The sequence below is a fragment of the Crinia signifera genome, chromosome 8 (assembly GCF_055691185.1).
Source record: "Crinia signifera chromosome 8, ASM5569118v1, whole genome shotgun sequence".
NCBI classification, from domain to species: domain Eukaryota; kingdom Metazoa; phylum Chordata; class Amphibia; order Anura; family Myobatrachidae; genus Crinia; species Crinia signifera.
This window is the reverse complement of record NC_139224.1, coordinates 116,495,394-116,567,482: the sequence shown is the minus strand read 5'-3', so window position 1 is coordinate 116,567,482 and position 72,089 is coordinate 116,495,394. Positions and strand designations below refer to the sequence as shown.

General features: G+C 43.7%; 1 protein-coding gene across 1 annotated transcript; it reads right to left on the bottom strand.

Annotated features, from left to right (window-relative positions):
* Nucleotides 1-11,958: 11,958 nt before the first annotated feature.
* PTBP2 (polypyrimidine tract binding protein 2) lies at nt 11,959-51,194 on the bottom strand. Its single transcript, XM_083157058.1, has 14 exons — nt 51,049-51,194; nt 36,692-36,722; nt 34,460-34,535; nt 27,891-28,063; nt 26,502-26,645; nt 24,011-24,175; nt 23,810-23,920; nt 23,375-23,570; nt 21,578-21,717; nt 19,920-19,953; nt 19,337-19,429; nt 16,298-16,514; nt 14,862-14,939; nt 11,959-14,063 (listed from the first exon to the last, which is right to left on the bottom strand). Exons 1-14 carry the CDS (start codon nt 51,054-51,056, stop codon nt 13,934-13,936), a joined length of 1,596 nt encoding a protein of 531 aa, XP_083013184.1. The 5' UTR covers nt 51,057-51,194; the 3' UTR covers nt 11,959-13,933.
* Nucleotides 51,195-72,089: the final 20,895 nt, after the last annotated feature.

Sequence of the window (72,089 nt, the reverse complement as noted above, 5' to 3'; positions counted from 1 at the left end):
TTATATGTAATTCTGGAGCTGGTAGTTTCCGTTCTGAGGGAGGGCGGGGTTGCATTGCCGGGGGTGTCCCGTCCGGTGGGACTGCTCTGACACCTGTCACCAGGAAAAGGAGAAGGGGGAGAATACAGCCTCAATGGATGGTCTGGACAACATGGGGAGGCTGTAATCTCCCCTTCCCCATTTCCCCATGTCCCTGGTGAAAGCTATCACAGGGACCCCCCGGACAAGACACCCCCTGGACCGAACACTACAAGCTCTGGAATACAGAGTTTGATGTCCAGTCAGGCATTCCGGGGTCATGTCCGGGTCCGTTGTTTTACTTAGTCCAGTAATTTTGTTTGTAATATATATGGTTGTGATCCACAGTGCTGCTGATCTCTGGGGTAACGCAGCTACATTGCATACATTACATATATATTTATATGTGTTATCTGCTTTTCCCCCTTACAGTGTGCGGTCAGCGCCACGGGAAGCAGCCACCACTGCTTGAAGACATGTCATAGAATTCAGTTATGTATTATATATTATTACTTGTGTTTAATATAGCCTACACAAATTCTGCAGCACAGAGAGGGTGGTCATTTAAGTTCATTCGGTCCTCAATGTTACGATACTGCACATGCGCATGCAGGTTTCTGCGCATGTACAGACGTAGGGTGCATGCACCCATGACAAACTTTCGGTTTGCCGGGTGCACGCACCCTAGACGGCGTGCGGGGGGCGGAGAAGGGTGGGGGCGCCGGGCTGTCTTATTACCATATGGGAAAGCCCAGCGTTCTCGTGGTAATGAGGCGGTAACGCGGGTGTGGGGGGCTGGCTCAACGGATGTCAGCTGCCTGCCCATATTTGTCCCAGTGTGCACACATATGGAAGTGACTTGAAAGTCACTTTTATATGCGTGTACGTTCCACATCTTTCGATGGTCGGCGACCATCAAAAGATGTGGGAGGTTACCCGCGGTATACAAATGGATGTTTATGCTAAACATCCATTCGCAGGATGTGCGGGCGAACCCGCGCTGCGAGGGAGGTGTGGGGGTCGTTCATTTGCCGGGTGGGGATTGGTGGATTTGCAAGGCTTCACAGCGAATTCGCAGCCTTGCGAATCAAGCATAATAACCCCCAGAATGTATCTGTTCACCTAAGTCATTTCCCCAGTGGAGTTTACAGTCTATATTCCCTGACACATGTACTGTAAACACACACACTAAACTGTAAAAGAGCCCCTAAGCCAGTGGTCAGTGGTCCGACCCCTTGCCTGTTTACATCCTGCTATCTAACCCCCACCCCCTCGCTTGCACCTCTTGTAATCTGTCTGTCTCCCCCTCCTACTAGATTGTAAGCTCCTCCAAACAGGGCCCTCTTCCCTCCTGTTGTGAAAGCCCACTTCTCTTCACATTTCACTCACAGCTCTCCTTTACTCCAACACTCAGTGACCATCTTCGTCTGCATACCCATCTCCATCATTGGCCTCAAGCCTCTAGTTGTATGTTGATTTAGTCCTCACTACTTACATTTAAGCTGTAATGTGTATTGAACTGTGGTGCTCTTTATTTGTACTGTATTTTTGTTATTTATTCAATGTTATGCCAAGCTTGGTCTCCCTGTATTGTTCCTTTGTACGGCGCTGCGAAACACTTGTGGCGCCTTATAAATAAAACTATAATAATAATAATAACTCGGTCGTCATTACCCCACGCAGTGCATGTTTTGCAGGTCTCCTCACAGAATCACAAGTGAAATAATGAACTCCACCTGCGGACCTTATAAAATGTGTCTGTGAGTAATTTGTACACCTGTGCACCTGCTGGGTTACCAGCAAAACATGCACTGTGTGGGGTAATGAGGACCGAGTTCCCTGACCACTGCCCTAAGCAGTTATATAGTCTGACACATATCCATGGTATCCGGTCGATGGTTCAATAGTAATTAGGTTGACTGTCAATAGGTCCACAACAATTGGTCAACATTGACATAAGGTCGACACAAGCAAAAGGTTGACAGGTTAATGGTCAACATGAGGAGTTTTTCATGATTTTTTAACCGACTTGTTCTTACTTACAATCCAAGTGGGCCTAGAGGTAGATTTTAATAGTGCCCGAATGTGAAGGGATGCGATACACTTATACAGTGTCCATGTCAGCAGAATGACAAACATTGAAAAAGTTAAACCTTTTCATGTGTCGACCATTCCATATCAAACATTTGTCAATGTTGACGCAGGGTAAGGGAGTGCATCAGTATGATAGCGTGCAGGGTAAGGTTGTGGGAGTGCGTCAGGGTGATAGAGCGCAGGACACACGTGAGGGAGTGTGTCAGTGTGATAGAGAGCAGGGCGCAGGGTGAGGGAGTGCATCAATGTGATAGAGCACTGGGTGAGGGAGCGCAGGCCGCCAGATGAGGGAGTGCATCAGTGTGATATAGCGCAGAGTAAGGGACCGTGTTGGTGTTATAGTATAGAGTGCAGGCCACGGGGTAAGGGAGTGTGCCAGTGTTATAGAGCCCAAGCCGTTGGGTTAGGGAGCACATCAGTGAGAAAGAACGCACAGTTTATGTTCCAACATGGGCCCCCAGAGATATCAGTGTATGGGGCCCCAAAAATTCTGTTGTCGGCCCTGCAGAGGTGTTGTCATTACTGTCACATTTCCCAGATCATCTAGCTGGTGCACAGCTGTAGTCATTACTAACTGTCACATTTCCCAGATCACCTAGCTGCTGCACAGCTGTGGTCATTACTAACTGTCACATTTACAAACCTGCTGCATTCATTCCTACTATAGATCCACAGGTTGCCTAAGATACATGAACTGTTGGGAGATCTTGAGGACAGGTTTGGCCACCCCTGTCCTAAGGCGACCAAGAAGGGCAACCAGCTGCCGGACAAGCTGGAGAGCTGCTACCTTGTGAGTGCCCAGCAAAGCTACACACACAGCCCACACCTCTATAGCCAGGCTGACTGTAGGGGATGTACGAGTATAGAGTATAATGATACGGTGCTCTGCTGTCATATATTCCTACTAATATTCTCTATAATAGTCATGAGCAATCATTATTCTAGATGAGCGTGCACATAGGTGCCACCCAGTCCATGACCAAGCCCAGCCCCCTTCTACCTCTCAGCCAATACCCTCTTCCCTTCTCTGTCCCAGTCAGTGAGCAAGTCCTGCCCTCTTCTTCCCTGCAGACATGCCCCACTTTCTTTCTCTGTCCAAGTTGGCAGGCAAGACTCCTTTCTCACCTCAACCACTCCCCGCTTTCCTTCTACCATGCTCTGTCCCATGTCAGAGGAGCAAGCTCCATCCCTTCTTCTCTTCTCAGGCCCAGTGGGCAGATAAGCACCACCCCCTTTTCCCCCTCAGCCACTCCCCACTTACTTTCTACCCTGCTTTATCTTAGGTCGGAGGAGCAAGCTCTGCCCCTTCTTCCCCTCAGGCAGCCAAGTCTCCTTTACACCTCTACCCTGGTCTGCCGGCTTATCGGCAAATCAGGAGCCGCTAGGCCGCAAGCTGGCCAATAGCGGTATTTATGGGGCGGAGCCGCACGGTGTAAACAAAGACACCGCACGACTCCTGCTCAGTCCATCTGGTTTAGGGATCTGCCGGTTAATTTTTTTGCCAAGAGCCGTGGACTACTGCTTGATTGAAGAGGACAGATCTTCGCCATAGGACACTTGTAAGTATAATTTCCTTCCACAGGTTCCCCTATGGATTTCGTCGGATGCCGGACCCCCAGACCAGGACACCGGACCCGGAGCACAAGGACACCAGGACACCGGACCCCCGGACCAGGACCGAGGGCAACCTACGGGCTCAAGATAGGTAAGTATCAGTATGTATGGGCTATGTACAGTATGTATTAAAGTTTTATTTTAGTTATGTGTCAGTGTGTTTTTATTTAACTATTGGTTTTGCTGTGGAACTAAAAGTCACAGCAAGCCCATTAATGGGCCGCATGCTGGAACTTGTGGTTCTCCAAGTCCCAGTATGCGTTCCAGGCTTGCTGGGACTCATAGTTCCAAAGCAAAACCGAATGGTCAGCCCAGGGTCACCGGGGACAGCACCAGGCTTGAGCCTGGTCAGGTAAGTCCTGGAGGGGGAAGACCCCTTTATTGGGGGTTCTTCACTCCCCCAGGGCCCCTGGCCAGGCTGACTGGTCGGTAGGGTTAATGTTTTGGCCGCGGGACCTTATATAATAAGTGTCCCCCGGCTGTGACATTACCCTGCTGGCTGGTTGGGCCTGGTTCCTAAAATACGGGGGACCCCTACTCATTTTGTCCCCGTATTTTGGGGACCAGCCCCGGCCCTGGAGCCTGGGGCTGGTTATAAAAAAATTGGGGAACCCCTATTTGCCGTGTTTCCTGATTTTTGTATTACCAGCCCCGGCTTTCTCAGCCTGGTGCTGGTTACGGCCGTGGGGGGGACTCCACGCCGTTTTTTTTAAATATTTATTTATTTATTTTTTTTTTTTTTTACACTGAAGCCTGCATATATCTGACTGATCCGTGCAGGCTTCTGCCAAATACTATAGGAAAATAACGTGTATTTTCCTGGCGTATTTGCCCTTCCATTCGCAGCTGTTTTATGCCAATTAGCGGCAGTATTTTCAAAACGGCCGCTTAGTAAATCAGGAATCACCATTGTTTTGAATGGTGATTCCTGTTGTATTCTATCGATGGTGTACTCATTCATATTTGTAAATACAAATACGAATGTCCCATCAATACGAATACGAAAAATCATATTTTTGGCATTGTAAATGCCAAAAATACGAATATGCAAAAAAATTGGTATTTTCCTATGAAAATACCTTTTTTTTTTTACGAATTCACCTGCATATGGCCCACTTGAATTAATATGGTGTATGTGCCGACTTTGCCAGCGTATTTCATGCTAAAATTAGTGCTGGGCCAGACAAAATTATTATAATAATAATATATTAAATTAAAAATCCTATGTTTATTCTTACAGTGAAATTTTAGATTTCTGAACTAAAAAAATAAATTGAAAAAAAGCTATGAAATTCCATTGACAAAAAACCTTACGGTTTCACATGTCCCATTAATGTAGGGTACACACCAGGACGACCTGCTCACGATGCACATCGTGAGCGGGTCGTCAGTGTCTCGTCCGACCCGCTCACGATGACGCGGGAGGGCACGACCCGCTCACGATGTGCACCGTGAGCGGGTCCGATCCGATGGCGACCCGCACCCGGTTGTATGGTCGTCATTGAGATCCTACCTGCAGCAGGTAGGATCTCAATAACGACCGACCGACCCGCGGGACCGCGCATCGGATCGGAATCGCTCCACACCAGCTCAGAAAAGGGCCCAATCAGCACACAATCTGCATCCAATTGATCGGAATCGGATCTAGATTGTGCAGATCGGGCCCTAGTCGTCCTGGTGTGTACCCAGCATTAGGCTTCATACACATGATCTGGCATTTCTGAAACCTCTTGTAACTCTTCCATTCAAACGCCAAAAAGCAATGAAATTCCGATCATTAAGGCTGACGCCTTAATGGACGTGTTCCTTGCGCAATACAGATATGGTACGCCATCACAGCCTGTGGGTAAGTGCAGATTCAGCACTCTCACAGAGTGAGATTGCTGTCACTCACACAATGGTGGAGCTGCTAATTCACATATTTGTGTGCTCATTGGAATACACACATGCAGTCTATGCAACTGAAGGTCTGATCAGTTATGTGGCGCACTCATCCTAATACTGTTATTACCCGCAATCATCTAAAACTGTCTATACTGTACCTCCGAGTTACTATGGTGTTCATTCTAGCACCCGCCATCTTTGAAAACCCATGCAGTTCCTCTTCCCTGCCTGGGGTGTAGCTGTCTGCTGTAGTGCTTCTAGCACAGTGTGGTCTGTATATCAGCACTGCAAACCAGACCTTTGCTAGAAACACTACAGCAGACAGCAACACCCCAGACAGGGTAGAGGAACTGCATAGGTTTTAAAAGATAGCGGGTGCTAGAATAAACACTATTACTAGAACTATCCCACTGAGGGTCCAACATCTTTCACACCCACTACATATATCCATTTAATTTAGTATTCACATGCAGTTACCAAAAACATCTTTCATAATTGCAAAAACTATAATACTCCCAACTACTATGCATCTACACTTTCTTCTCCTATACGCCTTCATGCTGTTCTGTCTTCCCCGATACCTACTGCTGTGTGTATTGCCTCATAAGCGCTGCGTAATATGTATGCGCTATATAAGAAACTGTTAATAAATAAATAAATCTGCACCAATGTGTCTTTCCCCATCTGTGCTGCCCTGTCTTTCCACACAGATGCCACTGTTTTCTTCTATCTGTGCTACTGGCTTCCCCTCTATTAGTGATACTCTGTCTCCCCCTCCATCCATGCTGCTCTGCCCGCTTCATCCATGACACAGTTTCCCTCCATCTGTGCTGCTCTGTTTTCCCTTTATCCCTTTTGCTCTGAACCCCCTCCCCCTTCAGTGCTGTCTTTCCTCCAACTGCTCCTCTGTTTCCCACCCAATCGCATCACTCTGTCTTACCTTCCCCAATCTGTGCCACTCTTTTCCACCCATCTGCTTTGTTAGTCCCCCATCAGTGCTGCTTAGCCTTCCTACCATCTACGCATTTTTATTGCTCACCATCCGCACCACACTGTCTCCTACCCCAATCAACACCACTTTTACCCCATCCTCTCGGCTCTGTTTACTGCTCAGACCTTCAGTTGCATAGACTGCATGTGTGTATTCCAATGAGCACACAAATCTGTGAATTAGCAGCTCCACCATTGTGTGAGTGACAGCAATCTCACTCTGTGAGAGTGCTGAATCTGCACTAAACCCACAGGCTGTGATGGCGTACCATATCTGTATTGCGCAAGGAACACGTCCATTAAGGCGTCAGCCTTAATGATCGGAATTTCATTGCTTTTTGGCGTTTGAATGGAAGAGTTACAAGAGGTTTCAGAAATGCCAGATCATGTGTATGAAGCCTTAATGGGACATGTGAAACCGTAAGGTTTTTTGTCAATGGAATATATATATATATATATATATATATGTATGTGTGTGTGTGTATATATATATATACATACACATATATATATAACAAGAGGGGTACCCTTTCAATGCGCTGTATAAATTCAGTGGGGGCAGCAACTCTATTTGTCCCCCCTGTTAGTTGGGGAAGTGAGAGAGAAAATGGAAAAAGAAACCGAGTGCGCCCCTATAATGAAATTCCACCACCAGAATATATCCACACAATGGAAATTCCAGACAAATATTTAGTTTACAATTTAATACAAATTTAAAATCAGTAAAACACTTTTCATCTGTATGCAGTATGGTTCGTTAAAGCAAGGAAACAAATACCCAACGCGTTTCGTCGATACGACTTCCTCAGGGGCAAATTTGCGTATGTAAGTGGGTAGTGAAAATCTTCACTCCCGGTATGCAACCTTCTTATTGAATGAAATAAACGAATGGATCCCTTGAAGATCCTAATATTTATGCATGACTGCATCAAATTTCATCCGTATCCGTATGTAAGTGGGTCCTAAGCTTTTCAGAAATGGACTCCTCAGACTGGAGTACAGCAGGCTAACAATAAACCAACTGCAAGTTAAGTTTTTAAAACATACAAATTCTGTAACATCGGTTTTGGTCCAGATTCAGCTGCAGTCACAATGCCGAGGCACCAGAAATCACTTGCATTTCCTTGGAAATGGAAGGCACTGCAATTGTAGCAGCTGCCCACCGAAGCCATTGCAACATGCTCAGCAACTGCACACTCATAGAAATATAGAATTTGACACCAGATAAGAACCACATAGCCCGTCTACATACCTCCCAACATGACCCTCTCCAGGAGGGACAGAATGCTCTGTTTCTGGACTTTCCTCTTAATGTATGATTGCCATCATCTGTGTTGAACAGGCCAACGCACAAGAAAGGTGTTTCAACACAGGTGATAGTAATCATAAATTAAGAGGAAAGTCCAGAAACAGAGCATTGTGTCCCTCCTGGAGAGGGCCATGTTGGGAGGTATGCATCTAGTCTGCCCCTTTTTAAAAATGTTACCTCAAACCATATTTAATCCTTATTTCTTTGTAAGGATATCAATATGTCTATTCCAAGCATGTTTAAATTGGTCTACTGTATTTGACTCTACCACCTCTGATGGGAGGCTATTCCACTTATCTACTACTCTTTCTGTGAAGTAATTCTTCCTCAAATTTCCCCTGAATCTTCCTCCCTCTAGTTTCAGTGCATGTCTTCGTGTTCTGTTGCTCCTTTTGCTGTGAAGGTCTCCCTCCTGAACCTTGTTAAAACCCTTCATTTATTTGAAAGTTTCGATAAATGTCAATAAATTTTAATATGTATAGCTTAGAGCAGAGAAGGGGAAGGCCCTTCTCTGCTCTAAGCTATACATATTAAAATTGTAGTCTTTCTGGGTAAGTTTTGAATTGTAGGCCATGCACCATTTTAGTTGCGCTCTTTGTACAGTCTCTAATGTATTTATATCCTTCTGGAGATATGGCCTCCAGAACTGAACACAATATTCCAGATGAGGCCGTACCAATGATTTATACAGTGGCATTATTACTTCTTTATTTTCTACTGCCAATTTCTCTCCCTATGCAACATACTTGCCTTCCTCATTGCTTTGTTACATTGCCTACCTGCGATGAACAAAATCTCTCGATGGCCGCATAGAATGAGACATGCCCTCAAACCAGTTATGACACACCTGCGGTTATGCACACACCCCCAAAGGTCCTCTTCCAGCTGTAATTGTATCTGCATTTTGAGTGCCATCAAAAAGGTACCTTTGCATGTGTATGCCACGCATGTGCAGTCTACAGTCATCATTCAATTGCAACCACATCAAACCACTTGTGTGTACACTACACACAGCCAAATTATATAGACATCCCAATAATTAATATTTGCCCATTTCAGCAACAACCAAGTCTTACATAGGTATGTTCTTCCAAGCACCCTGTAAGTACTTAACAAACCATCTTGTGTGGATGCTTCCAGATGAAGTTTGGAACTCTACAGCAAGTGCTACATTTTAGGGGAATAATTATGCACTATAGCACTATGCAGTACAGGTTCTGTGAGCTTGTGTAGTTTATACCTTTCAATAGGAGCGGTTTATAGACCTATTTCACAATAAACAGCATTTATAGGGTAAGTTTTAATTTGCCTAACCAACTAGCTTGCATTGAGGCATCCTATGACAGTATCACAGTGAAAGTTATTGAGCTGAACCGCTCATGACTCATTCTACGGCTAATGTTGTGCTAGAGACCACTTTGGCTTTATATTTTAAGTACCTTTTTGTTTGTGCCTGACAAGGGCAGATAGCAGATGAAGAGGGTTCCATATATACATTTTTGGTCATGTAGGGTAGATTAAATCAGTGAAATCGTTCCGAATGTTGCAGCATAGTTTTTAAAAAGTACTATATATTACAACACTTGTAACAAGAACACTTCCCTAGAAAAATAAATGTGTCCTTACAAAGACTTCAGAATTCAATATGGCTCATCACCTTTGTCAGACCAAAAGGCATAAAGCAATGCTTCACAATGCATTGTATTCATGAATTAGCCTGGACAATCCTGTTAACCCAGTAGAAAATTTGTGTCACAAGATCTCAAGGGCATTCTTCTGGAGAATCTGGTTTCATCAATACCTATGTGCTGTCCTCAAATCCTAAAGCCCCATACTAGGAAATAAGGTTCACAATATCGCCTAAACCGCTTTGAGCGATAATGTGAACCATGTCACCTTGTGTGTACATTAAATATAATGATGTACTCCCGCAAGTTAACGACCACCTTCCCTTGTGTGAACATATCCAGGCAAAGGAGTTCTTTGTTGATGGCCACACAGCAGCCGAAGCACGGGTATCACCCCCCACCACACCACCAGTATCGTCAATTGTGTATTCACTTGCCAATGCAGGTACCCCGCAGCCACCAATATCAGCGTCGTCTTGGACTCAGTGTGTATGAGAATTAATACTGCCAACATTGTTGAGAGATCACTTCATACTTCTAAAATATGTATTTGCAGTAATGAATTCTATTCTAGTATTATTTGTTGAAGGACTCATCTTAAAAGAGTTCATCATAAGCTTATAAATTGGACCAGTGATCTGTAATACCATGTGGGTGTTCTGAGTAATTTGAGGATTGTGCCGTTATATCCATGTGGTTTGTATATATAAATTAAATATCAAGTAACGTATTCCTGATACAGATGGGAGTTTGGGACATTTAAGAAAATTGTATTCATTTTTGCATCACTTATTCCTGATTTTAGATTCCAGTCATAGTAATAGTATGTTTGATAGGTATCGTGGTGCTGTTGTTTAAAAGCTTTGTACTGTATGTAATGGGGTCATTAAGTTCATTAAATGCATTAAAAATATGTCCTTGTATTTTACCAGTTTAAAAAAATAAAAAAAAATTATGTTTTTTTTCTCCTTCAAAGTACCAAATTTTCTAAAGCTTTTGGGAACTTCTGGTGCCCAAGTATTTTCCCCAAATAAATGTTAACATTTCCACATCAACCAATGCAAACACGCGCACACACACACACACACACCAGAAATTGTAAAGCTTCTTTCATTTTTAAACACCCGATTATTTTTTAAAGACCAGAGTAAAACAGTATGACAAAACAACAGAGATGTTTGCAAAAGGGAAAGTTAAAGAAGCAGCAATATAGATGGGAGATAGAAAAATAGAGGCAATTGAAGCAAATAATGCAGAGAAGGGAAGACAATGTATACTTGTAGTTGTATCTCACAGAACCTTCATATAGTTAGAAAATGTCAGTGGTGACAGTTTTACTAAGCAAAGTCTGCATCGATATTTACATACCAATAGTTATTTTTAACTTTGAATACACTGCTTTGGGAAGGTCAAAAAATCATTCTAATGTCACTGAAACGTATTGGTGTTTTATGCAATTATTTTTTTCCCTGCATTTCTATATTCATTTAAAAAGTGACAAAATACCTAACAAAAGTTACTACTTGCTAAAAAATGGATTTAGAATTTACTAATTCTAAATTGGAATATTTATTGTTGACTTACTGATTTTACCAAATTCTAATGAAAAACTAAGAAATGATATAATCTTAATTCTGTTGGTAACGTAATGCAAATTTACAGAGCCCTCCTTTTGACAGTCACACAAACCAGACTGATTTCTGCTTCTTAGCTGAAACTATGATAATATAAGTAGTATGTTTAAATAATGACATTTATTTTTTAATAAATGGGGGACTGTAGCTATGAGCCTAGAATGATTTTAGTATTGTACATATAGAAGATACCATCTACAAATGTTCAACCTGTGGGGTTTAAAAGGACAATACTGAATACAGAACTGGAGGCCCTATTAAACCCCGCAGCCAGAACCAATGAAAAAAGTATCTACATTAGATTAATTGAATAATATGTAAAAATATAAAGGTTATCTCATCCAATGCACTTATATACAATGAACTACTTCTGCTCCCTTTACAGCACTGTGGTCATTTTTTAGGCCTCTTTAAAAGTTTATAATATAAAGTGTCTTTTAAATATGTCCAAGTTAAATCTGTGCACTGAAGTATTTATTATGGGTCATTGGGCCAATCCAATTTAGGTCGACATGCATTGGGTAGACCGGGCCTTAGTTCGACACCTGAAATAGGTCTACATGGTTGGAAGGTCAACAAAACCATTAGGTAGAATGGCAAGGTCGACATGAGTTTTTCACTTTCTTTGTCCTGAATGTCGACAGTCACCTTGTCAATGTGTACCGCTGCACTCGCCATGCTTGGGGGAGGGTGCCTCGCTGTGCTCGGTACACTATTCTATTCTCCCTCAATGCTCTAGTGGATGGTAGGGAATGAAATACCGCCTGTCGGCTTGAAAAAAAAAAAATTAAAACTTATGTCGACCTAAATTTGTGTCAACATGTCAACCTATTTCTGGTGTTGACCTAAGGCCTGTCGCCCTTCAGTGTTCGACCTAAGGCCTGTCTACCTTAACAGGGTCGATGTAATGACCATATCCCATTAAGATATGTAGGAAAAACCTATATTTTGGAATAGTAACAGAAGATAAAGATAAAAAGAAAATAAAGCTGCAAAGTGAGAGAATGACATACCTAGAACATAGTCCACAAACTACAGCAGAAGAAGAAAAAACAAAAACAGGCAGTTATAAATAGGTGATGTTTGTAAAAGCTGTAGGTTTCAACAGGGTGGGAAAGGTTTAGCTTGGGCTGCTGGGTTAACGCCTTCACAAATAAGTTGTGGCCTTTCTGGCAATACACGCCATGTGTCAATTGGGTTTCCCACCCTGGTAGAGAAATGTGAATTTAGAAGCACAGTGGAGAGAAACAGAGCTTAGGAAAGAAAAGGCAGCAGAGAGAGAGACAGAAGAGAGAATACAGAGCTATAGAAGTGTTTATTGAGCATGCTACAGAGGTAAGCAGAATACACAAGGTGAAATCAAGAACAACCATCAAACCTCCCGACTTTGTTAGAAAATTAAATTTTAATTGTGCCGCAATCAAACTGGACTGAAATTTTACATTTCTAAAAGATGTAAAAACTGAACTGATAGAAAATATACATGACCATTTCCCTACATAAACAGAATCTATGGATTTTAGACAAATACATTATTTTTTGTATTATTTAAAAAAAAATAATGTACTGGTCTTAAACAAAATCTCAAGCCAACTGCTTATGCTCTATATCAGCAGCTTTCTCGACTACAACTAGTAGATTCGCAGCCATGTCTGGAAGTCAGGTCTGTTTCTAAATACAAAATATTTTTGAAGATTTTTTTTTTTTTTATTACAACAGAATATTACAATGCAAGGAAAATTAAGACTAAAGGCACATTAACTTTGGTCCCACCTGGTTGTCAGTTTTAAAAAAAAACTGCCACTATTCCTCTTTTCGTCAAAGGCTCTCCCTGACATTGTAAAATACATGCACAAGTTTCTGAAATTGCTTGACCAGTCTGCACATGCTCAGAAATCCACAACCATAATCCAAGTAGAATTACAAACAGGAGATGGCAATATATAGTTAAATGCACGTCAGTCATGTCAACTTCAAAAACTACAGAAAATATTCAGCCACAAACAAGACATTACTTTAGTGCCAACATTTAAATGATACGTTTCACGAGAGTATGTACAAAAAGGTTAAGATTCTAACACGTATTCTATAATGTGGCCAAGACATCTAAGGGATCTCCTTCCTTACCTTCTAGAAAAAAAACATACAACAATTCTGCAATTTGGTACTAACACAGAGATCAAAAAATAGATCATGTCTAATTTACAAGGCAAATGCTGACATAAAAATTTTTCTTTCAAATAAAAGAATATTCTGAATGAGGAAAAAAAAAATCCAAAAGAAGACAAAATATAATCTGCTCCCACGTACAGAAAAATGGCCAAAACTATGACTCAAGTTTTGAGCAGGAGGAACCAAAGCTTAACCTTTTTACACATCTCCTGGTGCAAAATTTAGCTACTCACATGTAACAATGTGCCCATGTTTATTCACCTGTGTTGTAAAACAGTAACACTTAGGGGAAAAACAACTTTTTTTTTTTTTTTTTAAGGCACATGTCCACAACTTTAAACCAAAAAAATTAAATAAAAAGTTAAATGAAGACTTTTAAAAAAATGGCTTTTCAAGCCATATTGGAAATTATGCAGCTAAATGTTAACTGCACTTTAAATCAACTGACGTAATGAACCAAGAAATGATAGAGTGAATAACAAATCAGATTCTGGTCCCTACTTTTCTGAACAGTCTATCGGTGACAATTCACTTAACAATGCAATAAATCCAGACGCTCTGCTTTTTTTTTTTTCTTTTTTCTTCTTTTTTTAAATTGTCGACTTGGAGAAAGAAACTCTCAGATGGTGATTGTCACCTATGTTGTAGTTGTGAAGGTCAATCAATGCCTGAATAGCTTCTTCTACAGTAGACATTTGAAGGAGGGCCATTTTATGGTCTCTAAAAAGAGAGGGAGAAAAACAAACACCGTAGCAACAATTAAAACAATTTGCTCTTTACAGGGCTCCTGCAAATTTTCAATAGCCTAACTGATGCAAAGGGAGCTATTCATTTTTAAATTCTAAAGCTGGGTACACATTAGACTAGGGGTGGGCAATAAGTTGCCCATGAGCTGTTGAAGAACGACACATCCCAGCATGCCTTGCATCAGCTTCAGCATAGCCAAATAGCAAAACATAGGCAAGGCATGCTGGGATGCGTAGTTCACCAACAGCTGGAGGGCCGATTATTGCCCACCCCTGCACTGTACGATCTTTGGTCAACGTCGTTGACTGCCACAGAAATAAACCTCCAGTGTGTACAGTCAATATTATTAATGATGCACGTGGCCATGGGTCGTTAGCCCCTGCCATATTAGGGGTGAGGGGAGAAGACGACCAATATAGTTAACTACATAGACTGACACAGGAGTCGTCAAGCGTGTACCCAGCATTAGGTTTGAGAAGCAATATTAAGATTTTTTTGCTGCCCGATCACGCAGATAAGTGTTAAATTGGAGTGTAAACCAGCTGAAAACATGACCCAAATGCTGGGCGTGAGGTGAAAAATGCAGTTTGGCTGTTTTTTCACACATTTCTACTCACCAGCACAAGGGGCTGAAAGCGCATCGTGCCCATATAAACACTTGGACTTCAGGCAAATAAAACTGTTTTTTTTTTTTTCTCTCACACAATGGTAAATGCTTCCTTTTTATTTATCCTTTAAAGTCAAACTATTGCATAACTGAAAAAAACTTACTGAAAGAATTTGAAAGCTTTGACAGTTCCTCCTGTGTTGGTAAACAACGTTCGCAAGTCATCTTCTGTTATTGTTTGCCTAAAAAACAAAAATGTTAAAGAAAAAATATATCTATGTATTGGCGGCACTCTCAGTATAGATAAACAACAAGACAAAGTGTTCCTTATGTTTCAATTCATTTTGAATTTTCCTTAGAAGTACTTCTGAGGAAATTTCAAAATGAATTGAAACGTTAAGGAACACTTTGTCTTGTTGTTTATCTATACTGAGAGTGCCGCCAATACATCTACATATTCTAATACCTTAAGCGGAGGGCACCCGGGACTTTTAACCATTGAAGAGTGGTGTGCCGACTCTATATCTATCTATACCTCTCTATCTATATCTAAATAAATTAAATTAGAATTTTCGGTACTTGTTTCCTAGAACGGCCACAATCGTGAGTAATCGTGGCTCTTAATTAAGGGACACGATCCTCACGATGTGGCCGATTTTTTTCAATTTTTTCCCTTTGAATGACAGAAATCGGGTCAATCGGTCGGTCGCGACCAATTAAAATCGGCCGCGATGCGACCGACCGATTCACCCGATTTTTCCATAGACTTCAATGTTAAAAAATCTTTTAACATTGAAATCGGGAGGATCGCGTCGGTCTTGTGCCATTATAATGGCACAAGATTAGATGGACTTGATTAAGTCCATCTCACATAGGGAAAAATGATAAAAAAGGTGAAATGGGCCAATATGACCCATTTCACATTTTTTATGTGCCCGCCATGACCCCACGATAGACGTCAACCCGAAGCGTGGCGAGCGCAGCGAGCCCGCGAGGGGCGGCGGTACGCGTCCTCCGACCTTTTCATTCCCCTACTATCCACGTCGGCGTGGAGTTGAGAATATATAGTGTGGCGAGCGCAGCGAGCCCGAAGCGTGGCGAGCGCAGCGAGCCCCGCGAGGGGACGCGTATACCTGTGAAGTTATACGCGTGCGCTCGCCACGCTTCGGGCTCGGTGGCTCGCTGCGCTCGCCACACTATATATTCTCAACTCCACGCCGACGTGGATAGTAGGGGAATGAAAAGGTCGGAGGACGCGCACCGCCGCCCCTCGCGGGCTCGCTGCGCTCGCCACGCTTTGGGTTGACGTCTATCGTGGGGTCTAGCCCACTTAGTAACATTTGGGGGGGCAATTGAAAAAAATCGGGTGAAAAAAAAAAAAAAATCGGGTGAAAAATCGGTCGGTCGGATCGGTCGCTCCGATTTTTTATCTTCCGACCACAACGATCTAAATCGTTGTGGCCGTGCTAGGAAACAAGTACCGAATTTTCTGGTGTACAAATACAGAATTATAGAAAAAAAAATTATATTGAGAAACATTCTAATATAGGAGTTTTATTCAGTGCGGCAGAATGCTACAATGGAAATGTGCTTTACTCACGGAATGTTGGACAAGTGAAGAGTTGCAGACGGTGGGAATATATTCTGAAAGTTTTTAGAGCCAGGCTTCTTGAAACGATGGAGAGGGGAGTTGCCAAAATCTTTGGTTAACCCTTGATCGTCAAGACCTTCCCGAGGTAGCTGTACGGTTTGATGTTTGGACAGTGTAACCCTGATAATCTTTCCATACATCTTCTGTCCATTAAGGTGGCTCATAGCTATACACAAATTAGATATAAATTAGATATAAATTAAATTAGATATAAAGCAGAAATGGTACTTGTGTAGTATCACGGCTCCCACGATGGGCATCGTATATGAAAAAATCGCATCGCATGGCATCGAATGACATCGCATGCGATGCAATGCTATTTTTCACAGAAATCATTGACATGTGTTAAAATCATGTTAAATGCACCCCAAAGGGCATTTGTTACTGTACCACCCCCACTATGAACGGCAACCCGAAGCGTGGCGAGCGCAGCGAGGGGCCGCAGTACGCGTCCTACGACCTTTTCATACCCCCACTATCCACGTCGGCGTGGATTTGAGAATAGAAAGTGTGGCGAGCGCAGCGAGCCACCGAGCCCAAAGCGTGGCGAGCCCCGCGAGGGGACGCGGATACCTTCAAAGGTATCCGCGTCCCCTCGCGGGCTTCACAGGTATCCACGTCCCCTCGCCACGCTTCGGGCGGCTCGCCACACTTTCTATTCTTAACTCCACGCCGACGTGGATAGTGGGGGTATGAAAAGGTCGTAGGACGCGTACCGCCGCCCCTCGCTCGCCATGCTTCGGGTTGGCGTTGATAGTGGGGGTGGTACAGTGTGAAAAAAAAAACATTTGGGGTGCATTTAACATGTTTGCTACTAATTTTAATGCATTTGGATGCATTTGTGATGCGATGGCATGCGATTTTTACAACAAATTCATAAAAACCCCGGAAAAATCGCATCGCATCACATGCCACTACATATGGCATGCGATGGGAGCCGTGATAGTATACAAGTACCACAGAAATAAAAAAATAAAAACACAAATTGCTATGTTTTTGGGAGTTGCTATTAATCCACTGTAATTGTTGTATACTAGCTAATTAAAATGACGAAATTAACTAAAGCCGCTATTGACATCTCTAGTCTTTCAATCAGCAATCCAAGGTATCAGAAAAATCAGTTGAATTGTGTTACAGATTATTTGCATAACTAGCTGAGAGATCATAGGAGTCATCAGGCAGCTCTGCCCCCACCCCAGTGCTCTGCCTCTACTGTCCCACCCAGCACAAGCTACCACCGCCACCAGCGGGCTGCAATCCTAGCTCCCTCATCTACATACACACATCAATATGGCTGGCAGCAAGGGTGCAGTGGGGGTTTATATCCGACGGCCACCCTCTGCCTCTCACCCACTGCATCCCTGACATCCCCAAGCCTTCAGAGTAAGTATAAAGCTTTTAACATTTACATTAATATATTAAAGAAAAAAAATACATGCAGTGCAGGAACTCCTAAAGGAACTGGTCTCTGTAATTGTATGAGAAATCAGTAGTCACTACACCTCTGTTTTGTGCCTCCGCAATGCTGCCATGAAAGTGCAGTCTGCTGATACACATGTGGCGGTCATTCTGCGGTAACTTGCTCGGGTCCTGTAATTATTATTATTGACCATTGAGGTCCCAGAGCAGAATAGTTGGCAATTCCCTGATCTAAAGACTATGGCACTAGGCATTGCAATTGTGTGTAGTAGGTCTCAGCAGCCACCACGGTGGAGGAATGCCACCCTCCAAAGTACAATGTTAAAGGAAAAGAACCATGTGGCGCTTAAACGTACAGGAACCAATGATAATAAATTTAAACATATTAAAACAAACAAAACTATTAAATAAAAAATACAAAATACAAGGTAAAAAAAAAATAAAAAAAATAAAAAATCATATAAAACAGACCTAGATTTTAAATTAACATACATATAAGACTGGTTAGAGCACCCTGGGGTAATTAATTAAAATATGCTAGATGCATCTATTATTTATTTATTAACAGTTTCTTATATAGTGCACACATATTCTGCAGCGCTTTACAGAGATATTTGAACATTCACATGGAGCTTACTGGGGAGGAACTACCACATGTACATGCACACACAGACATTCTAGGGTTAACTTGTTGGGAGCTAATTAGCCTACCAGTATATTTTTTGGGGATTGGGGGAGGAAACCGGAGTACCCAGAGGAAACCCACGCAAGTACGGAGAGCATATACAAACTTTGCAGTTAGCACCATGGTGGGAATTGAACACATGACCTCAGTGCTGAGAAGCAGTAATGCTAACCATTACACCATCTGTACTGCATCTAGCATATTATAATTAATTACCCCCGGGTGGTTTACTAACCAGTCTTATATGCATGTTCTTCCTTGTATTTTTTTTATTTCATATTTTTATGTTTTAATAAGTTTTCATTTAATATCATTGGTTCCTGTACATTTAAGCACCACATGGTTCTTTTCCTATAGAATTAAATTATTGTGTCTATTAAATTTAAGTGCAGAAGCAATGCCATGCTACATCAATGTGACCAATAAAAGCAATCCTACTTTGAAGGTGCTTTCATTCTTTTAAACGGTTCAAATCTAATTTAGGTTATACAAGACTACATATTTTTTTTACATTTAAGTCCTTGACTCATTTTTAGACAATAAATAGGGATCAAACACAAATAGGGAGATTGGAAGAAATTTTTTGTACACAAGTGTGACTCTTTAGTGCCATGCACGTTTGCACTAGAGATGTGAAGGTCCAGATGTATCTGGATCTCAAAACGGGATCTTATTGGCTATATGCTGTCACATGTTTTTTGCTCCAAAACAGGTGACAGCTGGATAATCAATAAGATCCTGTTTTGAGAGCTGGGTAAATCTGAACCTGCACATCTCTAGTTTGTACGGAACTGTGTTACAATGTGTTAAAATGGTTCTCTTGCAAAACTAAACTGTTATGACAGTTGTGTTTTAAGTCCTTTATACATGAAGACATTTCTTACCCAGTTGTGACTGGTTGCCATCAGCCATTTGTATAAGAGCACTGTCTTTCTTATTGTATAAAATCTTCACGCGCTGCACATCTCCATAAACACCTTATAGTAAGATTCACAGAAAAATAATGCAAAAGAGTTTAAAGAGTAATTAAGGTTATTTTATGAACTGTAGTAGATATGAAAAGATCAAATGAAACAACCAGACACAAAAAGTACCATTCATCCAATCCTAACATTTACAAGACTGAAAAGCAGATCAAGATCTTGAACAGTGAATTTGGATAAGAAAATATTTATTTGATATACCCTCAAAGCTATGTGAATGACAAAATAAAATAAAAACTGTAAAAAAAAAAAAAAAAAGTCCATGCAAAATATTTACATGCAAAAAAAAAAAAAAAAAAAGTGACTATTGTGAGTTATAAAGAAGATAACAATGATAAAGTAAAAAGAAGGGAAAATAACAAAAGCAAAGGATAAAATAATTACTCAAATTTACGCCAAAGTGCTATCTACAAATAATAATAAAAAATTAAGGTGAAATTAAAATGAAATTAATAATAAAAGTATAGTGCTAACAATAACATACCGAAGAGGGTAAACAGACTTTGGGGCGAAACCATCTTTAGAAGGAGAGAAGAGCAAGCAGCGTAAGACAAGAAGAGAGAAGAGTCGAGGAAGAGCGGAGATGAACAGATCATCCATAACGAAGGGTGGTTCCCGTAGAATGGTGAAGGTGGTCATGGATCATGGTTCAAGGCAGTTAATTAGGGCAAGTTGGTCCGAGGAACACATTGTTCAAGCCAAGAAGCATGAACACAGGGATTGAGGGAGGGTGAAGACAGACAGAAAATGGGGAAAGGTTGTACAGCAGTATTTGGAAAACATCAGTAACAGAAAGAACACAACACAAAAGGGAGGGTAAAGGATGTAAAAGGGAAGAGAGGGTTGGGAGATGATGTAGAACAAAAAAATAAAAAAAAAAGTGGGGAGAAAATAAAATAAAAGGTCAGTACAAAGGATATGCAGGAATTTGGTCAGAAAAAAAATGGCTGGCTTATGCACTGTACAAGAAAAACTAAAATGTAGTCATCCAAGACAAAAATGGGAAATCACATTCATATCAAAGTACATAATACTAATTTGGTTTAACACAGGGAGGCATGCAGTAGAAACAATGTTTTACATTTCACTGCATAAAGCATAGCTGGCTTTGAAATGCATAGGAAGTCTGGTGTAGAAGGCTGGCTGATCATTTAAACATGCACAATGAGATAAGTCTTAAAGTACATTTGACCAAATGCTTACCATAGGGGACACAGAAATGAATAGCAATTTCTAGAATAGAGATAGTCAACTTGGGCAGGAGTGCATAAAGTTGCCTACCTTCACTCTAAAAAATAGCAATATACATGAAACAAAACAAAAAAACTGCCACCAAGAAATCTGGGGTTATCAAACTTCCCACATTTCATACCAGTATACACAGCATCCAAACAGAAATGAAGGAAGAGAGCAAAAATGGCAATATTGGGAGAGGAAAGACAGGTTTCAGAAAAAGGAGAGAAAGATACAGCATTAGAGAAGATCAGAGAATATGCCCAGGTTACTGCAAAGAATAAAGAGATTACTAAAACAGGAAGAGAGCTTCATCAAAATCTTTGGAAGAACCTTGAAAGAAAAACGCATTAGAGTAGTTGATACAAATTGGAGATTTGTATAAAATAAAATTAAAAAAATAAATAAAAATGGTGCATGTAATGAAGAATCAAATGATAGCACGTGGAACAGCATAAAAACCAAAAAACACAAAGACATTCAGAAAACAATGTGTATAGAGTGGGATTTAATGCAATGAATTTAATACCTTGGTGCAATGTCTGAACTACTCCTGGAAAAATGTTCCTGTTTTGTCAGAAGAGAGCATGCACTAGCCACAACCTAATGCCATGGTACTCCATTCACTCCAGATATCAGGGTACAGTTATTTTATTGTAATCACTGGTGTAGAAGAAACCAGTGTCTACATTCTATAGTTTGCATTTGCTCTCCGCACATTCAGCTTTTACCACATGAGCAGTTATACATGATTTGTATCGAACCAAGTAAAAAAAAAAAAAAAAAAAAAAAAGGGGTTAAGCACAAAAAAGGTATTATGAATATAAAAAGAAGGTTCGTGGGGAAGAAGTAACCCTAAAATGTGTTTATGAATAATAGAACTACTGCATATGAATTTGTATCACTGACCTCTTCATTCAGGTTGCTTACAAGGAGAACAGTGTTGCCACCCGATGCGACGCCATGCATCCCAACACGTCCCGCAGCGGCTGCGGCAGCAGCCGCTGCTGCATTCGGTATTCCTAGAGGACTCAATGCACCTGGAACTGCTGCAATAAACAAAAAATAAACTCATTAAGAATTTTTTTTTATTTTTTCTTCACCATTAACAAGATCACATGAAAAAAGAAATAGCATTGGTATTTTAACACACAGCACAAATTAGGAGTAAGAGAACTGAGAACCCCTTAGTGTCCTAGTTGGAAACCTGGAAGCAAGTCATAGGGGTATATTCAATGCTAAATCAGGCAAGCTATGACAACAGTTCCCCTATTGCTCGCCGTCATAGCTTGCCCTCAGTATTCAACTGACCCCTGCACTCGTCATTTCCACCTAGTGGTTTCTAAAAAAAAGAAAAAAAGAGAAAGGTGGAAACAGCATGTGCGGCAATCAAAACGGTGAGGCTGGTGACTATATGCAGCTGTTCGGGGAACTCCTTGCCATCCTGTGATGACGAGGATTCCCCTGGAACTTAGAATAGGGTGAGCGGCTGATGAGGGCGTTAAACGACGAAGATGGCATGTTTTTGGCGATCCTCGCTGAAAACAAGCCATCATCCTCGCCATAAAAACCCCCTTGCCGGCCTCATTTAATACACCCCAGTAAATGCCCTGAAATACCCAACACCACTCGTGACACACCATTTCTGTACTTGAGAACACCAAAATAAAGTATTAAAAGATGCTAGAGTTGACAGATCTCCATTTTAAATTATGTAGTCCAGCGGAAAAAAACTGCGTCCCGAACATGTGGTTCTTTTAGATTTGGATTAGTTGCTGCAGATGGCATGATGGGACACTTATATGGCACATTGAGTGTCTTATTACAGCTAGCAAAATCAAGTTTACATGCAGCCCACATTTCAATAAAATTATATAATATCATAACTATTCTTTCAAAATACGGCTGACCTTACATGCCCTCCAGTAGCCCCCCTTTTTATTTCTCTTCAAGGTTTTATATAATCTCATAACTGGATGGCTATATGTATTTTGCACTGCAAAGTGTTTATATGACAATAACACCAGTAGTCTGCACATTCTAAAAGACAAGCAGGTGAGAACATTGGTACATTTTTAACGAAGGTCTGCTTTGAACAATGGGAGAATGTGCTTGGGCACTGAACTACAGACTAATATACTTTAAACATACATTAGGCTTTACATATTAATGTATCAAAAAAAATAAAGGTCATCTACACTGAATAAGTTATATCTGGATTGTTTACAAGGTTACAAACTAGACAGCCATCCCTTGCAAACCTTTTCCAGTCCTATAGCTTAACTGAAACTTCAATAGCTTTTACGGAAATTAGTTCTAAATGCCACATGCTTTATTGTAACAAATACTGAACTACGTTAATCATGTATGGCAATTTTTATTTATGTAAAGATCACAAGTTGAAGAACCACGGTTTAAAACTTTGCTGTCACAATATATCAGATGTGAGTATTTCCAGATGCACAGGGCAGTCTGCATAAATTCTATTATTTATATGAGCAGAACAACGATACCATATTAGGTATGGATGAGAACCACAGCTATACAAAACAGCATCTCCTTGAACAACAGACAGGGACAATGTAACTGAGATTATAAACATTAGCTTAGAGGAAGAATCCATATTAGGTGAGCATGCCGGGAATGATCTATATATATATAAAACATTCTTTATATCATAAACCAAATGTGCACTGATAGCCATACCTAGGAGTGAAGTCTCCTTCGCAAATGCTGCAGCAATAGCTGGATCTAATGCAGGCTGCCCATCTCCAGAAGGCAGGTCTGGCCGTGTATAGTCCCGACTTTTATCATTGTTGTACTTCACATTTAAGTTCACCAGTTTAGAAAAGTCAATCCGAAGGGTACAGCATGCATTATAGATATTTTGACCATCTAATGCCTGCAATGAAAATACCAGTTAAGAAATAAGAAATTCATTCAAAATACCAAAACCATTAGCAATGGCACCGGTGTGTAATATGCGCAACACTATTAGATTACTGCAAAATCATTTGCCATAATATTCCACTATATATACTTCACAATCCTGTGCAAGTATGAATCTTGAGCACATTACTCCCATGGAAAGATTGCTCCCCAGAATGGTTACGGACATTACCACGGAAGTAAATTACGCACCAGTTTAGCTTGCTGTGCATTAGTCGGGTCCCCGTACTGTAGCAGTGCTTGGAACTGATTGTTTTTTGTGAATGTGATTATCTTCAACACTGTTCCAAACTTTGAAAATATCTACAGGTCATAAAACAAAGCATAATTAAAATGATTGTTTCATACACAAAAACCGCCATGAAAATGCCCAGGATAGCTTGTTTTACAAACCTGGTGAAGGACATCAAGTGTGACAGGGTAGTACATGTTGTCGATAATTATTCTCAGCACTGGACTCTGAGCAGAAGTTACGGTTGTCTCACCTCCTGCGGCGCTACCCACAGTGGAATTTGTTGCCTGGACGGCAGATACAGCCTGAAGCACTGCTTGAGCCCGCTGAAATGGAAACAAAAGCATAGCCAAACTTAACTGGGGTGAGGAAGGAAAATGCTGCTTTTGATAATAGAATGAAAAAAAAGTACCTTGAAAAGACTATGGAAGAGGACTGGCAAAAACATCTCTCTTTCAAACTACCTCTAGATTGCAGTGGGCTAGCTACAGCCGTTGCACACACACACCTTCATATGCATGGAGCTCAACTATACAGATGTGTCCTCACAAGACAAGCCTCATCAAATAATGCTGGCCATACATCAGAAAGATCCATCTTAAGATCAATTGCGTTCATGATTGTGTCCAATTTCCCTTCAATTGCCCGGCAGTCCTTGGTGGTTTTTGGACACACAATCTGCATACAATCCATCTTACAATCAATTGAGATTGTATGATTGGGTACAATATCTTTCTGATGTATGGCCACCCTATTAATATGCAATCCTTCTGTGTCCAATTGAGTCTGTATATAAAGCACAACTGAACCTGGCATGGGAAAAAGCCATAGCCACAACATCGTAGCATTTCACCGACCGATTCAAAAACTCAGGCGTGCAAAGATATATTTTTTAAAAAGTGTCACCTATCAAATTCATGAGCACAGTTTTTAGTCAGACCTAGTCACCATGATACATTTTCAGCAAAAAAAAAAACACACTCAAAAAAAAGTCCCACAGAACGATGCAGCAAAGATGTATTTATACATTAATACAATTCAATGTTAATTTACCAATTCTAACCAATGTATCTGCTGATCTTTGGTTTTAGCTAATTTGATAGATGTGCTTTATTATAGTAAAATAAAATAGACATATACATTTTAATGTGGAAGCATTCGATCTGATCATTGGGTTTTTTAAAAATAACCTCATATTAATGCCTGCCTGACAGCTTTACAGACTTGTGCACTGTTTTTTTTGTGCTTGGAGCCTAATGACCACACATTAGACCCTACATCAAAAGCAGTACCTTCACCTTTGCAGATCCATTAGTAAAGGATTAGTATCACACTTTTTCTAAAAGCAACTTTTACAATACTGTTCAGCAAACTCAATCCATGAGTACATTTTGTGACCACAAAGTACCTTCTAAATACACTTAATAATATGGTCTGTCTACATATACTGATGTGCTTTTACTGGAATATTTAAGAATTTGGAACCCCAAAACCACTAGTCGTTGGGCTAAAAAAAAAAAAAAAAAAAAAAAAAAGTCATTTTATACTATATATATAGAAATATATATTTAAAGAAATGATTCATAAACCATAGAAAGAAAGGAAGGAAGAAAGAAAGAAAGAAAGGACTATTGTCGATTGGATTTCCGTTTGTTTTTTTACTTGTTTTGGAAAAGTAAACATTTAGGGGGGTATTCAATCTTCGGGTCACGGCAGACGAGCTTGCTCGCCTGCCGTGACCCAGTCCCGTTCTCGGTCAGCTCGACCGAGAACATGCAGGCGGGATTCAATGTCCCGCCTGCAGCGGGACGAGAAGGGGGCGTGGCCGCGAGTTGCGGCCGGGAAGTGATGAGATGCAGCCGGCAGCTCGTCACTTCCCGGCTGTTCTCGGCAGAACGAGCCCGACAGCTAGAGATGTCGGGCTCGTTCTGCCGGGAAACCCTGTTCAATGCTGTCGGGGAAGACAGCATTGAATAGGGCCCGTCGAGCATCTCCCCCACGGGAGATGCTCGACGGCGATTGAATATCCCCCTTAAGGTGCCCACAGACAGTGCGATGAACTCCGTGCTTTTAGTACTAGATTGCATAGCAACTAGTACAAAAAGCATACAATGTGCTACAGCACTGTGCTTTTTGTACTAGATACGATGCAATCCACTACTAAAAGCACGGGCTGCACAGACTTTACGTGCTGTGCACAGGAGCACGCATCTCATCACACTGCCCTGTTGCACCGTGTATGGGCACTTTTAAAATGAGTGTTCCTGTACTTCCCTCTTAATTAATAATTGCCATCACCTGTGGTAAACAGGTTAAGTGATAAGAAAAGTGTTTCAACACAGGTTAATCCTAAATTAAGAGGGAAGTCCAGGAGGAGAGTATTGTGTCCCTCATGGAGAGGGTCATGTTGGGAGGTATGTATTTCTGCTTTCGATAGTGATGCCATGGGCAGCGCTTCGGCATTGAATCAAGATCAAATGTGACTTAATATTGTGCGATCGTAACTTATAACTCTAGTCAAAATCGAAAAGAATATTTGTGTACTAAAGTGAACCTGTCTAGGTTTCTTGTAACTAGAAGTATTTTGCACACTTCTCCAGTCACACATCACATGTGAAAAATGCACTTAAACTACATAAAAACCTTACATACCTGGTTGAGTGCACTGTCCGTTTTCAGTTCTTTATGGTTAGAGTACTGGATATAAATTGGCTGGTTACGTAGGTGGGGTGTCAATGAAGTATAATAATTAACCATTGTGGCAGCTGCTTCTTCTGTTGCCATTTCCAAAAAGGCCTACAACACACCGCGATATTCAGATAAATAAGACATTTGTAACATTTAAAAAAACAAAACCAGCACATTTCATGGCTATAGTTGCAAGAATGCATTTAAGAATGAAAATTTCACACTGAATGCCAATACAGATGGAGCCGCTCCCATCGCACCATGCACCCCATTTTCGGCAACAGATGTGCCAGCATGTGAGACGCTCGCAAGTCCATAACCAGATCACCATCCGCCAGAAACTTGCAGATGGCACGCCGGCGACCACATCTACCAAAATAGCTAGTTGTGTATGCTTTTCTGTGCTTGGAGACAGGGCTGTGTAGTAGGATGCAACTGTGGTGGAGGTAGAGTGGGGAGAAATATACAGATACCAGATTTTTTTTTTTAAACCCAGTAAGAATAGGAAGCCAGCCATCTTTAGCCACATGGCATCTCAGTATGATCATAGCAACATGAACAGCCTAAAAAACACTCCAGCATACAATTATCGGGCCGATCAAACAATTGTATAGAAAGTTCTCAGCTTTTTAGGCATTAGGGATTTGTGTAGTTACACTTAGGTGTGAGAATAAGAGAAGACAAAGCATAATGTCTTGAGACACAGGGCCTTATTCTAGATTTGGGTGACTTATTTTTTTTCTGTGCAGGGTAAATACTGGCTGCTTTATTTTTACACTGCAATATAGATCTCACTTTGAAGTAAAACCTCACCCAAATCTAACTCTCTATGCACATTTTACATCTACCCCACCTGCAGTGCACATGGTTTTGTCCATCTAAGAAAGAATTTGCCAGAAGTAGTAAACCAGAATAACCCCCACAGTGCTTTTGGGCATGTCAATACTAATGGGAGTCTGAACGCAGAAACCATTGAATTGCTCCATTGAGTGTCTATGGAAGGTGCACTAAACAATTGAACCATCCCTATTGTGTCAATGGTTGGCTCTCTAGTTTCTGGAGACTGTTTCTGTACCCATTTCATACAGTATTAAAGACCTGCCAGGCGGTTGTTTGAGTAATATCTATGGAGGCAGTGGTTCCCAAACAATACCATGGGGCACTGGCAGGTAATCAGTGAAGTGTATGCGATCAGATCAGGCATTTTAATTTAAGAGCTAATGGAGGTATTGGGCAGTTATGTAACTAGTTTGTATTCATCACATGTAACATAAAAGATGCGTGGAAAACATAGGAGTGTTATGGATTTCCTGTTGTGTGCTCTAGTTTGCTTTAAAGAAACAACTCGTTTACCTGATTTTTTCCTTTCAGCATTAGGATGTTTGTTACTTTACCAAAAGGTAAACCCAGAGCAATGACTTCTGTCTCTGTTACTTCACCAGGAAGTTTCCGGATATGAAGCACCCGGGAAGGTGAACTTTCCATTTTATCATCTCCTTTGAACTTTTTGTTATCATTACCATTGGCTGGAAATAAAAAAAGAAAGTGCTTCAGGCAACGAAAACTCATCTCAAAGCACAACTATCATCCATACACTGCAGAAGCAGTAATTTTGTTGCCTGGACCAAAATTTGACACCACCAGTGGAATAACCATGACACTTCATGATCTAATAGTCAGGAGGTGCCAACACCTAGCGAAAAGGCTGTATTGTAGTCCAAGTCAGTATAGCTATATCATAATAACATTAGAGTCCAGTGACAATTAAATGAGAATTAGTTTAAAACACTGTATTCAATACAATAAAATAACATTTTAGTGGCATCCTATAGAGCAGGACAGGCCAACCTGTGGCTCTCCATATGTTGTGAAACTGCAAATCCCAGCATCCCTTGCCACAATTTTAACACTCCCTTATAGCAAAACTGTGGTGAGGCATGATGGGATTTGTAGTTTGACAACATCTGGAGAGCCACAGGTTGGCCAGGCCTGCTATAGAGTGTAAATTACAATAATCAAGTCCCGATTGATATAAAGAGAAGATTCCTTTATCATTTTTGTAAATTATGACACTTTATTTCCACTTTGCTGTTCAAGTAGATGTATACATTCAGAAATTCCCTACAGCAATTTCCAATTACAAGATTCCCTAGACACTTTGTTAGGCTCATCTTTCATCTATATATAAACGGCTCTTTGTTAGAACAGGATTCCAATGAGACGGTGCCATAAATTATCAATTTTCTTCCATTTAATTTCAGAAACACTATAAAAAACATCAATTTAAACATCCTGTATGACAGGGGTGGGGAACCTTTTTTGTGCCAAGGGCCGTTTGTATGGGGAAAAAAATCCTTCGGGGGCCGTATGTAAAAATTCCTCTTACAAATTGCCCTGCTGCAGCCGTCCCACGCTCCCGCGGCTGCCTAGGACCGACAGTCTCCGGCTGCTGTCGGTTAAGAGGAATCTCGTGAGAACTACCGACCTCTCGTGAGAATACCCTGTACTTGACTCCCGGAAAAGCTGCCAGGTGGGTGGGAGGGCCACTCAGACCGGCTACGGGGGCTGCATACGGCCCCCGGGCCAGAGGTTCCCCACCCCTGCTCTATGAAAACATTTATTTTTAACAAAAAAAAAAAAAAAACACACACACTACAAAATGCACTAAATTTCCTTTAAAGTGGTGCAATAAGAAATATTTTTCCTGCCACTTTAAATTGAAGACTTTAGTGGATAGTCTTTAAGTACTCTTGCATAAAGAGGTTCAGGGAGGATACAATGACTGCAAAAAGTCCAGGTTATGGGTCTGTGAAATATCATTAAGTGCACCAACAAGTTTGATAGTTATGGGGCAACTCAATTACCTATGTGAGGACTGTGCATATGATTTATAATTACTTATTACTGTGCACTACAATGACGCACCACAGTAGATTTTATTGACTTGTCCCTTTAGTGTGACGTTCTTGTTTTTGCACACAGATTGTGCAAATAGTTTGACTTTGGTCTCATCTTTCCAGTTAAAAGCGGCTGCAGATGTGCTGATGTGAACTTGAATAATTTGCCAGTTTCTACCATTATATTTGATTTATTGGGCACATACACCTGCTGTTTATCCTGGCAGTTCCCCCCCCTGACCGTCAAGCTGGGGGATCAGACATTTTAAAAATCCTTCTCCAATTTCTCAGTCAGTGATCAAAGGAGTCTGTAAAATCAGGTAAATTGTCTGTTACTTCAGATTCCTCCCATTTCGTGCCTCTACAATTCTGCCATGCGTGTGCCATCTGATGACCACATGTGGTGATCATTCTGCTGGAACTTGCTGTGGTCCTGTAATAATTTTTATTGTCTGAGGGGGTCCCAGGGCAAAATATAGTGGTCCCGGTAGGCTGTTTTAGCAGGGCACTGCGCCCTGCCTGATTTTTAAAGGGCAAAATGCGCCTGGCCCCTCTAGCAGTGCCCCGCTAAAAGAGCCTGCTGCCTGTCCCGTAGACAGCGATGCCTGGAGCTTCCCCGGCAGCGCAGTGACTTCGGTGGGGCCAGGCCCGCTCCCTTTCGTGACATTGCGGCCCGGGCACGCCCCTTTCGTGACGTTGGAGGCCCAGCACCGCCCACAACGGTGACATTGGTGGACACGGTACGCACCCCTTATGCTGCCCCCGTGCAGCAGCGCCCTCCCCAGTTCCTAGAAGGAACACTAAAATAGTGTGAGAACCCCTACCATTACAGTGAAAATTATAAAGGAGACTCGTGCCTGATTCCTAATTGTTAAACCAAACTGACAGAGGTACTAATTAAGTCAAATGTGCAAAAGCATGGATATCCTTAAACCTGAACTTTAATGGTGGAGTTTGGGAAACTGTTCTAGACTGACCTTCAAAAGTTTTGCTTTTAAACACAGGTAATAGCACCTAAACAGGATCAACCACAGTGCACTTGATTAGCAGCACCGGGCTCAAATTATTTCCATTATCCATTTAATAATGGAGGAATGCTGTCATGTCTTAGACGTGGCATCTGGAGATCGGACTGCCACCTTACAGGAGTGTAACCAAGGAGGGGACAAACTGAAGTGGACTGTAGAATAATGACGACAAACTAAAGTATGTTATTGGCTATTTAACATCTTGAGATCAGATTTCTAAAATTTTAGGACCAGTTGTTAGACATTAGGTATTCATACAAGTTTTGCCATGCACCCTACAGAGTTGAGCAGGAAAACGTGTGATGACAGCAGTACAGTACGTGTGTGTGTGTGTGTGTGTGTGCGCACGGCAGAGTGTTGCGGCAATGCTCAGCTACACATTGCTTAGAGCTAAATTTCCCCACTGTGTTGGTGAATGGTAATATCAGGATGCTAATGTGGGGTAGATTTATTAAGCTTGGTGAAGTGATAAAGTGTCTGGTTTTTATCACCGGCCAATCAGCTCCTACCTGTAATTTTTTAAACCAAGGCTATAACTTCACAGGGAGGATAAAAACCAGACACTTTATCACTTCACCAAGCTTAATAAATCTGTCCCTGTATTTTTACACACAACCACACATACCTATACATACACAAGCAGGCTTCTAAGAAATGAAAAAAAAACTAAAACTGTGGGAGGAGCCTGGAAGAACTGCCATTTACATAACATATCAATAAAGGCTTTTTGTTCTCAGAGCAGAAATCTCTTTGTTTTGTTTGAAAACTGCCAATGTAAAACATCTAGGTCTGCAATTCTGCACATGTTTCACTGTCTTCTCCCAGCAGAAAATGACCTTGGAATAAGTGAGGAAAGTAGCAATGAATAGATTCTTTACAAAATCATAATCATCTGGAATATTTCTACACTGTATGTCTGAATCCCATTTACGAGCTAACAAAAGGCCCTACACATTCTGAACAGCTTTACTTTTAAAGTGTCCTAAATGGAAGCCTTTACAAAACCACTATTCATATCCTGCATGAACAAGCAAAGAAAAGAAGCTACGTTTGGGAGGGTCAGATGATGGCTGTTTCAAGGTACATTAAAATACTGTAAGAACATGAGCATCACAATAGAGAAACTGAATGCTATGCATCAAGCATAGTTAAAACATAAGGAATCAATGGCACATGCACTCTGAACCGCTTTTGCACGGGGTAATAAATTGCTGTACAATATAAATCTAGGGTGACAAAAGCAAGGACCACATAAAAGATAGGAGTGGTAAGACCAGAGAAGAGACTCCAGGTGATACAGGCTACTCGAAATTGACAGATGGTAACCTACACTGCTGTAGGTTATAAAGAGGTCACAAATGCACAAAAAAAACATCACCAATGTAGATAAATTGATTTTTGCTACATATAAGGAGATGGACATAAACGTGAATTGCTACACACTCTGTAAAAGGTAGCAAACTCACTTACCTCCCATGGCAAACCGGAGCAGTTGCAGCAAAAATAGGATAGGTGGTGTGGCTTGATTGTGAATGGATGATGTGGATGAATATTTGTACACATTACAATAAACTGCTGGTAAGTGCAGATATAAGAACACAAGCACTTTTTTGTAAAATCCGCAATACTCAACATCAGTATACCCCCTTCTCAATCGGAGAAGGAAAAGTGCTTTATTTTTTAAAGAAGATCGTTCAGTACACAGGAGTTGCAATCGATTTTACGATTACGTGTGTCAATGTTACATACACACTATGGAGTATATTTGAAATCTGTTGAAATTGGCATCTTGTTGGAAAGACGCCAGTTTCTGACTTGAATAGGTCAGAAGGGGTTCCGACCTATTCAATAAAGTCTGTTTTTTCCCTGACAGAGTGGAAAAGCTACGTATCCACCTGCTTTTGACGGAAACGCGGCCAGGTCCGTCAGGGCTTGGCCCCGTTTCCGGCAATCTTAATCCGACTTGAACATTTTTTAGATTGAGGCAAGTAGGAGAGCACCGAATGAGCAGAAGCTCACCTGGTGCTGTCCTCCTGCTAGATTTTCGTCACGCCAGATGAGAGCAGTTCACCCAGCGTAGTTTTGCCTCCCCCAGCCGACACTCACTTGGTCCCGACCAGGTGAGCAGCAACCAGTTGTAACAACCCAATGGTGCGTGCATTGTTATCATTTGTACACACTGAATGATATGCCCTATAACAAGGATGGCCATCCAGCTGTTGAACACCACATCTCAGCATGCCCCACTACAGTTTATTTGGCCATGCTAAAACTGATGCAGGGCATGCTGGGGAGTGTTCAACAGCTGAAGTGCCAAGGTTAGCCATCCCTATAATATATTATACCATCTGCCTGTATCGCATAGTGCGTAATGGGCTTTAGATGCTATTGGCATATCAGACAGTGGCAGAGACCTTCAAAATCAGCTTACACCAGCAGATGAGTATCCACGTCCCTTTCAACAGGCGCATTTGAAGTTCAGCTAAAGCCAAGATGTCATAACAAAAGTTATAAGCTAACACAAAGAAGAGCAATAACTAATAATACATTAAAAAAAAAATGGAGACAGAGCTGCTTTAAGTTGAAAAGGAAGATGGCACACATGGGGTCTATCCACTAGTCTATATGTGTCATTAATCCATTCACATGCATATGGCACATTTGGACCAGTGGTTCCCAAACTCTGTCCTGAAGGACCACTACGTAACTTCTGTGTGCAGAGGAACTACAGAACAAAGATTTTTCTCTTACACCAATTACTCTATCACTGAACTTCCAGAACAAAAAAAAAATGTGCCATGGTCATAGTTTTAGACAGAATTTATGACAGTTTGACCTCAATGGACCTCTGTCTTTCAACACCACTAATTGTGTTCACGAGAATGAAACCTCAAATGGTCCTGTATTTAGAATGACGGCTAGCGTACAGAAAAAGGTTTCCATTATAGCAATCAGGAAAAAATGGAAGTTATTGGCTAATTATTTCTACATTTTCACACCAAAATAAATGCAAATGTCAATCAGTGGCTAATTTACACATTTTTCTTGAAGTAAAGGTGGCCAAAGACGGCTGCGATGTCTCGCAGCAGCGTATGTCCATATGATCCCCATTGAGCCGCTCTGGACCCTTGTAGCTAGGAGGACGCCAAATCCGTAGATCATATGTGCAGAACATATGATCTCTGGCAACACACATTCGATTTGGCCAGTTTTCATGAGATCTGTTGCAATAGGTTGAAAACGGGCCAAATCAGACCTGTGTATCCCCCATACATTCATCGCCTTTTGTGTGAGCACAATATTGACTCTATAGCGTCTGTGGTATGCCATATGCAAGGTACACGTATATGTGACTTATTTTGATAGAAATATCTGGAATGCTGTCCAATTATACCAGTGTTGAGACACCACCCTCTCATATTAAAAAAGGTCTTGTGAGGATACCATACAGGAACGTAAAAACCTGCAGCAAATATGGAAATGTTTATAAAAATAATTCGGCCCTGATTTTTTTTCTTTTAACCAGCTTGTTCTAATTTCACCATCCATGTGGATGCCGGGCGTAGCGAGACACCGAGCACGAACCAAGTGAAAACTCACGTCAATTTCATATGCCTAACTTTTCCATGTCAACATGCCAACCCTGTAGTCCTATCCAATGTCAACATTTTGGGGTAGACATATTGACTGTATCTAGACACTTTCCACAACATCAAATTGTCTATGTTTACTATGTCTACAATCTAGTCAAAACACAGACTATTTGCTAGGCGATACAGGGATGTGCATCGGTATCCCCTGCATGTTTAATGCTGTGAGTACACCCCTTAATACTCAAGCTTTTGGCAACACCCATTTACTGCACCTGGGTGTAACAGGTAAAGAAAGGCAAGGCACCGGCAATGTCTCCTCCAAGTTATGGCAGGGACTTTATGAAAGATATAAATTATATATACACAGTATTAATCGATCCATAATTAATAGGATTTGTACTCACCAGTCACAACTATACTGCTCATATTAGAGCTTGGACCGTTAAGCACACTTCCAGAAAGCAGTTCGTCGGAACCTCTCTGAAAACGAGAAACGACAAAGAAAATTGTTGCAAAGAAGTTTGGATCCTAATTCCCAAGGAATCGGTACATCTATCAGAATGAACTTAGGTCTACAGTCATTAGGTCGACCCCACTAGGTCGACTGGCAGGAAGGTCGACCTGATTTAAGGTCGACATGGGCCAAGGTCGACATGGGCCAAGGTCGACATGACTTAAGGTCGAATTTGCATAAAGGTCGACATGAGGAAGGTCGACTGGTCATAAGGTCGACATGGGGTTTTCACTGTTTTTTGATCCGAATGTCAACACAGTCGACATGGACACCGTTGGCAATGAGAATCGGACCCTCGCATCGCTCGCAATGCTTCAGGCACGGTGGCTCGCCACAGCTTTAATAACCTCCTCCCCGCCCTAGTGGATGGTAGGGCATGAAATACCGCCTGTCGGCACATGTCGGCTCAAAAAACAGTGAAAAACCCCATGTCGACCTTATGACCAGTCGACCTTCCTCATGTCGACCTTTACGCAAATTCGACCTTAAGTCATGTCTACCTTGGCCCATGTCGACCTTCCTGCCAGTCGACCTAGTGGGGTCGACCTAATGACTGTAGACCTAAGTTCATTCTAATAGATGACCGCTTCCCATTCCCAAGAAACTGTAGCTTGTATCTCTAGTGTTTTCATCACTTCTGTGGAACGGTTCCAAACTTCTGGCCTTATTTGCTGGCAATAAACATGTCAAGAAGCCTACACTAATTTACACTCAAAAAGTATTTAGAATGATCATATACCATTTAAGCCAGAAGTAACAATGTAAGCCTTCACATTCTTCCAAACCTCTACTTCTTACTCAAAAATGTGAGAAAAATAAAATAAAAATATGCTATTCAATTGTGCTAGACTTTATTTGTTATTTAACAGAAGGTGTTCTATTAATATTGCTGGTTTGAGGCAAAGAAGTCGCTTTACTACATTTTCTGCATGTCAGCTGTTATATATTTAAAAATACTAGCTTATTACTTTTCTTACTAAAGACAGAGGCTGAGCTACTTGTAAAAAAAAATGAAAGTCTATGGAATATCACAATGTGTGTAAATAATACAGATTTTCCCATTTTCCACAAAATAAATAAAAAAATATAACAAAAAGGTGTAATGTATAGCAGTGGTGGGGAACCTCCGGCCCGCGGGCCTTATACGGCCCCCGTAGCAAGTGTGAGTAGACCTTACACCCGCCTGGTGGCTTGGCCGGGAGTCAAGTAATGGGAAAATCTTGCGAGAGGGGCGGTAGTTCTCGCGAGATGCTGCAGCAGCAGGAGACTGGGAGTCTTGTTCAGCAGCAGCCGCCAGAGTGTGGGACAGCTGCTGCAGCGATATTTGTAAGTGGCATTTTAATATATGGCCCCCTAAGGATTTCTCACCATTACGAATGGCCCTTGCCACAAAAAAAAAGGTTCCCCATCCCTGATGTATAGATACTCAGGTGACGATTCAAGTGTTTCTTGGGCACCAACAATTACATATTTCCATCACTATATATTGGGTAGTATGCAATGAATGGGTGGATATTTAGTGTTCACTCTAGCTTTATTTTAGGGCAGGGTGCGGCCACTGATAGGTCACCACCCCCCCCTGATGAGCAGGCACCCAAACCACTCAGCGGGTACCCCCCCAAATTACATGCAGCGGCCACCTGGAATAACTGACGCTCTCAGCATGACGCTCTTAGCAGAGCGGCAAGTCAGTGTGGCGGGGACGGGACCCAGCTTGAACAGCTGACGCACAGCCCCCCCCGCAGCTCTCAGCTTTTTAGCATGGCGGGGGGAGGGGGGTTGGCAGAATGGCGCACATTAAATCAATTTAAAAGGAAGCTAGTATAAATATTTTTTTATCGCACCCAGAAGTACCTGGTTTTACAGCACAAAACTGCTAAACCTGATTAAACTACTTGGCGCGACATGAAGTGCCATTTGGATGCCCAAACAGGACTCATTTAGACATTACTGTTTGCCACCTCAGAAATGTTAGCCCGACGGGCAAAATAAGTTGGCGGCAGGCGCCGCCATAAGGACTGAACCGCCTTGGGTGTTTTTAAAGTAGCCACACTGCAAAATAAACAGTTTATGTACATGAAACAAAATGGAAAATTGGCAATAGAGTATATAAATGTCATACCTTAACGCCGACTGCAACATCAGTAACAATGCTGTAAAACAAAAATAGAAAAAAACATTTTCAATTTATATACTCTTTTCAATTAGTGCATTCTTTTCATTAGATTCTACATATGTGGATTCATAACAGGAAAAAGAAGCTATGTTTAACATGGGATAGGTAATAAATCACGACAAGGGGGGGGATGTGTCGTGGACACCTATAGAGGGAGAAAGTGTCTGGATTTAGGCGTCGGGATTTTGAACGCCGGGATTGTAACTGCATTCCATTTAACACAATAAGAACCATTACTAAAGCTAAACAAGCATTAAAGTAACCAAAATAAAGGGATCAAAAATCCATTTCAATTTCCATGATTAATATAAACTGAGATTACAACCCAAGGGGACTTGTAACTTAAACTAGGTACACACAGAAAGATATATTTGGTGGGAATAAGACTCTGGCAATGTATGAGAGAAAAGGAAAGTGAACAGTTAGCTCTCAAATGCTAAAAAACAGATAAAAACAATTGTTTACAAACATTTGTTAAATAACACAAATTTTAATGACCATTATCCCCTTTCCAGAATTTGGGAGCAAATGGTTTGTCCTGTGCTCCAATACATTACCAGATTCTTGTTCCCACCAGACAAATTGGACATATACTGTATATCTTTAACCCCTGGAGACAGAAAGAGATCCCAACCAATCAACTCCTACAAACCATGCTACAGGCAGTGTCTGAATAAAAGAGTTAGGGTGGCCATACACTAGAACAGGGGTCATGGAACTTTACCTTTTACCCCAAAATATATTTAAATACGCCAATGTTACCCCTTGATTTGAAAGGAAGAAAATCATATAATCGCAATACACACTGAACCCCCAGAAATTGAGGACATATCCTGCTAGTACGGTACACAGCATAGCAGCAATTGATGATGATGAGGATAAAGGTGACCATGTATGGCTATGTGTGGTACACAATTTGCACCACACACAGCCAGACATTGTAATCATCATCATTGGTTGCCAGGCTGTGTGTGGTATAGCTAATGATAATTAGTGTTCCTGCTAGGCTTCTTTCACAGGGCGCTGTGCCCTGCCCCTATGAAAGCCGCCGAATTCCGCCCTGCCCGGCTTTTGCCACCCTGCACAGTAAACATCTGCCACTGAAAAAATAAGGTCTGTGGGTCCCTGGGGGGCAGGTGGTACCTGGGCAGCAGGGTCCGGGCATGGGGGGCCTGCGGCGTATAGACAATCTTGGCAGGGTCCCTGTGGAGTATGGACAATCAGCGGAGGGTCCTGGTTCAGTTCCCATCCACCGCAGGGATGCCGCCATTGATTGTCCATACGCCGCAGGGGCCTCAAGCCCGCCCGCGCTTCCTGGACCCCACTGCCCGGGTTACCCATTCCCATTCCCCCCCCGCCCTTCTCCTCCGAGCCATTACCCATCGCCACCGGCTCCTGCTTGCAGCTAAGCATCGCATGGCCCGTGTGTTCCCTTTGCAAAGATTCATGGTGTCTGTGTATTGCCACTACCCTTAAGTCAGTAATAAATCAGAGGCTTCGCACGGTGGTGCGTAGGCGGTGAGTGGCATCTGTGCAGACTGGCGGCGGCCTTATGCTGAATACAGAAGCAGCTGACATTGGGGGTCCGCAGTATGGATTAGTGACATCTGGCTTCAGAAGAGGAAGTGCTTTGTGCTCATAGTGTGTACAGTGGTTTGATAATGTATTAGACCTCTCTAGCCTTCGTATTGCTATGGCAGCCAGAACAAAGAAGGACATTGCTCCTGTAGCACACTACTACACCCTGTTATTGCTCAATACTGCTACTACACCATGATATAGGTTCTCCTGTCCTATGCAAAGCAGGCATGCTGCTTTTGTTGCAGGATCCTGGCATCTTGTATTAGTTACACTAATCATGTTGCAGAGCAGTGAATTATGAATGGCTGCTGGCCTGGGAAAAGCTCCAATACTGTACGACATGGGTCCTCAAACTGCAGCCCTCCAGATGTTGTGAAACTACAAATCCCAGCATGCCTTGCTACAGTTTTGCTATAAGGGAGTGTTAAAACACAACTTCTGGAGGGCCGCAGTTTGAGGACCCATGCTGTACATCCATCCTACCATAGACCTGTGACCGTTATGCTGGTAGAAATGTCTCTCCCCATGTGTGCCTCTCTCCCTGCCCATCTGTGCCCCTGTCCCTGTGTGCCCATGCATTCCTCTCTAACGGTGTCCCCAAGTTTTGGCTCAATCTGTGTGAGTATGTAAAGTTTGGCTCAACCATGGGGCAAAACGTGAATTTATTTCTTAATCTGGGTGGCATGACATGAATTTTGACTCAATCCTGGTGGCATGATGTGAATTTTGACTCGATATATGTTGCATCATGTGAATTTTTGATCTTTCAGGGGCAGATTTATTAAGCTCGGTGAAGTGATAACTTGTCAGGTTTTTATCACCGGCCAATCAACTCCTAACTGTGAAGTTACAGGCTTGGTTTAAAAAATGACAGGTAGGAGCTGATTGGTTGGTGATAAAAACCAGACACTTTATCACTTCACCGAGCTTAATAAATCTACCCCTCAGTGTGGAATTATGTGAATTTTGCCTCAGTCCGGGCACCTGGGTGGGAATTTTGCCTCAGTCCGGGCACCTGGGTGGGAATTTTGCCTCAGTCCGGGCACCTGGGTGGGAATTTTGCCTCAGTCCAGGTGCCAAGTGCCAATTAAAGTGCCAAAAGTGAACTTTAATTTTGGCATAAAGGTGCCCATACACAGAGCGATTCTTTTTTGCGAGGTGATGGCAGTCATCGCAAAGCACAAAAAGTATGTGCTGCACATGCTTTTTGACCTAGATTGCATCTAGTTCAAAATGCATGCTGCTTTAGCACATTGCATACATGTTTAACTAGATGCGATGTGATGTAGTTTGAAATGCATGGAGCACTTCGCTCCATGTATCTGCACCTTAACATGAATTTTGTCTGATTCCGTGTAGCATAATGTTTATGGGGCAAGTAAAAGGAGATCTACTATTGTGTTGCATAATGTACATAAGGGTACATGGCATGGCACACTACACTTAAGAACACGTCCCATTTTAGGTGACCACAGCCCCTTCTTCTGGAGTGAGCTCGCCTTAGGCGCGCACATAAGCCCAACCTTCACTTTTCCATACCCCCACTTTCAAATCTCCTCTTCGAATATATGAGAGAGAGAGAGAGAGAGAGAGAGAGAGAGAGAGAGAGAGAGAGAGAGAGAGAGAGAGAGAGAGAGAGAGAGAGAGAGAGAGAGAAAGAGAGAGAGAGAGAGAGAGAGAGAAAGAGAGAGAAAGAGAGAGAAAGAGAGAGAAAAATGTGCCTTCCTGACTGAAAAATGTGCCCTCCCCGTGGTCAGCACCTTGCCCTACAAAAATTTAGTGAAATTTTCTAGTGAACACTAGATAAAGTGACCTCCAGACGACAGCGTCAGGATTTCAAGATTATATAGTGACGGTCTGCAACCCCCCCCGACTAGAAACTGGTGTACCTTGACATAGATTCTATATGCAATTAAATGAAATTCCGGGGGGTAATGGAGGGTTGCGCTGCCGTGACACAGCCGGGCATGCATATAGATTTATGCGCATGCCCGGCTGTGTCTCGACAGCGGGACCATCCATTACCCCCAGGAATTAAATTTTTACCCCATTTGGCGTAATTTACCCCTGTTCCCCAACCACTGCACTAGAACAATATCAAACACGAATGAACAATTTTGACAGGTCGTGCAATTGATTGTGTGCACATCCTAAGGTATATCGGTAAGATTCGCAGTCCCGCGGGTCGAAAGGTCGATCCTCAGATCATAAGTGCTGCACTCATGATCCATCGGCTTTGCTTGTGGTCGTAAGTAGATCTTATGTACTTTTAAAGCACATACAATCACTTGTTCAATTAGGAGCTAATTTGTTGGTAATTGCAGGGGTGATGTAAGTGATGCAAGCAATGGCATCACATATGATTCATTGTACCTTTTAGTGCAAAAGCACATTTAAGGCGGGCAAGCACGTCCTAGTCCTCATTACAGATGGGACTCGGCGGGGTGCCAGCATTGACAAGTGCATACACAACTGCAAAACGCCAGCCACAGCGAGTAATGGCTGGAAGGGGAGTAGGGAGCACTGATTGCAATCCACAGCAAGGCTCTCGCTAGTATTATGCTCTATGGTCCTGCATGTAGAGAGGACCGAGGATGTCGCTAGAGACGTGTGGGAGTGTGCCTTGAGGAAGAGCCATAGGAGGCTTGAAACTCGTTGGCTGTTCAGTGACTGGAAGTGACTCTGCCCAGTATATACCAGCCTAGCAGGGTGCAAGCTGGACTATACTTTGCTTTAATACATTCATCAGGCGCCAAAACTACTTCTGGGTAAGATTGTTGTATTTTTTAGAAGCTCTTGTTATCATTTTAAGCCGCTTGTAATGTTAATGGTATCCTATTAACAAATGGTCTATTTTTGTATTATACTGAGTGCCTGTTTCCTATTACCTATTTACAATCTTTCCACTATTCACCTACAGCTATAAAGGGAGACAGAGGTGACAAGGAGCAAGAAGCAAAAGTCAAGGTCTGCGCTGGGATATTGCACTCACTTTTCACACCAATTGGTTGGGAATGCCTGTTCTACTCTTGCCTCTTTCCACAAAGGCCTGCCCCAAATAGGCGGCCTCCTCCCACAACATCACCCTTACCTCCGCAATAGATCAATTTGCCCCTATCTCGTCTGCCATTGTAAACCCTAGCACTGACACTCCAAACTCACAATGTTCCTGAAAATATGCTTACGCCCTGCCGGGTGCCTCTTTAGGAAGTCTCTACTTCTATCCAGTCTTTCTTTAGCTCTGCCCTAGCCAAGTACTCATTCTCCCAGTCACTCATCTCCTCAGTTCTCTATTCCCGACACCTCTTTGGCACTTTTAACACCCTCACCTGGCACTTTCGCAAGTCAGAAAACTGAGTTTAACATGACAGCCCCAGCCATTAGACAGGTTTACCTTTCCTCCCCCTGCTTCAGTGCTGGGAATGAGGTAGCTCAGGGCACTTTACCCAGAAGCTACATCCCCTCAAAGAAAATCAAATTAGCCCTATAGTCTCTTCTGCAGATCAAAGTAATATAAGCAAGTCAATTAAATGAAAGGATGCCAAAATAAAAAAAAAATCATGTGCTTGTGTCATTTATAAAGCCAACTACTCTAAAAACTTTTGGGAGTACGTCTGTATCTATATAGTATTGTTGATACTTTACTATCTAGCGCCAGCGGCTACCGTGCTATAGAGGGTGAGCGTGCAAGTCTTGTGTGCTTATATTTTATAGTAGAGAGAGATATACCATATATACTCGAGTATAAGCCTACTTTTTCAGACCATTTTTTATGCTGAAAAAGTCCCCCTCGGCTTATACTCGAGTGAGGGTCCCACTTGAGTCAATAAGTTTTCCCAGTTTTTTTGTTGTAAAATTAGGTGCCTCGACTTATATTCGGGTCGACTTATACTCGAGTATATACGGTATATATATATATATATATATATATATATATATATATATATATATATATATATATATATATATATATATATATATATATATATATATATATATATATATATATATATATATATATATATATATCTCTACTATAAAATAAATTTGAAACTAAATCAAATGTTGACTAATAATAGAAAAAAAAAAAACTTTCTTTCATGAATTGACGTGTGCCCCACATTTGAAAACAGTGTTGTTGCCATGTTGTAAATGCCTGAGAAGCCTTAGCAACATCTGTAGCCATGGGAACACTAATTGCAGTCAATAGTTTGTTTCCTTGGTTTTGCAATGTTGCTAATGAGCATTAGATATGCACAGCACATCTGCCAAGTGGCACAGCAGCCATGTCTTACATTCCGACTACGGCAGAAGTCCCATTTTTAGCACCAGAAGATATTCCAGAAAGAAGTAGAACCCACAATAACAATACTGAGGCTAAATCATTTATACTCCATGCAAGCATTAGCCGATTCCATCTATCCTCTTTTTTGCTTTTGGTAGTAAAAAAGAGTAGATGGGAGCTCACCAAGGTAATTTATCTTTATTCCAACAAAGAGGCTGGAACACATAGCTGCCTTCTCTCTACATATAGACTGTTGAATAAAATACCTGCCTAACAGACAAACATTTTACCTTATACACGGCTCATATAATGGCCATGCACAATGATCCTCCCCTGGGGAGTAGACATTGCCACACTCCGCCTATGTGAAGGAACAGGGAAATGTCTGTTATGCTGGCCATACACCAGGCCAGCTTTCATCCAACTAGCTGGTTGGACGGAATAAAAATCTGGAACTGGACGGAAGCAAAATGTAATTTGCAATTCAGGAAATTTATCCCAAAATCTGGAAACAAACAAAACCTGCCCGCAGACAAGGTACTGTAGTTGATTGTCATTTGCTCCCATACAGTAACAGATTTTTCAGTCCAACCAACCATCTGGATGGTTGGTGGAAAGTTGGTCTAGTGTATGGACAGCCATGGCTGTGCACACACTGATAAATCTGGCTCACTTGAAACTTCAAAATATTGCAATGTTGCTGGATGATCTAGTGGGGGAAATTGACCAAGTTGTGTATTCTACTTCACATGTGATGTTGTTATGGGCAACCAATCAGAATCTACTTCTTATTTATTTAGCACCCTCTAGAAGATAGTAGACAGGATCTGATTGCTTGCCCATAGCAACATCACATGTGAAGTAGAATACACATCTTAGTAAATCTTTGTTCCATGCACAAATAAAATATATGTGTGTGTATATCATGTGTTTGATGTGCTTATACAACATAAATGCAAGATACATCATTCAAATATAAAAATATTCCTAAATTCGGAATCATCCATTATCCAATATTCTTCTGGCCCCAAGCATTTTGGATAAGGGATACTCAACCTGTAAGAAGAACTACTGACTCAGAAAGGAATGCACTAGCACCGGCAAATTCAGTTAGCCTTGGGATCACTGTGTGGTTGTAGCTCTGGGTTTAATGCTCGGAGCTATTTAATTATGTGCAAATTTCCTGTATCTGGACTCATGATAGACTGACTCTAGGTCAACAGTCATAAGGTCGATATGAAAGAGGTCGCCATAAAAAAGTAGACACGAAATAGTGTGCCGAGCACAGTGAGGCACTGAGCATGGCGAGCGTAGCGAGGGGACGCGGTAAACTTAAATAGATTGCACCAATTTTTTAAATTATATCAGCCACACAAATTTTGTCAGTACCATTAACACATTACTGAACAATGGTCTTATTTAAGTGATTGTCAAAATGTCCCGACAAACCCCCCCGAAAGATGATAGATTGCTGTTATGTAACCAAGTGCACAGATGTCTAAGCAGATGTTGCAATACATCAATAAGTATTCTCAGATAAAAAATGCTTGCTACAGTCAGGTTTTTCCACTAGGTTTAAAAGGGAAACACAGGAAAAAGTGATTACAATATACATGTGATAGATGCAAAATATTCTGACTGTCGGCCCGTAATCCAGCCTCTGCTTATGCATGGTGAAAGATACAGTGGATACAAAATAAATTCAAACAAGTTAACATCATTTTATACAGATCTGTAAGGCCTTTTAAAACATCAGCTACCTATAATTTTATAGAATGAAGTAATTGTTACTTCAAAGCTATGGACAACTTCTCCACTGCTTCATACATATCCCCCAAAATTACTTTGCTTTGGGGGAGATGTATGAAGCTTTCCCCTTAATTGAGAAAGTTATGGAATCTCTGAAGCAGTCTAGTGACTGGTTATGACCATACCAGGATCACAATTTAAGCACAAACAGTGGAATACTGTAGTCCTGAAAAGAAGAAAAAAATATCAGCATAAACCAGTCTGAGACAACAGGTAGTGCGGTCGCCAAAAAAGTTTAGGTCACTGCTCTATAGGGGAATTCAATTGTTTGTGCCAGCTGCCAATGCAGCAACCGTTGCCCACCCCACAGGGTTGAATAAAAAAAAGAATATAATAGCACCCCTCTTCCTTGCAGGGGATGGCAATTCCATCGCCAGCTGTTGGAAGGGGGCGCGCTCCGTTCTGACGGAGCACCACACCGTCTCCATCGCTGGTCCCCACCGCCGCACCCGAAACAACCCCCCCCCAACCGTGCCCGTCTTCCTGAAGCGGAGATGGCCAGTGACGCAGTCCAGCTGCCGAGAGACTGAGACACATGCGCATCCTAGTCTAATGGAGTTCCTCTCCACCAGTGGAAAGGTTCTGGCGAGCGATGCGAATGAAAGAGGGGCTCCATCTGTATTTAAAGCACTTGTGTAAACCTTTCATTAAATCCAGGCATTACCTATTTCTTCATCTTACTTAAGGGCACTTAAATTAGTTGACTTATCTTGATCTTTCATGGTTAAGATTAATAATGCTTAATATTGAAAAACCAACATGTCTGACACATCTTTGTATTATATTCATGATGTTTTCATACAAATGTAACCTCTGTAAAATATATATATAAATATATATATATATATATATATATATATATATATATATATATATATATATATCTCACACACACACACACAACAAATCATATGAATGTATTTTTAGTGTAAGTGCTTTGGGTCCTATTGGAGAAAAGCACTATGGAAATTATGTTTATAAAACAGGCCTAATTTAAATTTGTTTGGATTTCAGTTGTATAATAATTTTTCAAAATTCCACAGATTTGTGTTATGAGAATGAGCAACACTGTTATGGAACACTGCAGACTACTTCTCCTGTAACAGATTGCTCTTCAGTGATTAAAGAATAATCATTATTTTGCTAAAACTGTTGATTCCAACTTAATTTCGGTAAGCATTATGTAACACCACCAAATCTGGGATGTTTAAAACTTCTCTCATCATATTTTCTATACAACATCCATGGCAATGTTACAGAGGGATAGCCCCCTGCACACATCTAATGGTATACATAGCATACATTTCCTCCCTTGTCTACACATCAAGGTTATCGTTATAATAAACATTTAGAGGCATTTTTATAATCCAGCCCATCAGCATCCCATTACTTGCATCACACGTGAAGCAATAAACTACTAGTGAAATCACATATGGTTTCTGCGTGGGGCCGGTGCTCTAATACTCTGCTATCTTTATACAACCCATAAGTAACACTTTCAGTGCCGATTAGAAACTGTGAAAGTATGTATGAATCAGTAATGTTACTGCATGAGGGCGAATGATTGCAAAAGACGACATCTGGGGGAAACCAAATGTATCCCTCTACTGCCTTCTCATTGGAAGTAATGGTGTTACAGGAACAAACCATTTAATTGGCATCAGTTCCCACAATCAAATACTCAGCAGAGAATTTGAGTGCTTTGCGCTACTGCAGCCCCCCATTTACAGTGCCCAGGCAATAATCAATTGCTTAAACCAATGAGCACACATTATTTCTGCTTGCTCGCTCCTCAGGTGCAAGCAAGCAGCTGCCCAATGTCAGAATTTTGGGCACCCAAACTCAGCGACAGCAGGTTGCAGAACTTCAGCTATTTATGTGGCTAACTCCGTTGAATTTGGTCGCAGCATACAAAGTGATAAGTAAGGGGCACAAGAATATTACCTGTCACTTTACGCAGGACAGTGGGAAAAACTGAATTCCTCCCATGCGAGATTGAAGAGTAGTAGACGAGCCACTACTGGGAAATTGTCTCTTCCACTAGTATCTGCTAGTGCATCAGCATAATGAATGTTAGGTTTAGCATCACGTTGCGATTAGAGCTGTAACATAGGAAAAGCACTATGTCGACATTCACATGTTTTTGGGTGTCCATTAAATATCGCAAACTTCTGCTCACACCCTGAGGTGTGAGAAATCTGTCTAATTTAGGGCTTTGGGGCACTTTAATTGCAGCATGCCCAGTAGCTTGCACAGGAAGTCCCTGTGCACAGCTTATTGCAGTGCATTTGAGATTGGGAATGACCCCCACATGCTGGTACCAGAAAAACTGTCCCTTCGAGCAAGAGCTCCAGGCGCCCAAAAACAATTAGCCTCAGAACTACTGTACGTCTATTTTTATGTTACCTTGCCTGTAATGTTGATGCATACAGATGGAGCCACACTCGTTTATACTGCAGGCACGCTATAGCCCCATTGCAACAAATGGGGCACGCAATCATCTTACATACATGCGCGTCCCAACCTCAGCGAATGGTGCAATAAGTAGCAAAGCTTTGGTGGCTAGTCAGATCACTTAGAAATGGGTCTGAAATTACCGCGTGTATGCCTCTAATTTGTGGCGCTACAAGAATTGTAGTATTCATTAACCACTCTGGGTTATACACACCTTGCATTGCATCCAAATGCAAAAGTACAATTATTAATGTTCACGCAAGGCCTAATTTTTTACTGCGTTTTGCAGTACCCTGCTTAAAGAACCTAGCCTTCTGGTCCCCGCTGCAGGCTTCTGCATGCCCCACAAGAGACTTCTGCGGGCGGGTCCGCCCACATTCGTGACAACGGCGGGCCCACCCTGCTGCATTCCAGTTGCCACTTTTCCTCCAGAACTCTGCTGGCTTTATTAATTAACATTTAATTATTATGGTTTTTAACTTGCACTTAAAAATCAGCACTTATTGGGGTTGCTTCAATGCGGTACGCAGTGCCAGAAGGGAACTACCCCAGCTATCAGCGCGCAGCTAACCCTGGAGTGCGAACATAAAACTGACAAAACTAGGGTGGCAATGCTGTTTTAAGCAATAGTGCAACACAAGCACCATTGCTGTGTGCACTTAAGTCAGAAAATGCCAGTACTCCTGACTAAACACCCATGAGTACCGGCATTGTCTAGTTTAGCAACACGTAAATTAGAATAGCTCCAGCAGCTCCCTCCAGGCGCAGTTCACTCCGCACCATACTGAATCGACCCCACTGAGTTTTAACAATGAAGGTGATGTTGGAATTTTTTTTAGACAGTTGCAATTTTACTGAAATTACTCCCCACGGACTACGATACTGGTCACTTGACAGCATTTTTGACTATTAAAAACACTGCCAAAGCTTCATTTTACTTTAAAGTGTCACAAGCAAGTAATCATGTTGTTTAGGGTGAAAAATAACATTCTGAAAGGTTTTATTGACATCACTATTGGGGCGTATAGACGCTTTAATTTGACGACTGTCTATACTGATTCTTGAAGTGTTGTACACCTTATACGTTTTCAATACACCACATAAAATTCAGCACCCCTGGTTCCTGTCATTGTGCCAGATAGTGTGTGGTAGATACAGCAGCATACCGATGGTTTACCCCCCCCCCCCTTCACACACACTGATGTCACTAGGAGGCGGAGTGTCATTGGGGGGGAGGGGCGGGGAGAGGGCAGCGCTTGGAGCGGACACTGCCTCCTCCATATAGTGTAAATGGGATCCGGATCGCTCAACTCAGGTTACCTGTTTATACTGCCCAGTAACCAGAGTTCGACTCAGGTAAAATCTTTCTTTTAACCCAGGTCGGAATGCCGGGTTGCTGGACCCGGGTTTTTCTACATGGCACTTTCACACCACACAGAGACCCAGGTTATTTGTGTGGGGTGAAAGGGGTATGAGTCTCCCACAGCCGAAACCACTATCCCCCCCCCCCCCCCCTTTCCGGATTTCTACGGATTAATAGAGGGGTCAGACCATCATGTACCAGATGGTGGTGAACCTGTAGATTTGGACACATACGGATCAGCCCACTGAGTAGAGTATTCAAAGTTTCATACTTAATGAAGCAACAGCTGAGCCTTTACACGCGATTACCAGCCCAAGTAGCCAAAGACGCAGGCCTAAGCTGTTAAATATATCTATGTCATAACAAATATAGGACACATTTCTTACAAACCCCAAAGTATCAATCAATAACACCAGAGTTTGAAAATGACATTTTGAGGGGTATCCAATTACCCACACCTATTGATGACTCGTAACTGCTTCACCCGTGGCTATCCAAATAGTCCCAATAAGCTGGCACATGCTGTGGTTTAAATAAAATTTTGTTTCACCTGTCACAGCTAAGTGGATGGCCCTCATCTTAATCGTACGGTTAAAACATTTAGAATGGCAGAGAATGAGCGCTATATAAAAATATCAGCATTAGATCCAGCGAGTAAAGGCCCCCATACACTAGAGATGGGACGTTCGCGAATGAAGCTGATCTTTTGGACGGATCACTAGAGTGAGTGAGCCGCCGATCCCAAAAAGTTGATCAGTCATTCTTTTTCTTTGATTTTGAACGTGTATGGCCCACCCACCCAATGGTTGTGTAGGAATTTAAGTACAGGGGAAATCTTGCGAGAGCTACCGACCTCTCGCGAGTTTTTATGAGTCAATATTATGAAATTAACCCTTTTTCAATGCGAGCTGTGTCAGTCTAAAACAGGGGTGGCCAAACCTGTCCTCAAGATCTACCAACGGTGCAGGTTTTCCATGCAACCTGTGCATCTATAGTAGGAATTAATGCAGCAGGTTTTAAAATGTGACAGTTAGTAATGACTACAGCTGTGCACCAGCTAGGTGATCCGGGAAACGTGGACCGTTGGTAGATCTCGAGGACTGGTTTGGCCCTCCTAGGTCTAAAAGATCCGGATCTTTTTGCAGATTGATCGCTGGATCCCAGCTCTTTTGGGTGACCCGGTATCTACCATGCAATACTGCGATTCGGCCCAAATCAGATGCGTTTAATGTTGAATCGGATCTGGTGCTCATCGGACCTGATGCATACGGGTCTGACCTACGACTGAGACCCCCCCCTCCCGGCAGCGTGGAACAGGGGTCGCCTGCAATAATCACATGTTAAAGAGCCACATGACATCCTGCCTCCCAGGACAGTCCAGGGTGGCTAGGAGGGTCAGACACTGCTGCAATACATCGCAATAGTGTATGGGCACCTTAACTATTTTATTTTCTTCTGTACACAAAAAAAAAATGCTTTGTCTACTAGAGACCAAACACATTTAGCAAAATAAATACATTCTTAAAAAAAAACTATTTTTGCAATACTCGATCCAAGCTTAATATTCGGATTACACCTGTAAATCTACTTTGTACAAGAACAAGCCCAGAGACCCTACGCAAATCCAGACAAAGTTAGCAACTGAGCTGGAAGGAAGCAGCACCAACACGTTTGTCTGGTTACAGCATTTTACCCCTTCTGTTTATCACTCGTCTACAGCAAATCATGTACATTGGATGCCTTATTGCACCTGCTCAAACATAAATAATTCATATCCTTCAGAGTTTTTTCATGCCTAATCTTATCCCATTCATTGTTTTATGTAAAGTATTAATGATTTGCATCATGATGTATTTATCAAGGCGGATGCCCTGGTCACAACAAGCAGAGAACCCCCACCCCCTCTCCATCATGAGACAGAGCGGTGTAATGTGCTGACTGCTTTCCCTGGACCAATGCCAGCACACAAAGGACCAAATCCATATGGATGAAACTTCTATTGTCAGACTACATCCATACAAAGCCCCATTTCCTGCACCTTTGTCTTTATCTGTATGCAGCTGAAAAAGGGACCATGTGGGTAACAAAGACAAATAACTAAAATATACATAAACAAGGCCATAAACACACATAGCAGCCATATGCATAGCACATTGCCATGTGTTTGGTTGGGAAGTGAGGGTTACATGTTTTAATTAATAGGGCGCCACAAGGGTTCCACAGCGCCGACCACAGAGATAGCACTGCCAGACATAGGTACAGGCAGCATTTATAGCCACATCATATAGAGGAAACAAAGGATGTCCAGGAGTCAGCCATGCATTACTAGGGGAGGATAGTATGCTGTCACACCCAGGGCGGCTACACAAACATGTCGTGTCCCCACAATCACTGGCCTATGTGCAAGCAGAACGCCCCATACACAGCGGCTCTGTAGCCCCATACACAGTGGCCCTATGGTCCCACACACAGCGCAGAAGGAGATGCTATACAGCGGCCCTATGGCAGGCAGGTGCTCGGGGAACCCAGTCCCCGGCCGCCCTTCCTACAGGCCCGTCTCCAGCCTCCGCCTACCGCGGCCTTTCCTAGCACACCTCCCAGCCACCAGTCGACCCCAGCGTTGGTCGAGGTGCAGACGACGGACCGCTCCCATACGAATTCCCGCCATACGGGAGGGAGGTGTGAGGCCCCCAGGTACATCAGATGTGCCCATTACACACCGCACCCGGCGCCTAGACTGACAGCATACGTCCCGGCTGCAGGCAGGCACCGTACACCACAAACGGCGTCTTTTCAGAGCCAAATACATACCCGTCCATTGCCAGATTGGTCAGCGCTCCGTATACGATCTCGAACAGCACCGACACCGACTTCACTCATACACAAAATGGCGCTACCTCATGGGGCGGAAATTGCCGAATGATGAGCGAGCCGAGCGGCGACGATGTACGGAAATGGCCGAGCCGAGCGAAGCGCCCGAAGGGAGGGTGGGACGGACTCTCAGCCAGTAGGCTGGCTGTCACTGTCTGACTGACACAGCCGTGTACTCATGTGAGCGAAAACAAACTCTCCTCATGTAACATGCTGTGTGCTGTGTACAGGAGAGAGCACTACACGAGGGTTATGATATAAATGGTAGACAATGTCTAGATCGCCCACTAATGCAAGTCGACACAATCATATGGTCAACATAAATAAGGTTGACATGAGTTTTTCACTTTTTTCTATGCCGACATCGACACCATGTAAGTCTGCCGCATCCCCTTGCATGGCACGCTGCCCTCGCTATTCTTCGGGCACACTATAATATTCTTGCTCTATGCCCACTTGGATAGTAAAGTATAGAGAATTTTTACCTTTTTCATGTCGACCATGTCTATGCCGACCAAAAGCTTGTGCATACCTTTTGTCAATGTTGACCATTTCAAGGTGTCGACCTAGTCACTGTCTACCCAGTGGCCGCATACCCTCCGGAGTGTGACGTCCTCGAGATCAGAGAGGCAGCCTCAGCTCATGGTGTCAGATCCTCCAGCGTGACATATTTGGGATAGTAAGGCGTACAGTGTCTAAGTCGACACCAAAAAGTCGGCATGCAAAAAAAAATCTAGATTAACAAAATGCTGGCATGCAAAAGTTTGACATTAACAAAATGTTGGCATGCAAAAGTTTGATGTTATTTTAAAAATTTTTATAATACTTTTTTTATTTTATATCTCTAAAAAACACTGTAAGGGCACCAAACCACTTCCACCCTAACATGAAGGCACATCTAGGTCCTTTCGGCAAAGGAGAACTAGTCGCAACCCTCTCCAGGCTTTTCTGGGCACTAGAGCTGCTGGTAGATGTACGCAGTGGCGTAACAATCGCCCCGCAGCCCCCGCGGTGGCGGGGAGGCGCTTGGAAGGTGAGGGCGCCGGGGGGCTGCGGGGCTATTGTTACCCGTCCCGCTGCGTCTGCCTCGGGACCTTTCGCTGTCTCTCCGTCTCCCTGCTCTCCCGGCTCCGTCTGCAATAAAAAATGTGAATCACAGAAAATGGCTGCCCCCTTAATGCAGACCGTTTTTGAGGATGCTAGAGGAGGCGGAGGCCTCCTTTAGCATCCTTTAAAAACGGTCTGCTGTACGGGGGCAGCCATTTTCTGAGTGACATGTTTTTTATGACAGCAGGAGCAGGGAGACGGAGAGCCGCAGCGCAGACTGATTCGCCGGCGGAAGGTCCCGGCGCAGACGCAGCGGCACTACGTGGAGGGGTAAGGGGGTTTGGGGAAGGGGGTCGAGCTGGGGGGGTCGAGCTGGGGGGGGGGGGGGGGGGCGTGCAAAAGAGTTGTGGCGGGGGGGAAGATTTTTTCATACTTACGCCACTGGATGTACTGTAGGTCTCCAAGAAGTTGGCACTCCAGTGGGAATAACATTACAGTTTTTGAGGGAGTGGGATATACACTCCGCCCCATTATTGCCTCTGCTTGGGTTGCAAAAGCCATGATTAAGTGTTCTGAGGCTTTGGGAGATCAGCTGTGGCCTGATTCAGAGGCCTTTATCCTTGCGAAGAAACTCAGATGTGCATCAGAGTACATCATTGAGGCAGGGGAAGAAGGCACTAAAATGGTGTCAAAGGTATCTGCCACATCTGTGTCTGCCAGGCTTAAGGCCTGGGATGCAGACAGCGAATCAAAGAAAGCCCTGGAGACCCTAGCGTTTAAAGGGGAGTTGCTTTTTGGCTCTGAACTGGAGTCCATCATAAAGCAGGCCACAGGGGGAAAGAGTACTTTTCTTCCTACCACTACTAAAGCTTCAGGCTCAAAATTTGGGGTATTCAAGCCTGCTTTTCGCTCCTCCTTTCGAGGGGGTGTGTCCAGTAAAGGACCGGCGGGAAAAGATAGATTCCCTGCCAGTAGAGAAATCCAGATTTGGGGCCTTCAGTAAGAAGCAAGTGTCCAAAGGGGAGGATAAATCCTCTGCATTACGGGGTACAGGACGTTCTGGTCTCAGCGTGGGGGATCACCTCCTGCAGGTCCGGGACAGGTGGAACATTCCAGCCTCAGACCCTTGGGTCCTTTCTATTGTCACAAGAGGTTATCAGATAAATATCAGGGGGAATCCGCCACAGAGATTTCTTCCAACCCCTTCACAGAGGGAAGCCACTTCACGCAAAGTCCTTTTGGGGGCGGCGTTGGCTCTCAGGGAAAAGGGGGTTGTGGTCCCGGTTCCTCAGGAGGAACACAAGAAAGGGTTTTATTCAATCCTTTTCTTGGTACCCAAACCAGACGGGTCAGTCAGACCCTTACTAAACCTGAAATCAACACCTTTGGGTGGATCACTTCCGCATGGAGTCCCTGCGCTCAGTGCTTGGCAGCATAGAGCCAGGGGAATTTTTAGCATCCATAGACATTCAGGATGCATATCTGAACATACCCATTTGCAAGGAACATCACTCCTTACTTCACTTTGCGATAGGGGAAACCCATTTACAGTTCCAGGCCCTATCCCGAGGTCTGGCCACAGCACCAAGGGTATTCACAAAAGTGATGGCGGTTATGGCTGCGTCACTGAGGCCTGGACGATCTGTTATTCCAAGCAGAGTCAGAAGAGAAGTTACTGGATCACTTATCAGTGACAACTCGGTTCTTGCAGGACATTGGTTGGGTGCTCAATTTACCCAAATCCCATTTGAATCCCTCTCAGAGGTTGCTGTTTCTGGGAGTAATCCTGGACACCCATTTACACTGAGTATTCCTTCCAGAGTCCAAAGCAAGGGACATCAGACAGTTAGTTCTACTTTTACTACAGGCTTCAAGGCCTACTGGCAAGGGGTGAAGCTCCTCGGCAAGATGGTGGTGACTTTTGAGACACTTCAGTTTGCCAGGTTTCATTCCAGAAAGTTTCAATGGAACATCCTTTCCTGTTGGTCAGGGAATGCAAAAACCATGAAACAGGAAAGATTACTTCTCTCTCAGGAGACAAAGGAGTCCTTACTCTGGTGGACAGACATAGAGACCTTACAGCTGGGGCAGTCACTACGCTCTTGGGACTGGGTGGTGATAACGACTGATGCCAGTCTCAGGGGTTGGGGGGCGGTTGCCCTTTACGGTTGCAGGGTCTGTGGTCCAAATAGGAATCCAGACTTCTAATAAATATCTTGGAACTTCGAGCAGTCTGGAAGACTCCATCAGGCCGAGGATTGTCTGAAGGGCCTTCTGATCAGAGTACAGTCGGACATCGCCACGGCTGTGGCTTACCTGAATGATCAGGGCGGGAATCACAACGCGATGGCGATGCAGGAAGTCTTGCAGATCTTTTTCTGGGCGGAAATCAACATTCCGATTCTGTCTGCTATCTTCATTCCGGGGATCCGGAATGTGGAGGCGGATTCCTCAGCAGGGAGGATCTGCTGGAGGAGATTGTGAGTCGCTGGGGGCTCCCAGATGTGGATCTAATGGCATCCAGGAACAACTGTCAGGTTCCGAAATTTTGTTCCTGGAACAGGGACCCAACCGCATGGGTGGTGGATGCCATGACGGTTCTATAGCACTCTCACATGGTCTACATTTTTCCTCCATTCCCAATGATACCACAGATTTTGAGAAGAGTGAAGTCTCAGCAAGTGTGGGCTATTCTGGTTTCTCCAGACTGGCCCAAGAGATCGTGGTATTCGGACATTCTGAAGTTGTCAGTGGAATCTTGGCCCCTTCCTCTTTGTCAGGACCGCAGGGGTGTCAAACTCAAATTCATCGGGGGCCGCATCAGCAGTTTGGTCACCCTCAAAGGGCCGGTTGTATCTGTACGTCCCCCTGTATAATTATAATGCCATGACACCACAGGCTGCTCCCCCTGTATAATATAAAATGAATGCCATGACACCACAGGCTGCTCCCCCTGTATAAAAATAATGCCATGACACCACAGACTGCTCCCCCTGTATAATATAATAAAAGTAATGCCATGACACATAAATGATTATACAGGAGGAGCAGCCTGTGGTGTCATGGCATTATTATTATTATACACTGGGACAACTCAGGAAACAGCAGATATATATTTTTTTATTGTGAGTGTGATCCTCATCCTCACTTACTGTTTCTCCATCTGTCCTGCAGCTGCTGCGGCTTCCAGCTTTTCTTCACTGCTTGCTGCGGCCACACTGTCCCCGACTCCCGGTCCAGCTTCCCTGCCTGCTCCTACTTCTCTACAGACGCATGGGCGGGCGGCGTCATCGTCATGACGTCCCCACCCAGTGTCTGTCACTGCCGGGCATCAGAGGGAACAGGTGGCCGGGCCCTCCTCCACGTAGCCGTGGAGGCCGGCGGCCATGTTTCTGTAGCCGCATACATATGTGCCTACAGGAACATGGCCGCCGACAGTGGAGAAACAGGTAAGGCGGCCTCGGTGGGGTGGGTGAGAGGAGGTGGCCTAGGCAGGAGCTGGGACACACTGCCCTGCGTACTATCTCCTCGCGCGGGCCACATGACAAGGTCTGGCGGGCCGGATTTGGCCCGCGGGCCTTGTGTTTGACACCCGTGTTCTAAGACAAGGGCCATTTCTGCACCTGGACCTAGCTCGGCTCAGTTTGACGGCCTGGCGTATGAGACCTCCTTATTAAAGAAGAAGGGTCTGTCTGATGCAGTTATCCAGACTATGCTTAGGGCTCGTAAGCCAGTCTCTGCTGCCAACTATCATTGAGTCTGGAAGATTTACATCAAGTGGTGTGAATGTCAAAAAGTACACACCTCCAGGTTCAGGGTGTCTAGGTTGCTAGATTTTCTGCAGGATGGTTTCTCCACCGGATTGGGTCTGCACTGCAGTCTCTAAAAGTACAGATTTCTGCTCTGTCCATTTTCTTTCAGAAAAGGATAGCCTTTTTGCCTGAAGTTCAAACCGGTTAAAACCCCCATATAGGCAGCCGGTGGCACCTTGGGATTTATCTTTGGTTCTGTATGTCTTACAGAACCCTCCTTTTGAGCCATTAAGGTCAGCCGACCTGAAGTATGTTTCATGGAAACTTACCTTTTTGTTAGCCATTGCTTCGGCTAGATGTGTCTCCACATTTAAATATCATGAAGATATGGCTGTGCTTTGAACAGTACCTAAGTTTTTACCAAAAGTGGTTTCTTCCTTTCATTTAAACCTGGAGATTGTGCTCCCTGTGTTTTCCCCTCCAGAAGGGGCAAATTAAGGAAGTTGAACGTAGTTCGCGCCTTGCGAATCTACGTGGAAAGGGTAAAGGACATCCGCAATACAAATCTTTTGTTGGTTCTGTATGATGTGCATAAGAGAGGTTGGCCTGCTTCTAAGGAGTCCATTGTCAGGTGGCTAAGGTCAGTCATTGCCTTTGCTTACACCAAGTTCGGTAGACCTGTTCCTTCTCGGATAAATGCACACCCCACCAGGTCAGTTGCTTCCTCATGGGCTGTGCATCATTGAGCTACAGCAGAGCAGTTGTGCAGGGCTGCCACTTGGTCCTCTGTTCACACCAAATTTTACAGGTTCCATGAGTTTGCGTCGGAGGACGCTTCATTCGGACGGGCAGTGATGAGAACTGGCAGTCTGAGCGTACCCTCCCATAGTACCGGCTCATGAACGTCCAAAGGTGAAGCTGTGTCACCGGACTGGACGAAAGAGAAAAGGGGATTTTTGTAAGAACTTACCGTTCGAACCCCTTTCTCTGAGTCCAGTCCAGTGACAAAGTGATCCCTCCCCTACGCTCAGTAAGTCAGTAAGTTCATGTGTGTCATGTTATGGTTATATGATTGTGCATATAAGATGTCGGGCATTGTACTGAGTTGTACGATGATCGTATCGCATCGCATTGCATGCCATGTACCCGATGGCATGCGATGCGACGCGATTTTGACCCCCTATAAGATGAAAATCGTATAAGCACCCTAAAGGGTGCTTTTGAGCACCCTAATGGGTGCTTACAATGTAAAATGCACCCCCACGCCACCCCCCCCACTATAAACGTGACGAGCGGCGGCGGTACGTGTCCTACGACCTTTTCATACCCCCATTATCCACGTCGGCGTGGAATTGAGAATAGATTAATGTGGCGTATCCGCGTCCCCTCGCGGGGCTCGCTGCGCTCGCCGCGCTTCGGGCTCGGTGGCTCACTGCGCTCGCCACACTAATCTGTTCTCAACTCCACGCCGACGTGGAAGGTGGGGGTATGAAAAGGTCATAATTTGAAAATTGTATGCCATCGTACACTAACCACCGAAATCGCGTCGCATCGCATACCATCGCATGCGTTATGGTATGCGATGCGATGGGCGCCGCCAATATACACAAGTACCGAAAAGCTTTCCAGCATAGGTGCCTTGGCTCCTGCGGACTCTCCTACATCCCAAGGTTAGCTGTGTCACAGAACTGGACTCAGTGAAAGGGGTTCGAATGGTAAGTTCTTACAAAAATCCCCTTTTACATACTTACAGCATACCAGTGGTGTAACAATGCTGTGGCAGACCCCGCCGTTTCTTGGAGGAGCCAGGGCCTGCGGGGTCTGCTGGGCGCACTGAGAAGAAAAGGTCTGCACACACTGCAGTGCAGGAAGGCAACAGCCGGGACAAGCGCTCTCCCTGCTGCTCCAGTCAAACAGCTGACAGGAAGCAGCAAACTACAGCAGGGGAGGAGAAAGCGCTCCAACCCGATCGCCCTCGCCGTTCTTCTCTCCCCTCAGTTAACACAGCAGCTTAGAAGCTTCCTCTCTGCATTAGGGATGGCCATCATTGCCATTGCCATTGATGGCATTTCTGCAACTGGCCATCAATAGTGCTAAACTATGCAATGGATGGCCATCGATATTTTTACATATCAATGGTCATCCATTGTGTTTGATTGATTGGCCTGTGGGCCAATCAAAACACGGGGGGCGTGGCTTCGTGGGTGTCAGGGCCGGTGCTATGCTCCATGTCCCAGCACTAAAAAAAAAGCAAAAACATTGTTTTGCTGTTCCATCGATGGAGGGAAACCATCTGGTTCTCCCAATCGATGGCAAAAGTATTTGACATCGGTCATGAACCGATGGCCATCCCTACTCTGTATTTCCTCCTGTATGTGTTGCTCCACCCCCAGATCTCCTGCTACAGCACCTCCATTCTGCTGTCCTCCCTCCTCTTAACAGTGAGTCTAGATTCAGAAGGATATCCCCAGCTGTGCCACTGCCTCTATCTACCTCATGTGTGTCCCTTCCCAACCCATGTGTACCCCTGCCCACCATATGTGTGCCCTTGCTCCTGCCCACCCCATGTGTGCCCCTGTCCACCATATGTGTGCCATTGCTCCTGTCCAACCTATGTGTGCACCTGCCCACCCCATGTGTGCCCTTGCCCCTGCCCACCCCATGTGTGCCCCTGCCCACCATATGTGTGCCCCTCTCCACCATATGTGTGCCCCTGCCCACTTTATGTGTGCCCTTGCTCCTGCCCACCCCATGTGTGCCCCTGCTTCTGCCCATTTTATGCCTTTGTCCCCTTTGCCATCTGTGCCTTTGTTCACTTTACAGTCTATATATTTTGCATTTTCTCCATCCCTGCCTCTATCACCTCTATCTGTGTATTCCCCCCTCCTGTGCCTTGACTCCCTACTATGCCATCTCTACCTCTGACCTCCTCTGTTGCTTTCCCCATCTGTACCTCTGCTGCTGTGCTATCTCCTTATGTGTACCCATGCCTCCCCACAGCCCTCCATGGCTGTTGGCTGCTAGACCAACACAAACAAGACCATGAACAGCGCCACAAAATTTGAAGAATGGAGGTAAGCACAATTTTTTTTATCGGTAAAGCACTGGGGAGGGTCTGTGTGGATGTGGGAAGGGTTGTACTCCTTCTCCCCATAGTGACTTACTGCCTGACATCTATTGAGTGTTACCTTGTGTATGGTGTACAGTGTAAGGTGCATTACAGTATGTGTTGTGTAGTGTAAGTGGTATTATGTGTGTGTGGCGTACAGTTTAAGGTGCATTACAGTGTGCGGTGTGCAGTGTAAGTGGCATTATGTGTGTGGCGTACAGTGTAAGGTGCATTACAGTGTGTGGTGTGCAGTGTAAGTGCCATTATGTGTGTGGCATACAGTGTAAGTTGCATTACGGTGTGTGGTGTACAGTGTAAGTGGCATTACAGTGTGTGGCATACAGTGTAACTGGCATTATGTGTGTGGTGTACAGTGTAAGTGGCATGACGGTATGTGGCGTACAGTGTAAGTGGCATGACGGTGTGTGGCGTACAGTGTAAATGACATTACGGTGTGTGGCATACAGTGTAAGTGGCATTATGGTGTGTGGCGTACAGTGTAAGTGAAAGTATGGTGTAATGTGTAAGCAGCATTATGAGGGGGCGCCAGACACTATTTTGGCAGGGGGGAGCAAAATTTATAGCTACGCCACTGCAGCATACATTTATACACAGCAAGCACACACTGACACACATAGCGTACTTACAGTACACACAAACACACAGCATACAAACACACACAGCATATACACAAGCATACAGCCCTCTCCCCTCACTTGCTCCCTCAAACATCAGCAGAGTTTACCTGCTGTGACTGTCCTGGTCTCCCCGGCTACATGGAGTACGGCCTGCCTGTGCAGTATGCCTGGGACTCGGGACGGGGTAGCTGCATCCTAGCTCCCCCTCCCTGCAGCCAGCGGCAGCACGTCTCTCTGACAGGTGGAAGCTGCCAGGCCGACTGACACACAACCAGACTGCTCTGGGCTGGAGCAGGTTGCTGGCTCCTTAATTTGGCAGCTGGGACTATGGAACAGCAGGCGGAGGGGGGGGGGGGGGGTTTCTAGGTACTCATCCTGCATGTGCGGGTGGAGGCATGAGATGACATCTGGACTACCTCTGGGCCTAACAAGTGTGGTGCGTGCACAATGGTGGGGAGCAGGGCTGCCACTAGAAATTGTGGGGCCTGGGACTGATCAAATATACTACCTCCTGTGGGGCTGCACACACCGGGCAGAATTCCATGCTTGTGTGCAGTGGCTGGCTGGTGTAGGTGTATGATGGCCATGCAGGGCGCCTCCCGTTAGTGTGCAGACAGGGTGGGTCATTTTGTGTGCCTATCCATAGGTACCCTGGATGCACTGATTCCATTATTGCCTTGACAATTTTTTCATTAGGAACCTGTTTATGGTAAATGTTTATATTTTTGCCACTTGGTGATATTTACTGATTATATGTAGAAACTGTTTTTATTATTCCCGGGTTTTTTAGACTGTATTAATATCATTATTAAAAGATAAGATTTATTTTAAGATTTCCCTTGAACTCCCCGTCAGTCCTGAACAATAGAATTCGTGCAGAGTACATTTTGACAAAGATTTATCGTAAGATATCAGAAAAACTTGAACCCCTTTTGTGGTATTCCCAGAAATTTTCCGGGCTAAGCTGCACTGCAGGTGTGGGCATCCCTGAAAGATGTAGTTGTGCTCTATCTTTGCTCCGCCCCCCCCCCCCCCCCCCCCACACACACACACATTGCTCACCCCATCGACCACACGCCCCCGACGGTGGCTACTCACCTTGGAGCCCAACACTTGAGCACCTGAATGCACTGGAGTGCCCTAATACCCGACCGCGCCCAAAAAACGAAGGCACCCAAATGTGCCTGAGCATGCCCTTAAATACCTGAGCACTCAAACGCTCCCGAGCCCACAAATACCTGAGCGCCCAAATGCGTCCAAGCGCCTCGGCTTCCAAATACTCTACTACCTGAGTGCCAGAATGGGATTCGGTCGTATTGTCGACCCGACTTAGGTCGGCGTTCATTAGGTCGACACCGTTGGGTCGACAGGCAACAAGGTTGAAAGGGTTCTAGGTCGACAGGTGTCTAGGTCAACATGGGACAAGATCAAGGTGGTTTTAGGTCGGCAAATGCGCTAGGTCGACATGGGTTAGGTAGACAGGCCGCGGGGTCGACATGGGTGATCGAAGAATACTGCCCTTAGAAGTAAAAAATTGTGCAGTATACTGTAATAAGCATGATGAGCATAGTTTAAGGGTTAAGCATTAGGGCCAGGGGAGCCGAGAGAGGGGGGGAGCAGGTACTAATTACCCGGGCCCAGGCTTGCTGAAGGGGCCCCACAGGGGCCCTGGTTCGACCCCTCCCCTCCCCCTCCGTCCCTCCCGGGTAGCAACAGTAGCAAACACTTCTACAGCATGTGCTGTGCTGACAACAGGCTCAGAATGAGTGTCTCACTGACAGCGTGAGAGGTCATGCTGAGCCTGCTGTCAGCACAGCACATGCTGTAGGTGTGTGTTGCGTCTGAGATTACAGTTTTCTTTCACCCTCCTCTAAACATTTTGGGGGCATGGCCTAAGTGTGGGAGGTGCCCACACTTCACACTTAGGCCACACCCCCAAAATTTTACCGGGGCCCGGCATTCCTCTCGGCTGCCCTGATTAGGGCCCTCAAGGCGGTCTAACAGACAAGGTTACAGATCACTTTACACCCATAAAACTGGTCTGTTTTGCTGCCTTATTGATGCAGTTTTGGAACCAGTGCCACACATCTCAATACAAACACTAGTTTAACCTTTTTTTAATGTGTAAAAATGGCAAAATACAAAAGGTGCCACAGTTTTACTTAGGCTACCGCTTTCACACCGCACCTCAGTCCTCGGGGCTAACTGCAAAGTTGCTGCCTTGTCGACCCCAGTCGAGGTACGGTGTGAAAGCACCAAACTGAATAACCTGGGGTCAACTAACCCGGCAATTTGACACAAGTTCTAAAAAGGGTTAAAAACGGCTCATTCTATAATGGATTGGAGATCCAACCTGGCAATTGTGATGTAAAAAATTTTAGATATTGCCCATATGGTGGTTCTGGGGAGACTGGGGCCTGAGGTACTGTAAGTGGGAGAAACAACAACAACAAAATCAAATGACAACAAGCAGTGTGTCTATATAAAAATAGCAGTTGGGCTTGTGGACATGTGTTTGCACAATGAACAATCGGCAACACATACTGTTTAGATTTTAGTGAATATAATGTGTGTTTTTTTTAAATTTTACTTTGAGCAAAGCGACAGGTTCTGTTTGGTTTGGACCGTCTCGGAGCTTGCCTCCAGGACCCCTGTATTGTTTCATTGAATTTGTTATCGTGGATGGTCGACTCCATCATGAAGCATCTTCACAATATAGCAGTGGAGATGGAGTAAGTATTGTAAGGATATCGGAATAGTTTGTGTAGCCGTTGTCTCCTTACTATTCTTCATCTGACTTGAACACAAGTTTTAATGCACCCATTCCTAATGCACTACTCCACTTTTCTCTGGTCATGACATTTGGAGAACTGCTTGCACAGGCCTTTAACTTGTTCACCACTTGCTCACTTGCTGATGTGACCAGTTTATTCCACAAGACGCCGGTATCCTTTACAATGCCAGTCATTTGGCATTTTATTTGTGAGTCATAGCTCTTTCATTTATGCATCAGTTCTGCCTCTGTCCAGGAATACATGCTGCTGTGGGTCAGGACATGATTCAAGTAGGATCAGTCTGTGGCTGCTTTTAGGCCTGGCCTTTTCTGCAGCTGCAGATGGTTTGAACTGTCTGTGTTGATTACTCATTAACCTTTCTTCTCTCTCTGCAGGGCACTGTGAAATTACATCATTGGGCAGTGCCTTGGAAGCTCTAGTCACCATGTAGAACTGCTACCCGAAGGTGAGTCCTTTTCCATTGCTGCATTAGCCGGGTTCTAGATGTCTTCAAGTCGGGTCAAGATCTGTGTAGAATTGCTGGGTAAATCAACCCATGTCATTTTTTTGGGAGCCGCTTACACTGTTGCCCAACTCAGGTACAGATGGAGCCGCTCTCACCAGAAAGGGGCACGTGCACGAGATGCTCGAACGCCCCATTCTTGCAATTGGATACGCGAGCATGTGAGAAGCACGCGCTCGCCACTACATAGATATGGCGCGCTGCCGGATTGATTGACAGAGTGGCTCCATTTGTACACCTGCCAGTGCAGCGCTGTGTGGCAACTGCTGAGTGATCCTGAGCAATCGACAATGCTCAGATCACTCAGCAACATCTCCCTATGTGTAGGTCCCATACGATATTATTTAACTCTATATTATTCTTTAAATCTGCAGGAAATAAATGACTCAGGAGGTTATTCTGGTTGGTGCGTAAATTTCCGAATTCTTTCGGAGCAGACCGCACGCCACGCTGTGCGGACATTGTAAGAAGAAACGCCCACAGGTCCTCCGCATTCGGACGGACTTACACTTTAAGAAGAGGGTGTGTTTACGGACTACATCCAAACCTTGCGTGTGCGGTGGACACACACATATTCTGCATGGTCTTACAGCGTCAGAACGGACGGGAAGCTGCCCGTACTCACCGATGCGGTGTATTTCCGCAAAACATACTACTATCATCGGAACTCATACATCACACACATGACACACTTATGCAATTAGGCTACCTCATTAAAAAGGGATTGTTTTTATTGGTCATCAATTGCAGTGTAAATGTGTGTAAAAAGTGCAGCCGTGCTTTCAGCATATATTTGTGTGTTTAGTAATGGTCCATTTAGGCTGCAATGGTTCCAATTGAAGCAATGAAAAGAGTGTAATTAATGAGTAATGAGTAGAGGAGTGGATTGTATTGTGTTCAACTGACAGTGGTTCAGGTGCGGCCGTACTAAATGGGCGATCCGAATGCCTAGCGCATGACCGAGTGGTGTCCGCAAAGTGAAACTTGCTTATGAAGACCGCATATTTTCTGCCTGTTGGTTCGTTTGCAGTCGGTGTTCTGTCCGAATGCACGCCTACCAGAATTAGTGCACTGCCTCGTGTACGCCCATGTTTACGCCCAGTTTAGCCCACTTTGAAACTACGCCCCTGTGTAGTTCCGAATGACGCCCATATTACGCCCCTATTTCCCGAGTGAATGCGGTGCACATTTCTGTATGGTATTAGTGAGAACGAGTACGGAGACCGTGTGTGGCACATGTGCATAGCGTTGCCCACGCATGCGCAGATGGCTAAAAAACGCCATCCGAAAGAATTCGGAAATTTACGCATCGACCAGAATAAGGCCCTCAAACTGAAAATCCAGAATGCTTCTCTTCTAAAGAGCATCTGTCTCTCCAGCTTGGTTTGGTTTTATTATCTTTGACTGTATTCATAGAGTGTCATGAGATGCTATGTATAGCCATTCTCTTAATTATATACTGTATTTTCTATGCTCTGGAGACCTTATACACAGCAGAGTTTATATAAGAAAGAAGATAACACATTTTGTATTCTTACACATCTTCAAAGGTTATAAAAATATTTGTTTGATCTCTGGTTGTCTGCGTGACTGCGTGCAGTGTACAGTATTTACAGTGTATATATGGGATTATAAGGTAGCAAAGAATATCTTCACATTTTTTGTCCACATGTCATATAACACACATGATTGCATGATTTAATGATTTCATTATCTTACAAATGTAATGTGGAAAATAATAATAATATCAAAATCACATATTTTTGCCCCAGGATTTAAACCGTTTTAGCCTGGTGTTGCCTTAAATTGTTCTTTTTTCCAAGTCATAGTGTGCACTGTGGTTTCCTATTATATTGTTGCTGGCAGGCACATCAATAGTTTTAAAATTATCAGATGGAAAGCATCCTGTTATAATTTGTGCAATGTTATTTAATAAGAACCTCTCATACCCCTTTCAGACAGAAAAGTCTGAAAATCCTTGGAAAATATACGGCATTTCAAATGACGTGTCATTTTGCCGGGAGCAGCCAGACCCCCTTCACACAGAAGAACAAATTAACGGGTTGAAAATTTCTACCCAGTAATTTGCTAAATAACACAGGTATTTCTTCTGTGCGAAAGGGTCAACCTGGGTCAAAAATCCCGTGTCCTCGACCCTTGTCAATTCCAGGGTCGGAGACACAGGATTTACGACACGGGTGTGCCCTTTCACACAGAAAAAGGACCCATGTTATTCACAAAATTACCGGGTGGAACTGCTTAACCCGGCAATTTTGTTTTCTGTCTGAAAGGGGTATAAGAGGTAAATTTACTAAGATGGGTGTTCTGTTGAAGATGGGATGTTGAACATAGCAACCAATCAGATTCTATTTCTTATTTATATAGCATCTTCTAGAAAATAATAGATATAATCTGATTGGTTACCCATAGCAACATCCCATCTTCAATAAAACTCCCATTTCAGTAAATGTATGCATGTGAATATTGTTGTACCTTAATTACAGGACATTCCAATTAAAAATAAATAGGACTAATAAGTGAAGGGCTTGTGAAGTCATAGACACCTGGTTGGAAATTTGCCAAGATGGGAGTTCTATTTCACATGGGATGTTGTTATGGGCAACCAATCAGAATCTGAATTAGAATTACACTTAATTCTGGTGATGGATTTTCATTTTTGGCCTGATCTATGTATATATAAAAGGCTAACTACTCCTCACCTCCATAAGGTGAAGTACCGCAACTGCCCATTAGAGGCTAAAAATTACTACTTTGTGTTCTAAATATGTCATAACAGAAAATGAAATACATTTTTGCAGGGACACTGGTCTGTTTCAAAATTGCTTGATATGGAGAGAGAAAGCTGTGAAGACAGAGATTGAAGGTAGGAGTAAATAGAGACTGGGTGGGGTTTAGAGTTTGTGGGCTAAAAACTGTCACCACTCAAAGTGAAAGTAAGAAAACTTTCACAGCTCAAAATGAGTACAGACTTTTAACTAGTATGCATATAAAAAGATTAAACTGGTGAAACTACAGGTTAAAATACAGTTAGTTGACCTACAATTACTAGGTCAACCACTTTTCACCTTCTGCCTGTTAACCAATAGTGGTAGACCTAATGACTGTCAACCTAAAACGTGTCGACCTAATGATCCATACCCCAGTTACTTAATTGTAGTGTTTGACACAACTAAATGTATCCATAGACATCACAGTCCTAGAGATTGTACTGTCTCCCACTGTTTTAAAATGATTATTTTTCCTTTAGAGTTCAATGCTGACATTTCCTTAGACAGAATAAATCTGAAAACATTTGCAAGTTAAGCTATTTTGGGGCCAGATGTATTAAGCTTCAAAAAATTATAAAATGGAGAGTGATAAACAGCCAGAAAAACAGCTCCTGTCTGTCAAGTTACAGGCTAGGTTTAAAAAAATGACAGGTACAGTATGAGCTGATTGGCTGGTTGTTTATCATTCTCCACCTTGTCACTTTTTGAAGCTTGATACATTACTCAAAGACAACAATATTATACAGCACGCTGATTGTGCACTATTTTGCACTGCTGCTGTTACCAATAGTGGGTATTACCAAAACCCCCTAGCAATCTAGACAAGCAAAAAAACAGCACTGTGCTAAATAGTATTAATATTTATAAGAAAAATAGATTTAAATATTGTGGCCAACAATTTAGACAGACAAGACTTACAAACATAGATTAAGAGAAGCTTTTGGTACTTGTGTAGTGTCAGCGTAGTGTCCCTGTCCGAATCAGCGTAGTGTTCCCGCGGCCAGCGTAGTTAGCGCAGTCAGTCAGAAGTAGCGAAGCCCAATGGCTGCCTTACTTGTGTAGTTTCACGGTGGCAGCCTAAGCGACGTTATCAGCGTAGGCTACCGCCGTGAAACTACACAAGTAACTACCGTACTGTTGCCGGGAACTGCATCTCTGTCCCTGGCAAGCCTACTCAGCGCCTTTCTCACACCGCCGGCGCCAGCATGATCCCCTCTCTGTGGCGGAGAGGTGATCATGCTGGCGCCGGCGGAGAGGGATCCATCTGTTTGAGATGCTGGAGCGTTTCAGACTAGGTTTGCCAGGGACGCCTAGGACAGAGATGCAGTTCCCAGCAACAGTACGGTAGTTACTTGTGTAGTTTCACGGCGGAAGCCTACGCTGATAACGTAGCTTAGACTGCCGCCGTGAAACTACACAAGTAAGGCAGCCATTGGGTTACGCAGATAACGTAGCTTAGGCTGCCGCCATGAAACTACACAAGTAAGGCAGCCGTTGGGCTACGCTATTAGCGTAGCTTCAAACGTAGTGTAAACTGCTGCCATGAAACTACACAAGTATCAGTTGGAAGTCCCCCCTGCAATCCAGTGAATAGATGCTGTGCTATTCCTGCAGAAGGGAACCTGGGGCAGGCCAGCAGCTTACAGAGCCACTGGTCAGGCCCCCAGAGCAGCAAAAAAAGGAGGCATGGCCTCAAGAGAATGATGCAATTTTAAGGCACGCCCCTCATCGGTAAGTAACGCCCCATATTTTTGGGTGTGTGCCTTCCCTGCGCGCAGCTGTCCCTCCTCCCTGATGAGAAAAGTTGGGAGATATGATACTGTGATTTAGCTGATGGTTTGACATTTGTATATGCATACCGTGCTTTGTTGAGCAAAACTCTAGAACATCAATAATGTCCTTTGTATTTCATAATCTTCACCTGACGATTTATGTACTTTTGCACATGTGACTGAGTCTACCATGCCGTATTTAGTTATGCGAATTCGCAGCCCTGACGATTATTGAATGACCATGCATGCACACAGTACGCAGTGTGAATGCGTTAGGTCCCCTAAGAACTAAGTTCACAAAATGATTGACAGGCGGTGGACATTTTTGGGCAGCACACCGGCGTTTCCTGGAAGTAACCAGAAAATGCAGGCTGCACCCGGCCATTAGGAGGGAGGCCCACTGATGATATCAGTAGCAGCCTTCATCTTCCCATGGCCATCACAGCGCTGAGTAACTGTAGACTTAAGGTGGCCATACATCTACAGATCGATTGTCAGATTGGGCTGGTTGGAACAAAAACCTGGTAATATCTGAATGATAGTTTTTGGCAGTTTTCCAGCATTTCAAAGCAAATGGTCAACTGTCATTTGCTCTCATCCATTACCAGGATTTTGTTCCAACCAGCCCAATCTGACAATCGATCTGTAGATGTATGGCCAGCTTTACACGGCAGCAGCGAACAGTGGGAAATCCATTCGATGGTGAGTGATTGCGAATGTATTTTCCCATGTTTGCATGTGTGCAAACACATTTACAGCTGGGCATGGGGGTGATCAACTCTAGTGGGACGGCGTTTCCCTGATTCCTGGGCTCTGAATATTTGCCCAGCATTCAGGTCTGAATCAGGCCCCTTGATCACTCTTCGAATAAGTGCCTTCACAAATTCCACTAAAAAATGGCTTTTTTTTTACATATCTTTCACACTCCTTTAACTTTTGTGACAAGTTAAGAGAATCATGGGATGACTATAAATTAAGTAATATTTCTTGTGCCACCGTGACTCCCTTGTTTTTTGCCAACTGCCAAATCAGTACTACGAAGTGCTATTATTTCCTATACTTCCGCATCCCCAAAAAATCTGTGATATCTTATCTTCCCATTCAACAAGCTTTGTCTAAAGCACACCAAACCTGTGAATTGACACCAAGCCCTCAAACTAAATCTGCAAAAACCCAGTTTAATGAACTTTTATAGATCATGGGAAATAAATATTTATTGGCGGTTGACTTTTGCATTCACAAGTTCGACAACAAAACCGGGAAACTAGAGATAAGCGCCGGGGCCGAAGATTTGTATTTGGATTTGTCGTCCTGATTTGGATTTGGCTTTGTCAAGCAGCTGTGAAAGGCTCTGGATTTGGATTTTTTTTTCAAAAATGGTCAAAGAATGCCCAAATTGCATAATTTTTGCTTTTTATTTGTCCCTAGAGTAATATTAACCTCAATAACAATTTTCAGCCCTTTCCAGACAATTTTAACCACTTTACAGCTCACAATGTTGTTTTCATTCAATTTATTTTTAATGTGCAGCTTGTATAATGCTGTGTGGAGGCCGAACAATCACACACAGAACTTCTGACAGTATACTATGGGTGCAGTACACTACACACAAACAATAAAAAAGAGAAAAATGTATTTAGTTTTTGTGTACTTTAATATCTTAATTCATTTTTAATGTGCAGCTTTCATAATGCTGCTTGGACACAGAACAATCACACACGGACCTTCTGACCATATACTATGGGCATTATTAAATGCTCCAGACTCACCATTTTTTTTCGGCGAATCGGGCTGTTTTCACTCTCTGCGGTGAATCTTTTCAGTGAAAATCTGATTCACCCTATTCAATGTTCACTGTTCGCCGAAAGCGAACAGTGAATGCCAGCCAGTTCTCTGTTTCATGCTCGCTGCAATTCGCTAGTGTAATGCTAGGATGGAGAACTGCTTTCACCATGATTTTCACAGTGATTCAACATTTTGCATTTGACATCTTTTTAAGGTGCACTGGAATGTGTTCTTTTAAAATAAAGTTGTTTTTTTTTTGGTGTAAAAAAATCTGTAATTTTATTATGTGAAGGGACATGCTATTTGGAGCTGCTCATTAGATATGCACAGGGCCGGTGCAAGGCACCGGAGCGCCCCAGGCGAGTCGGGGTGGGGGCGCCCCGGTGCCGAAGGGGGGGGGGGGGCGGCACCTGCTGTGTCACACCCTGTGTATGAGCGGCTCCATCCTCCCAGTACACGCCATGGCAGGTGTGCAATGTGGTGTGGCTGTGTGTGATGTGCTCTGCCACAGCCTAGATGTGTGTGTTATGGATGCGGCGCTGCTCTCACTTCTTGTTGTGTAGCTCCTCCAGCCGGTGCCACACTGCCGCGGTCTCGGGCGTCGAGCTCTGGCTCTGCTGCTGTTGGAGAAAGCCGGTAACGTCCCTCATGTCTGAGGAGGAATCAGGACGAGTAATCTGCTGCTACCTAAAAACGTGAAAGATACACCGGGTAGCCGCTACAGGTGTCAGCGACAACCTGCACACTCACTTCCGCGATGATGGCCGTAAAGCACCGGCGCAGGACTACAGCTCCCAGAATGCGCCGTCCCTGCAGTCCATTAAAAATCATGAGCGCTATCCGCCGGGCTATGCGGAAGCGCTTCTAGTGTGAAAACACTGGCAGCACGCTGATTGGCTGAGATCAGCGTGCGCCGTGCTGCCAGAGTTTTCCACACTAGAAGCGCTTCCGCATAGCCCGGCGGATAACGCTCGTGATTTTTAATGGACTGCAGGGACCCCCGCTGCGGCGCTGCCTCCGCCGCCAGATTTAAATAGACAGCGCCATAGGACAGGTACCCGGGCGGCACAAAATGCCGCCCTCCAGTGGCCGGCGCCCTAGGCAAATGCCTAGATTTGCCTAGTGGTGGCGCCGGCCCTGGATATGCACTGCGCCTGGTCCCTCTCATTACATATGTACGAGTGGGACCAGCGCAGCGCTCCCTCCACCGCCTCCCCTGCCAGCTCTCCCGGGACGGCAGCTGCTGCTGCCTGTGTCCCCACCAGCCCTCTTTCTCCCCCACACATTCCGGCACAAGCAGGGAGGCTTCCATCTCCCTGTCTTCTGCCGTCCCCCCGGCTCCCTGCAGCATTCGCAGGGGTGGGGGCAGGGGTTAAAATTTATTGTCAGGGGCAGAGAGCCCCTGACACGTTGTATAGGGTGAGAGGGAGGGCTGGCAGGGAATATGCTCCAGCCCTCCGGAACCCTAAACAGGATTCGCTGCACATAGAGAAAACTCACATTGAATACTGGCCTATGGGTGCAGTACACACAAACAATGAATAAAGAGGAGAAAAATTGGTTTGCATTTTTTACTTGTATAACGCTGCGTGGACGCAGAACAATCACACACACAGAACAGCAAAATGTATTTTTATATTGTATTTTTTTTTTTATGGACGGGGCTTGTATAGCACTGCGTGGACCGTGGAGGCAGAATAATCATACACGGAACTTGTTCTGCTTCTGACAGTAGTATATGCTGTATTGGATTGCAGTGCAGCACACCACAATGAAAAAAAAAGAACAATGAAAAGGTGACTGACAGCCTGCCTGTGTACTACTGTATCCCACTACACTTACTGACAGCTTTCCTAACACACAACCAGTACAATTACTACAATATAATTAAGTGTATGTATGTATGTATGTATGTATGTATGTATGTATATATATATATATATATATATATAAAATATGTAACCCAGCACACAAACCCCTCTGCACTGCACAACACCCCTCTGCACTACACAACACCCCTCTGCACTACACAACACCCCTCTGCACTACACAACACCCCTCTGCACTGACTGCATTGCACCCCTCTGCACAACACCCCTCTGCACACTAGTGACAGCACTCCTCTAGCCTGCACAATGCCCAGATCCCACTGCAGAGCAGAGCTGTGAGCAGCTGGAAGCGTGACTGTGAAATGGCGCTGAATTCTCAGGACGCCAAGCTTTTATAGACTTGCCGTCTTGCGATAATCCGATGTCAGGTTCCCGCATTTGGGCGCCCTTGGGTTTCCGAACAAAGATGGAAACTCGCAAGTGCGGCTCGCGGACATCGAGCCGGGCTGTGTTCAGAGCGGTTCGGATTCCGGAGAATCCGGACCGCTCATCTCTACTTTTAACTAATTAATTGCATGGCTCCCAGCATTCTATGACAGTTCACCCACTTAAAATATTGAATGGCTCTCTTACAAATGACAGCACACAAATAACGGAAACCATGGGCCAAATTTAGTAGGGTGTGAGAATGACATGGCAAAACCATACTTTTTTTGCTTTGTAAATGATTGCTGCTTTAAAAAAATGAGAAGACTCTCACACCCTAATACATTTGGCCCCATCAGTCACTTTTAGAAAACCCTACTGTATACTCTGCCCCCTCTTTTACTCATAATGCAATTAATTCCCCACACCCAGTTCCACCCTCTAGATCTTAATCATCTCCCACACAGTATCTATCTCCTTCTGGCCTTAATTGGCTCCTTCTTTCTCTTCCTCAAGTCCCGTCCACTTTTCTTTCAA

Excerpts from the sequence above, each read along its gene's own strand:
- PTBP2 (XM_083157058.1), bottom strand. Across the intron at positions 23,921-24,010 it reads CACTTGATGTCCTTCACCAG|ATATTTTCAAAGTTTGGAAC; the intron begins GTTTGTAAAACA and ends TATGACCTGTAG. Across the intron at positions 19,430-19,919 it reads AAGTCTGTTTACCCTCTTCG|GTGTTTATGGAGATGTGCAG; the intron begins GTATGTTATTGT and ends TCTTACTATAAG.